Source organism: Cryptomeria japonica, chromosome 1, assembly GCF_030272615.1.
Source record: "Cryptomeria japonica chromosome 1, Sugi_1.0, whole genome shotgun sequence".
NCBI lineage: Eukaryota > Viridiplantae > Streptophyta > Pinopsida > Cupressales > Cupressaceae > Cryptomeria > Cryptomeria japonica.
Genome location: NC_081405.1, coordinates 143234901 through 143306989, shown reverse-complemented (window position 1 = coordinate 143306989; position 72089 = coordinate 143234901). Strand labels below are relative to the sequence as shown.

Genomic DNA, 72089 nt, shown 5'->3' with positions numbered 1-72089 from the left:
TGTTAATCCTCCTTGAATGGGATATAGCTAATGCTCTAGTTCTTGAAGCTGTGAGGAAGGAAACAAAGCCAATGGAAGGAGTGACCTTTAGCAAGGATAATGCTACTCTAGTCATGTGGTCACTGAAGAAGGATGAGAAAAAAAGGAGGAAAAGTGTATCAGATTCTAGTCTCTTAGGAGGCATGATTGTTAAGAGAGTCCAAGATACAGGGGTAGTGGAAGCTGTAAGCATAGTTTTGGAAACTGCAAAGTTCAGTGTGGAAGTCGTAGAGAAAGAGACAAAAGAAAGAGCTAATCTCCAATTGAAATTGGAGACCATCTTAAAGGCTTACAATGAGGCCAAAGATGGATTATCCAACAGGGACAACATTATTACTAGACTTCAGAGTCAGTTGGCAAGTCAGCACCATCCAGGTGATTCCTCTACACTCATGATAGCCTCCTCTCTAGCAAGACCCCCTCCTACTAGTCCCATTATAGAATATCCCCCTTCTCCTATGCCTTCTGGTTTCCAATCAATCGAAACTGTCCAACATGAGTTGGAAAAGTTGAAACAAGCTCAAGCCTTGTTTGCAAACAAGTATGAAGAAAAGGTGAAAGCAACAATCTTGAAGTTTGTTGATTCAGTCAAGGCCTCCATTGTATACATTAATATGAAGAGGATTTTGGATGTTTTGATCAAATTTAGAGAGGATGAAGCCACTTTGGAACCAATCCTTAATAAGTGGATGCCTAGAGGTAAAGAGTTAGAGCTCATGTGTTCATCCCATGTAGATGCAGAGGAGAATGATAATCTAAGGTCCACCAGTGAGTTCATAAAAGAGATGATTATACTCTCCGAGGAAAGGGTAGGTGTAAAAAGAAAAGCCCAATTATATAGAAAAGAATATTCAGATCACAAATTTGAATTGTTTCCAGAGGGATTTTTTGGTCCAATTCAATTGAAAGAGGAGAAGACCTGGCTAGAAGAGCTGGACCAAAAATTGTCCTTAAGGGTTAATGAAATTATTAAACCGATGACACATCCCTAATTGTCCAAATAGTTGAAGAAATTAAAAAAGTGAAATCACATTATGGTTTCATAGAAATGGAAATTGGGAAGTTAAGGGTCACTTGGAAGAGCCTAGAAGGAATAAAACATAAGATAGTTAACTTTTCTTGGCCAAGTGATGACATGTTCCAGGAGTGGAAGGACAAATATGTCGAACAAAAGGAAGATGCTCTAGAACAAGTAGAAGAGGTTGCAACAGAACAACAAACAAAAGAGGCCATTGATATTGAGAAAGACTTGTAACTATTTCTTGGAGAGTATCACGATTTGTAACAAACATTTCTTAGGAATGTCTGAAGCTTGTAAGCATCCATAATATTATAAATGGATATCAGGACTAGTGTAAAAGAAATCGCAAGAATTTTGTAAAGAAACTCTGCAAAAATATATTTGGGTTTTTCTAGTTATTACAGAGAATACTTTGAGTTATGTAAGATTTTTTCAAAATGAATATCAATATATAGATCAAAAACTTTCGAGCCTAAACCTGTGTTGTCTTCTAGTGTGCTTTTAGTAATTTACTGGTTTCATTTGAGTAATTTAGGGTTATTCAACTGAAAATGGATTGTAATGCAATCTTTATGGATATGTTTCCTAGCTTTTATCTTCAAGAGAGGAATTAAATACACATGAAATATCTCTATCAGTAGGTTACTTTGTTTGAAGCTTTGAATTTGATAAACACTATTTAGTTTAACAAGAAAGAACTCTTATATATGTCAGGCATGTATGGGTTTAATAGAGGCCAAAGTGATGAGATGTTTGGGGATGTTTAATTGTGAAATCCTTGCTTAATTTAGGTGACTTTATAGCCTGGATAAGGCACTCGTATCAGTTGTAGTTTTATTTCTACATCTCTTGAGGATCAATACTGAAAATGAGCATAAGTTTTCCTTTATTAATTTAGTTTATGTTGAGGCGATAAAATCCACTGGGTTTTGGACACTAGTTTACTATGGATCTCATTTAAAAGTGTGAAATTATTCACAAAAGGTATACCCGCCTAAACTTTGGATAAGTTCAAAGTGTAGAAGGTTCTTGAAACCTTGTCATATATTACTCTAAGATTCCTTTTTCCCTGATCTCTTCATTCCCAGATAGAGTTATTCATTTTCTTACAACGGATAAGAGGGAATTAGAATTTGAGACTAAGAAAAGTGGTGGCTCTGCTGGGAAGAGTCATAGTGTGTATCCATGTTGCAGATTGACATTTGAATTGGTTCAGAATGTTGTTCGGATATCTGTGTTGAAATTTTTTTGCATGATCTTTGATTTGTGCTCTCTCTCTCTCTCTCTAAAAATCTTCATGATTTTTTTTTTTTAAAATAGGCAAGTATCCTGTGTAAAGCTTGTTTTCTTATTTCCCACAGTCTTTGTGGGTGGCGACTCTGACAATTATAACCAGTCCTTTGAAATAAGTGAATTTTTTAAAGAAAACAAGCATAATGCAGAGAGGAAGGAACACCAGGACTTTCATGAAGAAGCATCCTCATGAGACATTGCAAGAGGGACTACCTGAATAGTCACAAAAAGGTCAGAAAAGATCAGTTGTACATGAGCCATCTAATGTTGCTTGGGTACAAAAAAGCATCAATATGGGTAAGTCATCTGAGACACCATTTTATGCAAATTCTAATTCTTCTTCCCGCGAATCTGAACAAGATATTTTAGGTTTCCATTCTAGTTTGTTTGGGAACATAGAAGATGTCCAGGTTTCAAATCAGGGGGTATCCCATGCTAGTTTTTCTGGCAAGGACATAAGTAGTTCAAACATTAAGAGAGACTTTGTACCTAGGACAATTGATGGAAACATTAGTTTAATTGATATTGACCAAGTCAATATATTAGACTCTGAAGAAATCTTCCCTGATGAAGATAAGGTATCCCAAGAAATAGAGGACTTGAATAGAAGAGTCCATCATTTAATTTCTTTAAGAACACAAAAGGAAGCAGATAAAGAGAGAGAAGTAAAGGCAAAATTGATAGAGAGAGATAGGCTTCTAAGACAAATTCCTGACCTTGAGTTACTCACCCAAGAAAAGGCCAAGAGTGAGGATGAAGGTCTAGTGATTAGGGAAATTTTAGTTCCCAAGACCAAATCTGCATACAAGTCAATAGTGCAACCAAGTAGGGAAGTTCTTAGTGACCCACAACATGTTAGAAGTGATGTTGACAAAGGAAAGAAAAAATGCATGGAAGGTGGGTCTGGATCTAAGTCTACAGCTGAGATCTCTCACATGTTATCTACACATGAAAGAGAGATGGAAAGGATGAGGAAAGAGAAATAAGATTTGCAAATGGAATTAGAGAAAGCTGAATTAGAAAAAGCTAATAAAGAAGTTAAGAGAAAGATTAGTTATCTGAAGGCTCCTCCTATCATGTTTCCTTCAGTAGATCTAAATAAACCTCCTCCTCAGCAAGCTTCACTCCCTCCTGTTAAAATCCAGCCAACTCTGCCTATTAGCACTACCATAGCCAATCAAGCCCCTGTTACTAACCAAAGTAATAAGATCTCTATGAATCAAAGCCCCAATGTAAGAATGAACATGGGAAATAACCATGCTGCCAACCAATTCCAAAGAAGACCTATTAACCTAGAACTTTATAGGCAACTCTTTTTTAATGGAATCCCAGGATACCCCAACCATGTTCCTATTTAATTGAGAGATAGACTTCACAAATTTGCTGGGAATAATGCAATCAGTGCAGAAGAGAACTTAAAATCTTTTGGTGACTTGATAAATGATTATGAAATTGTGGATGAAGATGTCATCATGAAATTATTTGTATAGTCTTTGGTAGATGATGCAAGAGATTGGTATAGGGGTCTTCTTGTGAATAGCATTGGGTCTTGGGAAGATTTTAAAAATTGTTTTCAAGAACAGTATGGTAACAAGACAAATGTGAGCTTCATGCTCAATGAGTTCAACAACATCAAAAAGTCTGACAATGAAATTATCACAGATTTTAATGTTAGATTTCAGAAAGGAATGCATAGACTATATCAAGTAATGAGGTTAGATGACAATATGTGCCTGAATAATTATTAAAAAGCCTTTGATTCTAAAATGGCCTATATTCTGAGGGATAAAAATCTGCATAGTCTGAGAGATGCATTTAGAATTTCCATTAATGTGGAGAGTAATAGGAAAGCATCTGGGAAAATAGGGAGAAGAACTGATGGTAGGCTGTGGCAAGAATCAAAACAATAACCTAAGAAAGTTGCTAAAGAAGAAGACAAAATAGAAAAAATAGTGACTGCTATGAAGGATCTTACTGCCAAGGTAAGTAAAAATGATAAGACTCATTATAATTGGCAAGATAGACCTCCTAGGTTGCATGACATGCCCTATAATACTACTTGGAAGGATGGCAAGCCTCAAGATGAGAACCGAAAGAATACTCAGAACCAGGATGCCCCAGATCCTTTAAAAGGAGGAAATGTTTATAACATGGAGAATACTCCTTGGTGCATGGCTTGTGATGGACCACATTCTCCTCATCAGTGTGTTGTAGCTCAAGCCCTTGAAGAATCCATGAGACAAGAGGCTGAGCCTGACATAAATATGTTTGAAACTATTATAGAAAGTGATGATGAGTCATTACAAACTGAACTTAGTGAATGCGATGTGCTGAATAGTAAAAGGTCTTACCAAGGATAGTTGTCACTTGATTGGCATCCCACTTTGAATTTGGTAACAATTGAAGATGAAGAAGTTCATCTCAGAAGACCCAGTGATGAAGAAGTAAGAAATCTCACTAAGGCTTCCATAGCCAAAGCCAAGCACAACTACAATTTGAGAAGTACTAAGAAGGATGGGGACCAAGGTGAACCTGGTTCAATGTTTATAAAAGAGATATCTCAGAAAAAAGTAGCAAGTAAAGATACCTTGTCCCAAGACAGTCAAAAGGGGAATGACAAATTAAAGGATACAACTAGAACTATGGATGATAAGGTTGCTGGTGATATATAAGGAACTGCCACAATGAAAAAGGTAAGTCAGCCTAAAACAGAGAAAGTTAAAGCTACTACTGAGTTGATTAATAATTCCACATTTGATATGACTCAGGCTCTCACCTAGATGAAGGCTACTGTCCCATTGAGAATTATTGAAAATAAAGGAACATAGAGAAGCTTCTCTATCTTTGTTTTCTAAGATACCTGACAGTAACACACCTTTACCTTTCGGTTCAACTAAGGATGAAAAGGATCAGGAGCTGCAAACCCTAGAGGTATATGTTGGAACAAATATTACACAAGAACCCTCATAGGTTGATCCTTTCTATGTTACTTTATTAGTAAATAATCGGTTAATTAAAAATTGTATGATACTCTGGTGCAGCTGCAAATGTAATGCCTTATGGTGTCATGAAAGAAATAGGATTGTCAGTGAGTACAATATATGGGAAATGTTATTGTATGGATAATAGAGAGGTGCCAGTGATAGGTACAATGAAAGATGTTGAAGTAAAAATAGCAGCCTTCTCTGAAGCAACATACAAGATGGATGTCATTGTAACTGACACCAAACCTCACTATGGCATGTTGTTGTCTAGACAGTGGGCTGCAGTAGTGGGTGGAAATGTTTAGTTGGATCTGTCATATGCTACTATCCCTATTAATGGAAGCCATGTTAAATTGTATAGAGAACCACATGCCCCTAGGGTGATTGAGAAAGTAGACCCTAGTATGCTGAATTGTATGATTGAAGTGGATCTAAACAATTTTAGAATACAATCAATCTTGCCTCAATTGAAGAATACTGATTCTATTGTGACAGAATTGGAATCCCAATAGCATGATTTGTGGCACATGTATTTTGATGGTGCTTGTTCAAAAGAAGGATCTAGAGCAGGAGTTCTCTTCGTATCCCCATCAAGTATAACTTTCAAGTATTCCTTCTTGTTAGCCTTTCAATGTACAAATAATACTGCTGAATATGAAGCCTTGCTATTGGGGCTTTGAAGTTGCAAAAAGGCATGGGATTCAATTGTTAAAAGTGTTAGGAGACTCAGAATTGGTTGTTTCTCAAGTTAGAGCTAAGTATGCATCTAAGAATGATAGATTGAAAAGATACAAGCATGCAGTATGGGATGTCATTGAGCATTTTAGTGCATTCTCTATAAATTGGATAGAAAGATCTAAAAATATCATGGCAGATTTCTTAGCAAATGTTGCATTAAAGAATGATAGTGCAACACTAACCGGTATATCCACAGTTGAGGTAAAAGCTAGGCCTTCCATTCTTGACAATGTATATAATTGGCAAGTGTTTGCTGATGATGAAGATATTCTCAAGTTTATACAATGCATTTATGACTATGATGGACAAAAAATTGATTGCAATGCCTTGGTGGAAGTGGTTGAAAATAGAGAAACTGTGTTTGGAAACAACTTAGTTCAGTTAGAAACTAATGAAATACCTAAAGGGTTGGTAGAACTAGAAGGTATGTTTAGTTACAGTGACAGTCATCTACACCAACAATCAACCACTAAGTTAGAGGAACTAGAGGAAGTAAACTTGGGGACATAATCATCCCCTAAGTTGGTATATATTAGAAAAAATTTTCCTCCTCATGTCAGAATAAATCTTATTTATTTATTAAAGAAATATAAGCATGTCTTTGCTTGGTCTTATGAAGATCTAAAGGCATATAGACATGATCTTTTTCAGCATGAAGTCCCTCTGTTTCTAGATGCTAAGCCTTTCAGACAAAAACAAAGACCTATCAACCCCCTGTTAGAATCTAAAATGCAGCAAGAACTCACCAAGTTAAGGGAAGGGAGAATTATTAAGCCTATAAGACATTCATCATGGGTCTCAAATTTGGTCCCGTCCAGAAAGAAAAATGGGGATATTAGACTCTGTGTGGACTTTAGGAACCTAAATGTTGCCTCCATGAAAGATAATTACTCTTCTCCTAATATGGAGGAGATGTTGCAAAGAGTAACTGGTTGTGACCTATTGTCTATGATGGATGGGTTCTCAAGATATAACCAGGTGTTAGTAAAGGAATCTAAACAATTCAAAACTGCTTTCACCACCCCTTGGGGAACATACATGTATGTCAGAATGCCTTTTGGTTTGAAGAATGTTGGAGCTACATTTCAGAGGGAAATGGATGTAGCTTTCAAGGAATTCATCAATATTATCATGGTAGTATATCAAGATGATTTGACATGCTTCTCCAAAAGGGAGGATGACCACTATGGACACTTAGAATAGGTTTTCAATAAAGCTCTAGAATTTGGAGTATCCTTAAATCCTAAAAAGTGCCATTTTGTTGTTACTGAAGGGAAGCTGCTAGGGCATATTGTCTCCAAAGAAGGGGTAAGAATAGACCCTAAAAGAATTGAGGCTATAAACAATGTGCCTGAACCAAAGAATGTTAAAGGTATCCAATCTTTCTTGGGCAAAGTAAATTTTGTTAGAAGATTTATTGCAAATTTTGTAGAGATAGTGAAGCCCATTGTTAAACTACTTAAAAAGGATACAAAGTTCTACTGGGATCAAGAAGCTTCAAAGGCTTTTGATGAAATCAAAAGAGCTATTCAGGAGGCACCAGTGTTGAAGTCCCTTGACTATATTAAGCCTTTCTCTTTGTTTTCTTTTGCTTCATATCACACAGTGGCTACAGTTCTTTTACAAAAGGATAATGAAGGATATGAACATCCTATAGATTTTTATAGAAAATCTTTATAGGCTGTAGAGTTGAAGTATGAAATTATGGAAAAGAAAGCAATGCTTTGGTCAAGGCCGTTAAAGATTTTAGGCTATATCTTGTAAATGCACGAGTAATTGCTTATGTCCCACATGCGGTTGTCAAAGATATTCTATCCCAGTCTGAGGTCACAGGTAAAAGATGTAGATGGATAACCAGAATCCAAGAGTTTGATTTAGAAATTAAGATCACTAAATTGGTGAGAGGTTTAGGCCTTGCAAAGCTTATGTCTAAATAAAACCTTCTTAATGTTGAAGTGAATAATGTTGAAGTTGAGAACATCCTAGTCACCAGTATTGAGACACAGCCTTGGTACTCAGAAGTAGTACATTTTTTAAGAGATGTAACATTTTCAGAAGGAATGACCCCTAACCAGAGAAGAACTCTGAAGTTGAAGTCACAGAAATATGTCCTCATTCAGGCTGAGCTATTTTGGCAAAATAGAGATGGGGCATTGCTAATGTGCTTGGATAAATCCTAGGCTAAGAGAGTGTTAACTAAAATGCATGATGGAGTGTGTGGAGGTCATTACTCTACCAAGACAACTGCTGGTAAGATAGTTTGGGCTGGGTATTATTGGCCTACTCTGTTTAAAGATGCTCATGAGCATGTCTGGAGATGTGACCCATGCTAGAAGTTTTCATCAAAATTGAAGTATGAGGAAGCTTTACCCCTCAACCTAGTCACAGTGGAAGCACCTTTTGTCCAATGGGGCATTGATTTTATTGGAGAAATTGTTGAGAAATTAGGAAGAGGCCATAATTGGATTATAGTAGCTACTGATTATTTTACCAAATGGATTGAAGCTATACCCACTAGGAGAGCCACAAGTAAGGTTGTTATTGACTTCCTAATGGATAATGTCATAACCAGATTTAGAGTCCCTGTCAAACTAGTGATGGATAATGCCATGAGCTTCAGTTTAGAAGAGTTTGTTGAATTTTGCACAAGTCATGGAATAATTATGTCCTACTCTTCACCTTACCATCCTTAGGGTAATGGGCAAGTTGAATCAAGTAATAAAAGCCTCTTGAACATTATTAAGAAAATCTTGGAGGAAAATAAAAGGTCTTGGGACCAGAAGTTGAAATTAGCCCTTTGGGCAGACAAGGTTACTGTTAAGAGAGCAATTGGTGTCTCACCTTTTGAGTTGGTCTATGGTATGCAATCTAGGGTGCCAGTCAATAATCTTCTTCCAGTGTATAAGTTCTTGCAAGCTGAAGACATGGAGTTATCTGAACCTATGGAAGACCGGATGATTCAGATGGTGGAGATAGAAGAAATTAGAACTTTGGCTCACAAGAGGAATTTGAAGATCCAATTGTAGTCAAAATATCTATTTGACAAAAGGACCTCATTGAGAAAATTTCAAATTAGTGATATGGTTCTTCAGTGGAATGCGAAAGGACAAGATAAGGGAAAACACAAAAAGTTTGAGTCACTATGGATAGGCCCCTCTGTGGTTTGTGATCTTAATGGAAAGGATTCATATTTTTTGCAGAATATGAATGATGAAGTACATGAATTTCCAGTGCATGGACAATTCCTGAAACATTACTTCTCTTAATGTCCATGCACAGTAGGTCTTAGTCTATACATATTTAGGTTTGCTTTTGTTGTTGTTTTTGGGCTTGTTTTGGTCTATTCTCCAGAGAGTTTTTGAATTCTTGTGTTGATCTTGCAATCAACCATCCCTAGTTAGAGCCGCCGTTATCACTGTTTTAAAAATGGATATTCTTGTTCCATAATTGGCTAAAAGTCTGCAAAAAATTGAGTCTGGTATGGCCTTGTTGCCTCTGATTGTCTTAGGTCAGAAGAGGGTTTAAGGTTTGATTTCTAACCCTTCCAGTTTTTGAGAAAAACCCTTATGATTCTATTCATGCATTACTTTTGTCACTTAAAGAAGGGTTGGTCTATCATGAGAAGTGTCCCCTCATTAGTTATTTCCCTAGGCAGTCCGTTAAATTTTTTAAATTTATGCGCCTTTACTTTACCTTGTTCTAATGTTTGCCGGGCCCCGTAAGTATTGTGCAACTCTTTGTTAATCTAGTGATTGTCGTTGTTTTGTTAAGAAAAGTTGCTAGCAGGTTAACGTTCGCGAAGTAGCGAAAAGCCTAAGCGGGCCCGACCAGATGGATTGATCGTCAAATAAAAGAACCGCATCTTGTTGTTAATCTAATGGCTCACGTTGATTTGCTAGCCTAAGATGCATGTGAAATAAGTTCTGCGAAACAACAAAAACACGTGGCGGGTCCCAGAGATGAGCAACTTTCCTTGGTTAAAGGGTGATCAGGTTGGAAAAGGATCAATGACTCGCGTTGATTCACAGCCAGAAGATGCACATGTTCTACCTATCATGAAGTAGCGAAAAAGTGGTGGGCCTGAGCGAGGTGGTCATAGAAAGGATAAACAACAGGCAAGTTCCTAAGATCTGACAGCCCGCATGGATTAGCAAAGACAAGATGATCGTAAGTTAGTCATCGTGAAATGGTGAAAGACAGGTGGAAATCACACAAGGCATGACGTGGCAGGATAGATGGTGTGTTTCATAGAGTGTAATAGTCACATGTCTAGTACACGTGGCTCTAAAAGGTAGTTGAGGGCCTACCTTGGTTCAAATGACAGTTATGTGGAGAATAGTGAAGCAAAGCATGTGGCAGATTTAGAATGGAACCCGATGGAACTTCCTGAGAAAATGGCCGATTTTCACATGGCGTTTGTTAACTGGTGACGAGGTAGAGCAAGTAATCCTTGAGTTAAAGGGCCCACTTGAAAGGTTTAAAGCTTGTTAAAAGATATTCATCTCATGGTCAATCCAATGGTCACTGTTAGCCGTTAAGGTGAGGCGCGGTTAGTTAGTGAGACCGACGCTCATTGTTGGAGTTAAAGACTGGGTAGTTAGAGATTGAGCTAATGGCTGGCGTGGCTTCGTGAAGGAAAAGTGCACAAGTGTTAAAGCCCGCGAAATAGCGAAAAGAAGGTAGGGCCTGACACTAACAAAGAGAGATCAGATGGAGATAAAGGCAGTGTAAGTTCTCATAATCCAACAGCCAGCATTGCTTCGCGAAAGAAAAGTGCAAAGGTTTTATGTTTTGCGAAATAGTGAAAGAGGGAAACAGAGAAAAATACTCAAAGAAGTTATGACCTGTTGGAGCCTGTTTTTGAATTCGGTTTGTGAATTCAATTTTGAGGTGATGGCCGAAGCATGCGGGCTTAATTCCTGAAATTCAATGCCAACTTGCCATATTAGAAGTCCACATCAACTTGAATGTTAATATCAGTTCATCAAAGTCTGTTGTAGAGCAATTGGTGTGGAGCGATTTTCTTCAGGCGAATAGCAGGTTTTTGTGTCGTTTCTTGATAATTCTGGTCTGGTTTCAGTCCTTACCATGTGAATTGTTTCATTAGATATCTGTGCAAGTTTCAATTGGTATAGTTGCATGTTCAAGATGGCACCAAGAAGGGAGTTGACAGGAAAAGTGAATTACCAAGATAGGAACATTTGTGATGATTTTTTAGAATAGTTAACCATGTCTACCAATGTCGGGGCTAAGGCCAAAGAATTAGTACCAAAGAACCCTTGTCTAAGAATTGGGGATGGCCTGTATGATAAAGGCAATTGGTTAAGGGACCCAGAAATAGGGATGTCAGGTCTAGGACTGTTCAAAGTAGGTTTTGGTCAAAGACATTCCCTTGCCCATTTGAATAGCATATGGGAACTGGATGTAGGGAAGCTTGTGGTCCCTAGTGTATTCATGGATGTAAATTTGTTTACCTTGATTGCACAGAATTATGACCCTATAGCAAGACATATCAGGAGTGTGAAGGGATCAGCCCTGATTGAAATAAAAGATGATGAATTCATAAACGTGTTTAAACTCAGCGAGGCTTCCAATTTGTTAGAACCTATTGACTTTGAGTCATTAGCCCATATTTACAATGCACAAAGGGATCATCTTAGGACTGGCCCATTGAAAGAGTTTTTTGTTAAGATAGGGGGGTTAACATTTGTAGGCCCCAACACAATGGAACCATTCTCCCTCAATTTGTTTACTCTGAGATCTAAGGGTGTGTATTGGGCACTATGTCAGATCTTTGGAGAAGATGCTGAGAGAAACATGCCAACCCATTACATGCTAATGATTGCACAAATTCTAAACCCCTCTCTAGCAATAACATTTGATTATGCACCATACCTTACTAATGCAATTCATGCAAGGCTAGCAGGGATAAAAAATGTTAAGGTGGATAGGCTGTTTGGATGGTACTCCCTATTAATGCACATGTTTTTATTCAAAGGTGCTGACTATTTTGCAAAGGAAATGGACTTGGTCAAGGTAAAGGATAAGGAAGAGATGCTTGTCCAACTTTGGATCACTGTTTTATCCTGGGATAGAGAAGATGCTAGTTTTATGAAGTTTGATAGATGCTTTGCATCTAAGATTAGAATTATTCTATGCACAAAAGACCCTAGGATTCCTAAGGCTCTTTTCAAATTCCTCGGGCCTAAAGAGTTTGCAGAGGGTATTAAGATTGTTCACAATTGCGGAGATATGTATTTGTACCTTGTTTCTACCATTTTTAGAGTGAATAGTTTAAGAGGTACTCCCTATTTACTGCCCTATCAGGTCCCATTGAAGATAGGAATTGCAGAAGTATTGAGACAAATTGGAGGAGTACAAGAGGGAAAGCTGACCAATAGGGGTAAAGGGACCATTTTCCCAACTATCACCATGGCCCACCATTTTGTAATCACTAAAGGTGGCTGGAAATATTTTGAAGAATTCTTTAAGCCATATAGGCTGTCAACTGCAATTTCAATATGTGCAGACCCTAAGTACTTTTTCAATGGCATGTTCAGAAAGAGGGCAGTGTGTAAAGGTAGGCCTCACCAATTTCAATTCCCTGAAGATTTAATTAGGAATGAATTTAGCTTAGATGAGAAGGAACTAAAGAAGGAGAAGCGGGTTGCATATAAAAGGGCACTTTATTTTATTCATGAATTTGATAGTAGCTATGACCCTCTTTCTAGCTTCAACCCCTTTGAGGAGAAAGTAAAATTCTTGATTCTCTATTTTGAAGACCTCATGCAGACCTTAAAAGAAAAAAGAGAGGTTATAATGCAAAATGATTCTGATAGGGTTAAATTGGTCCTAGCTAAGGCCATCCCACCTGGTGACTATGTGTTGCATAAAAGATCAAAGTACAGTGTGATGATGCCAGTTATAGGTGAGCCTTCAACTTCAAGAGGGAAAAGAGCAATTGAAGATGTCATTGACATCCAAGATTCCCCTAAAAGGCAAGGAGTGGGGAAGGAAGTTGAAACTGATGAACCTCAGTATTCTCCATCTTAGTCCCCTATCCACATAGGAGATGAGCAAGTTGTAGCTAAACAGTTGCTACAGTTAGGGAGGCTCAGTGAGATTGCATACACCTATGATGAGACCCAAGAGGGGATGCTAGAAGAGCCACCTAGCGCTGAAATGAATTTGACTGATGGTGAGCTAAAGGGCCAAGAATTGGACCTTACTGTTAAACAAGCCAGTGAAGAATTCCTGGCTGACAGTGATTTTGTTACAACAGGGGCTTTCATGCAGTTTGTGTGGAAGCAAAACATGGAACAATTCAAAGTCAGATGTGAGCAGAGGAAGAGTGAACAACCTCTCAGAGATGCAACTCAAGTGGAAGAAGAAATAAAGCAAGAGATGATGGAAGAGTTTAAGACTATCACCCATGAGAAAGGAAGAGAGATGGTGTCTAAAGCTGGTGTGTTAGTCCTCCCTGAATGGGATATAGTTGATGCTCTAGTTCTTGAAGTAGTGAGGAAGGACACAAAGCCAATGGAAGGAGTAATCTTCAGCAAGGATAATGCTGCTCTAGTCATGTGGTCACTAAAGAAGGATGAGAACAAAAGGAGGAAAAGTGCATCAGATTCTAGTCTCTTAGGAGGCATGATTGTTAAGAGAGTCCAAGATAAAGGGGTAGTGGAAGCTACAAGCATAGTTTTGGAAAATGCAAAGTTCAATGTGGCAGTAGCAGAGAAAGAGGTGAAGGAAAGAGATAATCTCCAATTGAAATTGTATACCATCTTAAAGGCTTACAATGAGGCCAAAGAAGGAATAGCCAATAGAGACAACATTATTACTAGACTTCAGAGTTAGTTGGCAGGTTAGCACCATCCAGGTGAATCCTCTACACTCATGGTAGCCTCCTCTCCAATAAGACCCCCTCCTACTAGTCCCATTATAGAATATCCCCTTCTCCTATGCCTTCTGGTTTCCAGTCAGCTGAAACTGTCCAACATGAGTTGGAAAAGTTGAAACAAGCTCAAGCCTTGTTTGCAAACAAGTATGAAGAAAAGGTGAAAGCCACAATCTTGAAGTTTGCTGATTCAGTCAAGGCTTCCATTGTATACATTAATATGAAGAGGATTCTAGATGTTTTGATCAAATTCAGAGAGGATGAAGCCACTTTGGAACCAATCCTTAATAAGTGGATGCCTAGAGGTAAAGAGTTAGAGCTCATGTGTTCATCCCATGCAGATGTAGAGGAGAATGACAATCTAAGGTCCACCAGTGAATTCATAAAAGAGATGAATATACTCTCAGAGGAAAGGGTAGGTGTAAAAAGAAAAGCCCAATTGTATAGAAAAGAATATTCAGATCACAAATTTGAATTGTTTCCAGGGGGATTTGTTGGTCCAATTTAGTTGAAAAAGGAGAAGACCTGGCTAGAAGAGCTAGACCACAAATTTTCCTTAAGGGTTAATGAAATTATTAACACCGATGACACATCCCTATTTGTCCAAATAGTTGAAGAAATTGAAAAAGTGAAATCACATTATGGTTTCATAGAAACAGAAATTGGGTAGTTAAGGGTCACTTGGAAGAGGCTAGAAGGAATAAAACAAAAGATAGTTAACTTTTCTTGGCCAAGTGATGACGTGTTCCAGGATTGGAAGGCCAAATATTTCAGACAAAAGGAAGATGCTCCAAAACTGGTAGAAGAGGTTGCAACAGAACAACAAACAGAAGAGGCTGTTGATATTGAGAAGGACTTGTAACTGTTTCTTGGAGAGTATCACGATTTGTAACAAAATTTTCTTAGGAATGTCTGAAGCTTGTAAGCATCCATAATATTATAAATGGATATCAGGACTAGTGTAAAAGAGATCACAAGAATTTTGTAAAGAAACTCTGCAGAAATATATCTCGATTTTTCTAGTTATTATAGAGAATACTTTGAGTTATGTAAGATATTTTTAAAATGAATATCAATATACAGATCAAAAACTTTTGAGCCTAAAACTATGTTGTCTTCTGGTGTGCTTGCAGTAATTTACTGGTTTCATTTGAGTAATCTAGGGTTATTCAACTGAAAATGGATTGTAATGCAATCTTTATGGATATGTTTCCTAGCTTTTCTCTTCAGGAGAGGAATTAAATACGCATGAAATATCTCTATTAGTAGGTTACTTTGTTTGAAGCTTTGAATTTGATAAGTACTATTTAGTTTAACAAGAAAGAACTCTTATATATGTCAAGCATGTATGGGGTTAATAGAGGCCGAAGTGATGAGATGTATGGGGATGTTTAATTATGAAATCCTTGCTTAATTTAGATGACTCTGTAGCCTGGATAAGGCACTGGTATCAGTTGTAGTTTTCTTTCTACAAGTCTTGAGGATCAATACTGAAAATGAGCATAAGTTTTCCTTTATTATTTTAGTTTATGTTGAGGCGATAAAATCCACTAGTTTTTGGATATTGGTTTACTGTGGATCTCGTTTAAAAGTGTGAAATTATTCACAAGAGGTATACCCACCTGAACTTTGGATAAGTTCAAAGTGTAGAAGGTTCTCAAAACCTTGTCATATGTTACTCTAAGATTCCTTTTTCCTTGATCTCTTCATTCGCAGATAGAGTTATTCATTTTCTTATAGGGGATAAGAGGGAATCAGAATTTGAGACTAACACTTCCCTTCCCTAGTGATGATAGTTTCCAGAATCTGGATTCTGTGGCTGAGCTTCTTGTTGTCATCCACAACTTTCTTGTAACTGGTGATTAACCATTCCATGGTTTCCATAAAACCTTTCATACCCTCAGGAGGTGGGTTCAAGGGGAGATCAATCTTGCTGAAGTTGTCTTGTTTCTAATTTGGGGTGTCACCAATAGTAACTTTGTCATTAGCTCTGTGAACTTCTCCGGTGGTCACCTCCTCCAAGTTATGGTCAGCTTCTGGAATCTTTTTCTTCTTATGATCCTCCAGCTCCTCCACATTCTCATCCTTTCTCTTTTGTTTGTTTCTGGTCTGTGTATGGACTTTAATTTTCTTATTCAGAGAACCCCGAGGTTTCACCTTCTCTGCATCTTCAGAGACCTCTGAGGAGGAGGAGGAGCTAATCTGGATAATTTTGCCTTTGGATTTTTTTCCCTTTGAGGAGGAAGGCCTAGTTTTCAAATATTTCCTCTTCTTACCAATTTCAACTTCTGAATCATCCATACTCTCCTCAGACTTGCTTGTTGGATCACTATCAGAACCCTCATCCAAAGAAAAGATAGAGTCCGACCCATCCTCCTCAGACTCTGAAATAGAGGGCTACTAGTGGGCAATTTGGTTAGCCTTGAGATGGTCATAAATAAGAACCATTAAACCCTTATGCATGGAAGTATCCCCCGTAGGGTTTTCTTTGTAGGCTTTAATGGTGGCATTCATAGAACATAACAAAAAATAAGGAATGTTAACCTTCTTGTCATGCCTAAAATAATTCAGCAAAACAAAATGGTAGTCATAAACTTTAGTGAATCTACCATCCAAAGTAATATAGTGCATTATAACAAAAAGGACCTCCCTCCATGGTTTAACAAAAGACCTAGGGGGATAGTAAGTTTTACTTAGCTTCACTAGGCATTTTTTCTCCTTATCAGTTTCAAGATATCTTTCAATGGCCTCCTTGCTCACTTTTTTAATCTATGTAGTAGTTGCTACCTTCCCTTCAGAGACTCATGGCCTGGGCAATAAGGTCTTCATCTATGACAACAGAATGGTCTCCCATCTGTAACCTGGTTGTTATCGATTGGTTGTAATTAGTTTTCATGATATAATTTGATATGTTCTGCATTGGCTCCATCATGTCCTTGTGTTTCCGTTGTGTTTACTCATGTTGACCGGTCTAGATTGATCTCTTTAAGGTCCCTCCTACCCAGTGACTGCTTCAATTTGGGACACATCCTTTGGAACTATCCATATTCATGGAAAATTCGATATCTAAATGGAAATGTTTCGTAATCAAGCTATATTGGATTCAAGAGTTTGGACCTAGCTAAATTTCCATGGAATCAAGTAAATGATTGCTCAAATCAATTTCTACACAAACTTAGGCGTAAGTGATTATCTTTTTCTCCATAGTTTGTCATGAAGGACCCATTGACTTACCAAGTTGTGCTGCAACTAAATTGAAGATATCATTTCTCCAAAATTTCAAAGGGAACCATGAAAGCCTCACCCATATTGGGACCCTTGATGGAAGCTCTTCGACAGAATTAAATCTAATGTGCCAAGGCTTGATGAATAGGCCAACCTGATTGTAGAAATAGGCCCCCCTAAAACACCCTATTTCTATCTGAAATGCATGAAAATACCACCAAAAAATAGCCATTGGCAACCAACATCACCTCTATTTCCCCTTCAGGATTCCATGTATGACAAACCCATTACTCCAAAAAAAAAAAAAAAAATGAAAAAAAAGAAAAGAAAAAGAAAGAGGGTAATGACACTTGTATTCCCATAAAATTGCAAATAAAATTATGATTTGAAAGATAATCTATATCTTCCTCAACAGAATTAGGCTTAATCACTAGAATAGGCCTGTCATCTCTCTTTGAAAGGCAACCACTCACCTTTGAAGCCCTAAAACCCCCGATTTGGGAAATATTTTCTTCCATACCTGAACCACTAACACCAAAGAACATATTCTCATGCATAATCGATGAGCAACCACTACTAGACACAACACCCTTGTTTTGTAAACTCATCCTTTCAGAATCACCTCCTCGTATAGCCATGCAAAGCCAAAGCAAGGACGACAAAAGAGAAGAAAAAAGACTAATCCAAACCCCAACCAAAGACACCAATCTGATCAAAACAGCCAATCCAAGCCCCCAAAGCCCCCAAATCCACCAAAGCTCCACACAAAAACTCTGTTCAAGAAACAGTTGACACACCTCCCAACAAACTAACCACCACAAAACAAAAATTGCAAAAGAGAGATCCCCACATAGAGAAACAAAGGAATCATAGGCCAAAGGCTACTGTGTAGCCACTGCACACACCTAACAACTGCCCCAAATAGAACCCCCACACATTAAGTAAAAGAAATAAAAAATAGATAGCTAGGGCAAGGGTGCCCTAGCCTAGACCACCACTATAGAGCGTCACGGTCTCCCCTCGTGTGTAATATTTAAATATAAAATTTAAAATATATACATTCTTTGAAATATTTTTATCATTTTTATCATTTAATTTTTCACCTTATTCTATTGAATATGAACACATAGCCTTGTTTTTCCTTGTTCTTTTATTTGTCATATTTTGCTTCAAAAAATATATGCCTAAAATTACTTTAATAAATATTTTTCCTTGCAAAATATCTCAAAATATTCCACCCTATAAAGAAAAAAAAAACCTCTTAAAAAATATTTCAAAATAATCTACCCTATAAAAAATTCAAAAATACAAACAATTTTTTATTTTTTTTAGTATTTTAAAATTCAATATGTTTTATTAATATTGGTTTCATATATTTTTTTTAAAAACATTTAAGGCCTTTTAATAAATGTATTTAGATACAAAATATTCTAATACATTTTGTTTAAATTGGTTAATGACCTTCAAATGAAGCTACCTTTATTCAAAAGTACATAAATACCTTGATTATGTTTAATTCATCTAGGTTTCATATATTTTTTTTAAGGTAACCTTTAAATGAAGGCCCTTGTATGGGCCTTCTTGCTCTAGTTCTTATATTTTTTAGTTTTCAAATCTTGAGTTAGATCAACAAATGAAATTAATATGATAATAATTTGTAAAATCATGGCTCTCAAAATAAATTTTTCAAAAGGTATAATATTTTGTATATTTAATTTAATCATTATATTTATTTTCTATTTTCTATTAAACATAGATTTTTTAGTGAACATCAATGTCTTTAATCTACATATTTATAAAAGAAGTAAAATAGATTTAAAAAATATTACAAAATATTTGCACATTAAAAAATATTTGCACGTGTTAAGTATTAATTATTTTTAATAGTTTAATTTCTAAGCAATTTTTTTTTTTAAGATGTTGATGTCTTTATACTTTTCTTTTTTATAAAAATATGTTATTGTTTCTCTCATTGATGGGAATGAAGGTTTACCTTCCTCTTCCTCCTCATTACTAGCTAATTTCTAGATTGGTGTAGTTTACATTACTTTCCCTATCGATTAGACTAAACACACTTTAGATGGGAATCTTATTGGGATATCTTTGAAGAAGCTATTGAATTATAAAAGCAAGAGGTAGAAATGCAAGCACTTATTGTGGGATTACAAAATGACTAGATATTTTGGGTGGATCATATTGAAATAGAACGGGATTCTATGATTACTATCAATGTTGTTCAAATTAAAAAATCAGTAAATTGAAAGATCAAAAATATGTTATCATAAGTCTATTTGGATTACCTAGTTGGGTTTTCAATTCAATATGTCTATAGGAAAGACAATAACAAGGTAGAGTTTTTTTTTCAAATTATGTAATTGACATAGGAAAAAGAGAATATCATCAACAATGATAACAATAGTTAGGATGTATTTTAATCCTTAACCAAGCTATAATCTGTGATTAAAAGCTTTGATATGACCACTGAGATTAAGTTGCATTGAATATTGTTATGGCAACATTATAGAGGAGATGTTAGATTGTTCTGATTTCTTTTTGGTTTCCTTCAAATTCATTTTTCATTAGTCTCTCTACTTCTTGTGTCATAGATATGAATGTTCTTCTAGTGGGGAAGGTTTTATATATTGCTCTCCTAGGAATTATTTTAGAGGTTTGGTGATGTAGTCAAGATCGAGGGCTCTTATAAAACTACCCAATTTTGTAGTCCTTACTTATCATCCCGCCAACTATAACTCATATGAAATTTTTTTTGAAACATATATATTCATCACAAAATTCTTCAGGATCAATTACCTATATGGAGGATTTCAACAAAAAACATAATTCAACAATTTTACAAGAGTTCTAAGCACTTCATGCCTTCACATCTTCAAATCCTCTCGCCTTCAACTTTCTTGACTACACCGTTCTTTGAGAATATCATTTTTTCCTTCAACTTATATATCTCATGGCTTCCTTTAACACCTCCAACACACCTAAAACTTATTCATTCTGTTCTTTTACCTTTCTCCTCTTAGCGAGTTAATTGCCTACTGCTCTAGAGCAACCTACAAGTTCTTTCTCCAACATTGTTGATATTGATTGATTCTCTTAACATCGTTAAAGTATGCATTTTATAGAGGCTAAAACATTTATAAGACACACAAAAAAAATCACCCAAATCTTCTCTTTCATTTCCCTCAACTTGACCTCTTAAATTCATTCAAAAACATGAAATAAAATATATTTTCTTTCAAATTGTTGTTGCATATGGATATACAACATCATTATGATGTTTTTTTTTTTATAAAATGAATAAAACACTCAACTAGTTTTTCTTCCTTTGGTAATTGAAGAGAAATAAATTGTTTTTCCAGAAGTCACTAGTTTTCCCCTCCATATTGGTACCCAAATTGAAAGAATAAGACAATAACGAAATTCCAAAGGTTAATTTGTTTTTGAAAATTTGTAACACTATGCAAGATTTTCTTGAATCCCAACCTAAACCAAGAATGAATATTTTAAATAATAAAAATAAAATATTTTTCGATGATGTAGGATTGCTTATGAGCTCGAATGCTCCTGCATTAGACACACTAGGTAATAAGTTTCTAAGCATAACTCATAAATGGAGTTGATAAGTAGGACTACCCTTTCAAGTAACAAATTACTTTCATAATATGAGCCTATGTTGGAAATAGGTACCATGATTTTCTCTTTATTTCTTTCACTTCTTCTAACATCTTTTTAGTACACTATATGTCCTCCTCAACCAAATGTGTGCATTCTTATTGTAGATGGAGGAAATGGGAAACTAAATCATGGATTTAGCCTCTTCCAACATCCAACAATGAAGTACTTGCAAAACACACACATGCATGCAACAAAATTCACTCCATTGCACTCCTATTCCTCAAGATTTCACATTTGATATATTTGCTCTCAGAAGAACCTATGCAAAAAGCTATGAGGAAATGGAGATTTGAGAATGCAAAGATAATGGATAAGATGATAATGGATTGCAAACTGGCATAAGTTTGACGCATAAAGATGAGATGATCAAATAAGAGAGGGGGCTTTGTTTAAATAGATTTTCTCCGGACGAGTTCATGTTGTGGGATGAATATGGGATAATGCAAAATGAGTGGTATAGGGAAGATGAGTGGTAAATGGGAAATGGTAAGTGGGAAATGGTAAGTGGTAGGAGGGGATATTTAAGGGTTTTATTAAATAAATAGATAAATGTATATAAGGTGAATGCATGAAGGCGTATGCATGATATAATGTTTTATTGAATAAATTTAATGGATAAATGGTAATATATTAATAACAATATAATAAAATATGGAAATTATGAATAATGAATTATTGAGAAATAATAGTGTGATAATAAGGACTCACCCGATGTTCGAAGAAATTTGAAATTAAATGAGGACAAATTAATGGAAATTTTTATGTGTCTACATTTTGCCCCTCTGTGAGACAATGCAGCCTGTTGTGTTGTTTCAAAGAAAATGATCAACTGATTTATGTCCTAGAGATGTCTTGGTAAGGGTGATGATTGATTGGTTATGCCCCCTCGAGAGATTGATCGAATAGATTGATGGAGATTGGTCTCCCGATAGATCGTGGGAGAGAAAGATTGGATGATTGATATTGCGCAAGTAATTAGATTGAGATGTACATTTGATGGAAATGCACAGTTGATGAGGCATAACTGAACATTTGATGGAAATGAATAGTATAGCCGGGTTGATAAGCTGATTGAGCTAATTAAGTTGATAGAGATTGATGCTAGCGCAAGATAAGGTGATCCAATGATTGATTGATTGATTGACTCCAGGGGCATTGAGATTGCACGAAGCAAGTTGGTTGAAAAAGAGATTAAAGATTCAAAGACATGCATTGTTTGGATAAAGTGTTTGATTGATCTCACTGCAATAAGAAGAATGAAGAAGATGATGAAAGAAATGATGAAAAAGATAGATGAAAAGGAGGATGAGAAGAGAAAAGTGATGATTATGAAGAATGATAAGAAACAGGATATGAAAGGTGATGAGAATTCTTGTGCTTTTTAAGTGCTTGTATCATCATCGAGCTTATTATAGCAAAAGGCAAAAATATTTGGATATCAATTAGATCCAAATGAATCAGTCACACCAATTGCATGAAAAAAAACATATCAGATAGTAAAGGAATGCCTTAGTGTGTATCAGACCAATATGTCCTCAATGATCTTAAGTGATCATGTCCTAAGACATGTCATCATATTCCTAAGGAACATCCCACAAGTAGCAAACAAGTGAACATGCCCCATCCTCACCTTTCTAGTCAAAGACATCCTGGAAAAGCTAAAAGACATGTCACCAAAAAGGAAAATTAGAAACAACCAAGAGAAAATAAGCAAACAATATGTTTCATGTCGAATGATGATTTTATTTTATTTTTTGTTCACAGTTGATGGGTTCAGGTGTATAAGTTGATCAAATGTTATTCTGTTTGCTCAATTTAAGTCTCATCCTGACATGAGTCTGTTGAAGTTCCAAAGTTGCATGCTTATCTGAAGTGTTTGTGTCATCGCAATGTTTGTTGCATGTTTTTGGAGTTTTATGATTTTTAGGGTTTTATGAATGTTTTAATTTTTAGGGTTTTATGAATGTTTTAATTTTTAGGGTTTTATGAATGTTTTAATTTTTTAGGGTTTTATGAATGTTTTAATTTTTTAGGTTTTTATGAATGTTTTAATTTTTAAGATTTTTTCAGGACATTTAATGATTTTTAAGATTTTTTTAGGATATTTTATGATTTTTAAAAAAAATTTCAGGACATTTTAGAAGATAGTTCCTCCGACCGTGAGACATCGACTATCCCAACCCATTCCTAAGTTTAAGAATATGCCCCAATGAGGGATAAGACTAGCGTAGTATGCACGAGAAGTATTGCACAGTGTATGCAAACAATCCACAAGCTATGGTGGGAGGGGAAGACTACCATGGAATGGGAGAGCAGATATGCATAAGGCATTGATCAAGTAGAGTACTGAAGGAAAGAGGAGCCAAATATTTACACATGGCACTAGTTGCCCGGTTTTCACCATGGTACTTGCCCAAGGTGCCTATTTGCCAAGTTTTCACCAATGGATGAACTTTTTTTTTTTTTTTTCCAGGATCCATTTCTCATTTTTTTTTGGTAATTTTTTAGGATCTTTTAAAGAAAATTTTTCTGAAATACTCAAGTATAGAATCTACGAAGGTGAATGCTATTGATTGGATCTTCAAGTGGTTCACCCTCGGGAGTTGCTAGTTGATATGCTCCTGATCCATACACAGCAGTGATAATATATGGACCAAGCCAATTAGGTTCAAACTTGCCTCTTTTCTCTCTATCTTGTTGGTTCTTTGGACTTTCTTTAAGGACAATATCACCAACCTCAAATGTGCGAGATCTGACTCTATGGTTGTAACTTCTACACATGCGTTGTTGATATGCTCTGAGGTGATCAAAAGTAGTTTGTCTTCTTTCATCCAACAATTCTAAGTCATGCAAGTGGGAGACTCTGTAGTCTTCATCATTGATCAAGTTACGCAAAGAGACCCATAGGGAAGGTATCTCGACCTCAATGGGCAATATAGCTTCAGAACCGTAAACAAGGGAGTATGGAGTGGCACCTGTGGGAGTGTGGACACTCATGCGATAGGCCCACAAGGCAGGGTTTAATTGGATATGCCAATCATGACCAGCTTCATTGACCATCTTTTTGAGGATTCTAAGGATGTTTTTGTTAGAGGCCTCAGCCCGGCCATTACCTTGAGGATAATATGCTATGGAGAAACGATGTTGGATATGAAATTTCTCACAAATCTCACGGACATCTTGGTTCTTGAAGGGATGATCATTATTAGTAATGATGGAAAGGGGGACACCATATCGACATATGATGTAATTCAAAATAAAGGTGGCAATTTTGATGAATTTGTGCCCATTGGATGAGGGTGGATTGATTTTGCCCACGAGGTTGAGTCCCCACTGACAAAAAGGCCAAGATGTAATAAGCGGTTGCAATTCCTGTGCTGGTGCATGTATCAAGTCTCCATGTATTTGGCATTGCTTGCACTTTTTAACAAACTGATAAGCATCCTTCTCCATAGTAGGCCAGTAATAACCAGTACATAAGAGTTTCTTAGCTAGGGTAGGACCGCTCAAATGTGCCACACATATACCTTCGTGCACCTCTCGCAAGGCAGTGTTGGCTTCATCACGCTCAAGACATCTAAGTAAGGTACCATCAAGACCCCGACAATCTAGGGTGTCAGCTAAAATGGCATAACAGGTGGCTCGACGAATTAAAGTTTTTCGGGCTTTGTTGGATAGATCAGGAGGTAAGGTATTATCATGTAAGTAGGCATAAATATCTCCATACCACTGGGAATTAGGACCAACGGTGAGACATATCATTTCAGATTGTGGTACATTGTAGGCAGGCTCTAAGAGCGGTTCAACCAAGAACTCACAGTATTCGACATTACTTGGCATTATTACAAGGGAGGCGATTGTAGCCATTGCATCAGCTGCTCTGTTGTTGTCCCAAGGAATTTTCTCAAATGTGATTGTGGTAAAGTAAGCCTTGAAATCATCCACCATTCTCTTGTATGGCATAAGATTTTCATCCTTTATCTTATAATCATCATTAACCTGTCTGATCACTTACTGGGAATCACCAAGAACATTCAAATCTAAGATTTTCCATTGTATAGCCATACGGAGCCCAGAAAGTAATGCTTCATATTCTACAATATTGTTGGTACAAGGAAATTGTATTTTGTAAGCCTTTGGTATGCAATCCCCTTGTGGTGTGACAAAGAGAATTCCAGCACCAGAGCCACCATGTGTGAAGGAACCATCAAAATATAAAGTCCAAAGGTTTGAAGATTCCATGTTAAAGATTGATTCATCAGGTAACTGTGTAACAAGTGGATGATCATTTGTGACAAGAGCATCAACGAGTTGATCAGCTATAGCTTGTCCTTTGATTGATTTTCTTTCTACATACTCAATGTCAAACTCGCTAAGAATCATGACCCATTTAGCCAGTCGTCCTGTAAGAGCTGCTTTACTCAGAAGATATTTAAGTGGATCAATTTTTGCAATGAGCTTTGTTTGGTGTGTAAGCATGTAATGTCACAGTTTCTGTGAGGCAAAAACTATAGCAAGACACGCTCTCTCAATAGTACTGTACTTAAGCTCATATCCCACTAGGGTACAACTGATGTAATATATTGCACGTTCTTTTCCTTCAGAGTCATGTTGAGCCAACAGTGCCCCCAGTGCTATAGCATTTGTAGATATATATAGTAATAGAGGCTTGTCATCTGTAGGAGGTACTAACACTGGTGGTGACATTAGGTATTCTTTGATCTGTTGAAAAGCTTGTTCACATTTGTCATCCCAGTTGAATGAAACATTTTTATGTAGCAAGTGCTGAAATGGTTGACACTTATCTGTCAATTGTGCTATAAAGCGATGGATAGATTGGAGTTTCCCTTGCAAAGATCTCAATTGATGAATATTCCTCGGTGGTGGCATCTCAAGTATGGCTTTTACCTTTTCAGGATCAACTTCAATTCCCTTAGATGATACAATGTATCCAAGGAGTTTCCCGGAGGTTACCCCAAAGACACATTTCTTTGGATTCAATCGAACTTTATATTTTTCCAACCTTGTAAAGATTTTATCCATGATTTCTAAATGTCCCTCTCCAGTGTAAGATTTTCCAAGAAAGTCATCTACATAATCTTCTAGATATATATGCATCATGTCATGAAAGATAGTGGTCATTGCACGTTGATAAGTAGCTCCAGCATTCTTCAATCCAAAGGGCATGACATTCCAACAAAAAGTTCCCCAAGGACAAGTGAATGTTGTTTTGATCTAGTCTTCAGGAGCAATTTTGATCTTATTATAGCCTGAGAACCCATCCATGAGGGATAGCATCTTGTGTCCAGTTGTGGAATCCACTATCATGTCAATATTTGGAAGTGGGAAGTCATCTTTAGGACAAGCTTTATTTAAATCCCAGAAATCTGTGCAAACACGGACACTTTCATCAGGTTTTGAAACTGGTACCAAGTTTGAAATCCATTTAGCATAGTCAATAGGTCTTATAAAGCGAAATCTAGCAGCTTTTGTAATTCTGCTTTTACCAATAGTGCCACATGAGGATGCATTTTTCTCAATTTTTGTTTGACAGGTTTTGCCCCCTGTGGTAAAGACAACTGATGCATAATTAAATCAGGGTCAAGTCCGGGCATGTCTACATAGGACCATGCAAAATTAACCTGTCTTTCCTTGTAAAATTGGATATGCTCTACTCTCTCTTCAGGGGTCAATGATTCTGCTAGATGTATAATCTTTAGTTGCTCTTTTGTGCCCAAGTTTGCCAGTACTGTCTTTTCCACTAACATAGATGAATTTTCATGGTATAATACTAGGGGAAGCATGTCAAGCCTTCCATCCTCAGGTGCCTCAGAGAGGTTTTCACCTTTGGATACATCCTTTATTTTTACTTTTTTGGGGTCTAATAGTGCCACAAAGCAGTTTTCACTAGAAGACCTATTGATATTTTCCATAATTTTTCAACTGAAAGGCTTGGCACCTTCTCCAAAGTAAGCCACACTGTTGAGCTCTATGGTGAATACAGCCCTATGATCTCCAAGGGGTAAACCACTTTGTGCTCCAAGAAAGTTGTGAGTGAACAAGAGGTAAAAGATCATGATTAGGTTCAAGGTTATGAACAGGCTCAAGGGTACAAATATAATCATATTCATATATATCAATGAAATCATTAGAGTCATTGATGGTGCCTTCCTCATCAATCTGTGTTGCATTAGAAGACTCCCCTACCTCACTCAAGTTACCCTTAGTACTCAAGGTCTTATCGTTCTGCGTATCATACCCTAGACCAAGAACCTTACGTCCACCATCAGGTTTAATTGGTTCAAGTATACCTTGTTTGTGTAAACCAAGAGGACTGTGACCATCATAGCCATATCTTTTCATTATGTTCAATCCCTTTCCATATTGCTCAGCTGGTATTTTGACTTCAGGTTCTACAATTTGTGATTTCTCTATATCTTCATCTTTGTATAGCCATCTCAAGAGGTCCTCTTCTTCCATTTCATCATATAAAGCTCCCCATTTTCTGAAAATAGTAGGTTTATAGACTATAATAGTGGTGTCTAATGTGGTCTCAGTCATTTGTGGTTTTCCATAAGGGTGAGGGGACAAAGGTAGCTTTCCAATGCAGAGAGCATGACTCATAGAATACTCCCCTATTCCATGGTCTTTTACTTTTATTCTAATCTCAGCTTCATTGGATTTGGAAGTGGATGCTTATAAGGATTCAGGATCAATGTATGCTTGGGAAGGAGGTGCTTCACGGTTACTGGGAGTGATGGATTCAGTCTTAGAACTCAAATTGTTGCAATACATAAAAGGGTTTGGATCTCCTGGTATAGTTACTTCAACACCATTATGGGGAAATTTGATACATTGATGGTAGGTGGAAGGTATAGCTTGCATTGCATGGATCCAAGGCCTTCCAAGGAGAATGTTGTAGGGCAATGGGAGATCAAGGACTTGAAAAACCACATCTTTCACCACTAGTCCCACTTTGATAGGCAATGTAACTGATCCCATAGATGAGCATTCCTCTTCATCATATGCCTTTATTGTAATCTTTTTCTTTGGATCAACTACATTTTCATCAGATCCAAGCTCTCTAATCAATTTCAAAGTACAAATATTTAGACCTGCTCCTCCGTCTATCAGAACTCGCTTGATCTTAACTCTATGGACAAGGACTTCAATATGTAAAGGTGCATTATGAGGTTGTTACATGGACAAGTCATCATTCTCGGTAAAAGTGAGGGTATGAGGGGAGGCAATATGTCCCACCATAGCTTGAAATTGATCTACATGTAGGTTTGTAGGCACAGTAGTGGTAGCGAGTGCTTTATCAAGGATGGATTTATGCTTAGGGGATAAGCGTAGCGACTCAAGTATAGAAATTTGTGCAGGCGTCTTCCCTAAATGCTCTATAAGGTTGTATTGTGAAGATGGTGTAGCAAGTTTAGAATTAGATCCCTTAAGAATAAATGTGCCTTTGCGGGTGGTAACATTGCAATCAGTTTCTTTCCCCTTTATGATAAAAGTGTTCACATGATTATCGACCTCTCTGATGTTGTTTATGGTATAGTCATATTTAGCATTGGTATAATTCACACTATCACCAGATTTTGGGGTCTTCCCTTTATCTTGGTCATGCTTAGGGAAAGTATTTTTGAATATCTCACGATCGGAGTTACTAGAAGGAGTATGTCCATCAACTAAAAATTTTCCCTCATCAAGAAGGTCTTGTATGACATGTTGGAGTTTATTACAACTATTAGTCTTATGACCCTTGTGTCTATGGTAGTCGCAAAAGTAATCATCATTCCACCATGGGGGTTTAACTTGAGGGTTGTATTCTCGTATCTCTGGCAATGTGATAAGATTATTTTCAAGGAGTTCTTTCAATGCTGATTCAAGTGGTTGTCCCAATGGTGTAAAATTTTGTTTAGGGAAGCTTCTTTGTTTTTCTTTTCCTTTGTCTAAGGATGAACCCTTAAGGTTGTAAACAGGTGATGATGTTTTAGTATTCTTCGCATCAACAACTCCGTCATTAACCACATTCTTGTTCTTGGCCCAAAATGGTGTTTTATGATTTGAACTTGATCCTTTGTAATCTTTATCATCGTTTATCTTTATAGTACCATCGTCAATAAGTGTTTGTTTGATGCGGAATCCCATGTCTATGACCTCATCAAAGGTGTCCAAACACTTGAGGTGAAGTTCTCTTCCAATTTCCTTATTTAAATTGCGACAAAAGAGGTCAACGAATTGCTTATCGGGAATGTCATAAGGTGCCCTTTTGGTCAAATGTCTCCATCTTTATAAAAATGATATGAAGGATTCTCCTTGTCTTTGTTTTCTGTTGAAGAGGTCCATCATGGTCACCTCATGTTCACAGTTGTAAGCATAATGTGAGACAAACTTATCAGCCAATTCTTGAAAAGCTTTGATAGTCAGAGGTAATCGCGAGAACCATTCCATGGCACATCCTCCAAGACTACGAGAAAAGAGTCTCATGAGGTACATTTCATCTACTGCAAATTCTAAGGTAGCGGTGCAAAATTCTCTCAAGTGATCTCTAGGGTCTCCATTTCCTCTATACTTATCTAATTTTGGTATTTCCCAATGACTAGGAAAAGGTGGCATCGAAATACTCAGATCAAAAGGATAGGGACATATGTCCTCAATAGAAAACTTGTGTGATGATGCCTTCTTATTCTTGAGAGTGTCTATTTCTTGTCTCAATGCTCTCAATTCACTCAAAATGGGATCATTGGTATGCATAGGTCTCGATGTTTTCGTAGATCTCTTGTATCCTGGTTGCAAGTAGAAAGGTCTATGATCTTTTATCTTCTCCTCATTGTTTGTCCTTGCAGGTCTAGACTCACTAACTCTCAGTTTGTCCTTAATTGTGAGCAATGATACGTCAAAATCAGGTGGCAATTTAATTCCCTCGTCAGCAAGGGCTTTGAAGTATGCTTGTGGATCATGTTTAACCACCTCTTTAAGGAGTTTAGTAAATCTATGGCTGTGAAACGCTTCGTCAATAGTGGATTGATTTATTTCTTCATCGCTTGTTTCACTAGTTTCACTGGTCACAACACTAATGCGGTCTTCTTCATAAAAATTAATAAGGTCATCTCCATCTTGAAATATATTATTTTGAAACATTTTGATTCTCGAGTTAGGAGACATAAATGATTGTTCTGATCTTTGACCTAGGACAATGTATGAGACTCTAGATGGAATGAAAACCCTAAAATGCAAAGGGGGAACTATATGATATGAGTGAAATTGGGATGTAACTAAGGATCAATGTAAAGATGCAATCTATGTGATATGACTACTAAAGGATTGATGCAAAAGTGCAATTTATATGATATGAAAGTGATGTGCAGCTACACCTTAAATGAGAATGAATGATGCTTGATGCAAGGCCTAAGGATACTCTAGGTCTGAAAATATTTCCAATGTGAGATTTGACTTGTGCTATGATGGATAGACACAAGGATAAGTTATCAAAGAGAGGGCATGCTATGATAGGAGATGATGAACTCCAAGCGGAATACCAACTCAAAGACACTGACGGATTCCCTAACTCAGGGAAGATGCACCTCAAGTGATAAGGGGGTTTGATGAACAAAAGTTGATGTCAGACCTAAGATGAGAAATCCTAAGTGCAAGCAATGTTTTTGGTTTTTTTGGATTTTTGCTTTCTTTTTTTTTGATTTTGGTATGCAAATAATAATGAAATGCTAGGACCAATGATGAAATGACCTAAGGAACTTGTGCAGGATTCAAGGTTATGTCCTAAAGGAATGATGGAAGGCTATGCAAAGATTATGGGTATGATCTAAGGGGATTATGCATGAGTTTGATCTAGGGGGGATATGCAAAGACTAGGTATGATTAAATAGGATATGCAAGGATGAAAGGTGCAACTAGGTGAAGATTATGCAAGGACCTAAATGGTATGGGAAACTAGAATGATGTGACTATGTGAGGACCTAAAAGATCAGAACTTCAAAAGTGATGTCTCAAGAGATTTGAAATGATTGTTTTGAGAACACAAGTTCAACGTTTCAAGGACAATGTTGTTTTACAATGTGGATGGATACTTCAAATCTTAGACCAAGGTTTTTGCAAAGCGTTTCAATGTCAAGTGTGGTGTTGATTATGAAATGTTCTTGTTTGTTTGTGCACACATTTAGAAAACATGGCAGACAGAATGTTTGTTTGATTTTGCAATAAAAACACATTCAAGCACAATCCTAAGGCTGGCCAAGACAATAGTTGTTGAATCTCACTTGGGGGGTTACCCCGAGCTATGCAATTTAGAGCGGATACTTAGATGCTTGACCCCACTGGCTCCACCCTCAGCACTCACTTCTTCGGGGCAGCCAAGCATTAGTCCCTATGAAAACTCCCCGTGGTGAACTTTGTATCTCTACTAAGAACTGTACGAATGTGAGCCGCTTTAGAGGTCCGACCTCTTGCGCCAACAACTAGAAGGTTTTTGGCTTCTAACACAAATGGTGTCTAGTAAGGGCATCCGTTCGAGTGGCCATACATGCGGCAGTGTACGCTCCGTTAAGGAAGGCTCCTAGCCTATAGAGGTTGCGCTCTATAGGGTTTATGGGGAGACATGTCATCGATATGAACTAATCAACACTCGTTGCTTGCAACTTTTGTCACAAACACATTTATTTATAGTGGTTCGGAAGAGCTTGGCTTTATCCCATTACCACTTGGGTCGTTCCCTCTCACTGAGCCTTAAGGGCTTCTCGGGAGGCAGGCCCTCTAAAAAGGTAAACACGAAAGAGCCTAATGCTCAAAACACGAAAGACACTGGTTAATTTTAAAAGCACCAATTCGAAATGTGATCTAATCTAAAAAAAATCAGATAATTTGTTTCCAATCACCATTTCTTCGACATGCATCCTGCATCAAATGACATTAGTAGTTTCAAGATGTGATCTTTGACAAGCCAAAATATCCTGCATGAGAAGGAAAGCCCAAAATTAGTTTCCAAAATCAAACCCAACACAACCAACAATCCCACCACATGACTAACACATTAATGCAAGTAAAAAACAAAAAACAAACTAGTCTAACTTAAAAACAAACTTTATATTCTAGAAACAAATTTTAATCTAAATAAAAAAAACAAATTATCTAGATTAAAAAACAACTTAATCCAAATAAATAGCTAAAAAAAACAAAAAAACTATCTAATAATAAATCAAATAAAATAAAAAGATAAAAGAAATCTAAATTTAAAACTAAAAACTAATTAAAACTAACTAGATTAACAAAATCTAATCTAAATTAACAAAATCAAAGTCTAATTTAAAAAACTAAACAAACTAATCTAAATAACAATTAACAAATCTAATCTAATAACAAACTAATCTAATTAAAATGAAACTAACTAATTAAATCTACATTAACAAAAAAATTATTTAAAATAGACTAAAAACCAATGAAATTAAAACTAAATCTAAAAATAAATAAAACAAAATTAAAATCTGAAAACTAAAACTGAAAAATCTAGACTCCAAAATTAAAACTAACTTCTAAGCTAAGCTCACAAGCTACGTGAGGTAAAAAAGAGGGCAGGTGAATAATGGGCTGTTTTAAAAATTAAATGCTCTCCAGACATGCATAGAAACTGAAAATTAAATGCTCTCCAGACATGGATAGAAACTGTGGCACAAAAAAGTCACATGGGAATCCAAAGCCATAACGTGAGCTGCAAACATGATAACATTGGAACAAATGACAATTATTACCAGACGTGGGGCCTACTATTCTTTTTTATTATTATTTATTTATTTTTGGCAAACTTTGTAACAGTAGAAAAATGTGGAAGCCTGGACAAGGCACGTTGCAGAGAATGCACAAACAAACTTTCTTTCCAGCATTTTATGAAGTTTTAAATGCAAAAGCTCTGTAAATAGCGCATTGTTTAACCATATTTAGATGCAAGGTATGCATGTATTGACAGGATAGTGAGCTGTTTGTTAACACAATGGCAGGCATGCATGCACAGTGAATAGAATGACTGTAAACAGTTTTTGTTTTCTTTAGAAATTTTTAAGCAAATACAAAAAATGCAGCAACATGGGCAGGGAAATGTGAGCAATAAACAAGTCAAAGTGTGCAAAATGTGGGAGATAGAAATGTCAAACACATTCAAAACTTGCAATGTATATTTGTTAATGAGCCTTCAATGTGTTTTAATAGAAAGACGTATCATATCAGACCTGCCACCAAATGTATTAATCTGCTAAAAAAAATGCATCGTATAATACGTAGATACCAACATATCAATCTGCTGAAAATATGTTTGTCTGCTGATAAATGTGTTTATCTACTAAAAACGTGGGGGCATAGACAGGAAATCCTTAACGATTTAATGAACTGTAACCAAAAGCCTGAAAGAACCAGTACCCCAAATGCCATGATGGCAACCTGCAAATGAAAACAGAAATCTGATCAACAAAAGGACAAAGGAGAGTCCTACTGGGCGTGCCAATTGTAGATGGGGGAAATGGGAAACTAAATCATGGATTTAGCTTCTTCCAACATCCAACAATGAAGTACCTGCAAAACACACACATGCAAATTGAAATATAAACTAGAAACACACATGCATGCAACAAAATTCACTCCATTGCACTCCTATTCCTCAAGATTTCACATTTGATATATTTGCTCTCAGAAGCACTTATGCAAAAAGCTATGAGGAAACGGAGATTTGAGAATGCAAAGATAATGGATAAGATGATAATGGATTGCAAACTGGCATAAGTTTGACGCATAAAGATGAGATGATCAAATAAGAGAGGGGGCTTTGTTTAAATAGATTTTCTCCGGACGAGTTCATGTTGTGGGATGAATATGGGATGAATATGGGATAATGCAAAATGAGTGGTATAGGGAAGATGAGTGGTAAATGGGAAATGGTAAATGGGAAATGGTAAGTGGTAGGAGGGGATATTTATGGATTTTATTAAATAAATAGATAAATGTATATAAGGTGAATGCATGAAGGCGTATGCATGATATAATGTTTTATTTAATAAATTTAATGGATAAATGGTAATATATTAATAATAATATAATAAAATATGGAAATTATGAATAATGAATTATTGAGAAATAATAGTGTGATAATAAGGACTCGCCCGATGTTCGAAGAAATTTGAAATTAAATGAGGACAAATTAATGGAAATTTTTATGTGTCTACACTTATTGTTTCCTTTCATGGACTTGCATTCACCATGAACCATCCTCCTCCTCCAAAGACTTTCTCCACTACTACCCTCCTTCATGGGGTACATATCATGATTATTTAGTCCCCTCCACCAAAATATCGCATCATCCATATTGCAATTTGCAACATTAAATCATAAAAAACTGTACCTACAACCCCATGGAAATTAAAAATCTCCATCTTCTCTTCTTCTCACCTTTCAACCTTCAATATTGAAAATGAAGAGAAATGAATTTCATCACAAAATATAATAAACCTTACCTCTTCTTTCATTGTTGAAATTTTTTTCTTATCACCATCAAATGGAATATTCGCTCCTTGTCCTTTGTTGTGATGCTTGTCTTCTCATCTCCATTCGTAATATTTTCAAGTCATTCTTCTTATATTGAAAATAAACCCTCTTCATCTTCTTTATTTTTTGCAACCTCCTTAATATCTATTTCTACAACAACAACTTCATCTACAACAATTGGCACACTTTGTTCTACTACAAATAATTCCTATATCTTTTTTTTCTCCTCTCTCAATAGGAGATCTTCTCCATCTTCACCAATCACCTCATCATTCTTAGGAAACTCAAGGTTTTTCATATATACTTCTTCTATAACCTCTTTTCTGCTCACTTCTTACAATCCTCCATCTTAAAACAATGCTACATCCATTTCCTCTTCTTATCTCTTTTCCTTCATGCCTTTCAATAGAAATGTAGCTTTTGCAAACTAATTATTTTATACTTCTTTTTCATTTACTACAATCAAAATATCATTAGAAGAAGAATACTTCTCTAAGGCATCCACTTTAGACTCTACATTTTTAACTTCTCCAATAAGAGATTTTGAAAACCCCTTTTGCTTGTCATTCTTCCCTATAATTCTTCCAAAATAAAATTCTTATGGGTCTTCTAGTGACCCATTTTCCCCTCTTCTTTGAAGACATTTTCTACCACTTCAATAATTCTTATAGAGACTTCTTTGTCCTTCTTTAGCTATAGGTCCTCCTTGTAACAAAAACTATCAAATCACACTAACATCTACTCAACAAAGATTCTAGATGTACCTCACAAAACCCATTCTATCCACTCTCTCTTAGTGGAAGGATTTGTACACCTTCGACCCAACTTTATCTCTAGTTGAGGATAGAAGTTGCAAACTCTCTCTCGTGCCTACAACAACAAATGTCTTCATGTATATGACAAGAATTCTCTTTCACAACTCTCTTTTTTTTTTTCTGTCATAATTTAGTTTTCAAGCATACATTTCAAATTATGTTAGTGATCTTATGGCTCTAACCTACCAAATGATGCAAAAGAGATCATGGTCTCTTTTCAGAGGACCTAATCTTGCATCCACAAACATCACTATAGACCAATCCAACAAATATAGCATAATTGTATTTGATTGAATATTAGTTATAAATTATAATGAATTCCACTAACACGAGTGACATTGATTACTTACACTCTCCTGGAGATTCTATCCCTATTAAACTTCTCATTTTATATTGGTCTTTGTATTCCTTGGTTCTCACAAACTGTTCTTTAAGATTTTCACATTCTTCTTTTTCACATATAGCTCCTCCATACACTCCTCTTCTTGTTGCCTAATATTTTCTCTTTTCATATTTGTGACTCTCTCTCTAGTTTTCTACTCTAATCTTTCACATCTCTTCTCTTTCTTCCATGAGCCCTTCCATCTTCTCTCGCCCCTCATCTCCTCCTCTTCCTTCACACACTTCTCTATCCCCGACTTCTCAATGTGGAACTTCCTTTACTTATTCATACATTGTCTCTTCAATCATCTTCATATGACTCTCTTCTAGTCCTGCATAGACTTCCTTTCCTTCTATATGTGGGTCTCTATCATCATATATGCAATCACTCTCTCTTTTTTCTATTCTCACTCTAAAATTCCCCTATATAATATTTACATAGCTCTCCCTTTATCTAAAAATGACATCTTTTCTTTTTAATTTTCCATGTATTCACTCTATTCTCTCCATCCAACTTAGTACATTGTCTTATAGTTCTTTCCTCTCTATTTTCTCTTTTATTAACTCTTGTCCTCTCAACAACTTGCAAAATAACTTCTTCATTACATAATTTAGAAAAATCAAAATTTACCTTTGCAACCTCTGCCTCATCATCAATGACTATAATTTCCTTCACCATATCCATTGTTGCACTTTCTATCTCTTTGAAGTTCTCACTCATTATGAATATCTTCTCTATCTCTGCAATATCTTCCACAAGCATTGAATCTTCCTTGTCAGTCCCTCTTTCAAATATAGGACCTCCACTAATTTTTATATTCTCATTCTTCTCATCATCTTCACTTGGTTTCTCTTTCACATCTTCCAAAAGATGTGATTCTATTGTAACTTTTTTCTCTCCTTGTTATTAACAACCTTTCCATGTTGCAAGGCTTCCAACCTGTCTAATCTTACATTTTTATTAACCAACACATCAACATCTCGAAAATATTCCTTTTTCCATACTACTTCCAAACCTCCCAAATTATGGGCTTCCAGACATATATTCATCTCATCCACTACATATCATTTGATCTTGATCCAGTCATGATCCAGGGGTCTTATCAAACTACCCAATCTTGCAGCCTTTACATATCATCTCATCAACAACAACACATATGAAACGGATTTTGAAATATATGTTCATTACAAAATTCTTCAAGAACAATTATATTTATGGGTGATTTCAATAAAAAACATAATTCAAAAATTTTACAATAGTTTTAGGTACTTTATGTCATCATCTCATCAAACTCTCTAGCCTTCAATTTTCTTCTTTGCACTTATGTTTGAAAATTTCATTTTTCCCTTAATCTTACAACTCATGACTACCTTGAAAACCTCCAACACACTTGCAAATTCTTTTCTCTCTTCATTTATCTCTATCTTGCCGGCAAGCTAATTGACTACACTCTTCCTTATGCAATTCTCTAAGCAACTTGCAAGTTCTTTCTCCAACATTGTTGTTGCTAATTGATGCTCTTAACACCATTAAAAGCTGCATTTTATAGATGTTAAAACATTCATGAGACATCAAAAATTTGCACCCAAACCCAAATCTACTCTTTCATTTCCCTCAACTTGACATCTCAAATTCCTTCAAAAACATGAAATAAATTATAAATTGCTTTCAAAATGTTACTACACCATTACAACAACTTTCATGCTCATTTGGTAATTGAAGAGTAACCAAGTCGTGCTCATTTGGTAATTGAAGAGTCATTAATTATTTTTCCAAAAGTCACTTATTTTTCCAAAAGTCACTAGTTTTTCCCTCTGTGCCAAAGGTTAATTTCTTTATGAAAACTTGTAACATTTCACAAGATTCTCTTGAATCCCAACCAATACTAAGAATGCAAAATTTAAACAATAAATATAACGAGTGAGATCCCAAGATCATAGTCTACTAACCAACACATACAAATACATAATAATGTCACTATTACCATTCTAAAAAGGTATTATTTTGAATAATAATTATCTATAAAATACTATATGTTTAATAAATACAACATTGTTTTTATAAATCTATCTATAATATTACTATAAAACAATGTATGTTTTTTATTAATTATGAAGCAAGAGGGTCCTAATCTCAAATGCAAAGAAGTAGTTCAAAGCATCAACCAACAAAAACAACAAACAACCCATAAACAGCCAAAAGTTGCATAACTACCAATAAACACAAACAAAACCCTCTTAATCAACCAAAAATATCTAGCATAGTCTAACTTATTCAACCAATAATTACCTAATTACCTATAAAGTCAAAAACTATACTAACAGTATACTATCTAGCCATAATAAAAAATCAGCACTTAGACTGAAAATCTTAGGACTAAGAAATAAAGTCTTAGAGACTAAAGAAATCATAAACAAACTACTAGGGGAGAGGACCCAGTAGTTGTGCACCCTAGCTTCGGGCTTCTCAAAATCTTACGTGGAAATTTTAAATCACTCTGAAATTTTTACAACTACTTACTTGGCAAGTCCCCTCCTTAAAACTAAGGTTTCAGGGCCACATCATCAAATATGATGCCACACCAACATGCTTTTTGCCAAGGTGTCCACAACAGCCCCCCAAAAAAGTGAGACCAATAGATGTACATAAGGACCCCAATTCTTGTGCAATTGATGTGGCATCACACGATTGGTTACTTTTCACAACAAATGGTATATTTTACTTATCATTAAATCAACAACTTCTATCACACCACCATTCGATTATTAAAAAAAAAATCATAAATACTTAATTTTTGGGGCTAGAAATGAAACCCTAATGCCTCGTCAACTTTATGCCCATCACAACCTTTCTTAAATTTGAAATTTGGACACTCTGAACTCCTCAACCCTAGTTTCCATATTCTTCAGTCTCACCTGCAGGTTCGCCACCTAGACTTTCAGACTAACAACCAGTTACCATTCCTATTTCCCTCATTTTCATATCATTTAAAATGGTGTATGTTTAACAAATACAACATCTTTTTTATAAATCTATCGCATTTGCTGTTATAATATAATTCTTTAGGATCTGTTTGTTTATGCAGTAGAATAATGCTTTTCTTTACCTGTATGTTCTTTATCAGTTGATCTAAAGTAAAATTCTGCATTGCATTATAACTATTGAATGCGTTTATTTAAGCTTGTGTATCAATTCTGTACTCAATCCCTGACAAGACTACTAATGGGGGTGTGGAATCAAAGAAAATTTGAACACCCACTTTTGTTACAGTGATCTGGGAAAAGCTCTACTGAATATATTCTACTCAGCAAGCAAATATAATTGCATTTTGGCCAACATAACTAATATATTCTACTCAGCATATAGTGCCGTAATTTGGATGTTGAGATAATGGCCTCCACAATCATTCACAGGCATAATTTGGTATTTGAACATGCTTGATTGTACGTTTCAGTTGTGTGGTATAAATTTATATCTTTAGACTAAATATCTAAGAAGAGACGTTAATCTTACTGTTATTTTCATTTAGGGTTTTTCCTGAATTTAATGGAAGATTTGTAAATAACATTTTTATTATTTTTACTTTTATGTTAAGAGAATTAATTATAATGGTAGATAGTAGTATGATTAGGTTGATGAAATTTTGTAATTTAACAATCATTCATACATTAAATTATTAGAAATAAAGATAATATTTATAAGGAGGTTATATTAAGTAGTAAAAAATTTAAAAAGTTAAAATATAATTAATAAGTAAAATAAAATAAAATATTTTGAAATTACTTTTAATTTAATTAGTAAATGTAATATTATGAAGATCTTATTTAGTACTAGAAAATATTTAAGAAATGACGAAATAATAGACAAGTAAAATAAAATATATATTAAAATTAATGTGTTTAAAATGTATCTATAATTTTGATGTTTTTTAAATTAATTATTTTGGAATTTTACGTGTGTGTATATGTAATTTTTGACATAGAAGTTAGAAGACTGTATTTATAATACTAAGAAAGCTATTTTTGAAGTTGTGTGTGCTTATACATCTAAATATAAATAGATCAAATCATGTTTTACATCATGGGATGATAGTATGCTAAGTCAATCGCAGCTGTTTATTGCAAAATCTACCGTGTAAAAGCACGACTATGACTTTGGGAAATTGAATTTTGGGATTTCCGAGATTGGTTGGTTGGTTGTTGAGAGATCATAGAGGTGAAGTTTTGTATGCAGGGCTACCAGATTACTCGATAGTACCAATAATGTGGCAGAACCAAATTCTTTAGTGATAGGGTTCGTTCAGTTATTAGTTTGGGGTTTAAGAATTTGGTGATAGAAGGAGGTTCTCTCAACATCAAGTATCAAGCCTAAATAGGTTGGATGGTTCAAACTGGAAAATAGCATACATCCTTTAGGAAGTGAGCTCACTGCTTTCTTATTTACAAAATTTCAAAGTTAAACATTGTTATAGGGAAGCAAATACAGTGGCAGACACGTTGGCAAATAGATGTTGTTGATTAGACTTTGGTGAAGTTGTTTTTAAGACAAGATTTTTTTGACAGATGTTGAACTGGCATAGGCCTTTTGATTGATCTTCCCTAACAATATTTACATCTGCATTGGGTTATGGCTCGAGTGTATATTTATTGCTAAAGGTGAGGATATTGTATTACATGTGCCACTTTCAGGTTGGTTTTTCAGATGCCGAGATCTTCTGCAAGATATTTATTATGCAGGTCTTTTTATTGCCATGTGGCTTTTTCTATTCTCGGCTGTCAACTCCCACACTTTTCTAAGGATGAGGGTTATCATGATTTTTCATGTTTGCATGGTAGTGGATTTCCATATTTACTCTCCTCGTTTAAAAGTCATTTCCTTCTTTGTCAACATGTGTGGCCTTCTTTATAAATCCATATTTTATATCCCTCTCAGGTGCTCTCTGTTTTTCTTTGAAATTGCTTTGATATGATTCAGAATTATGGTTTATTGCTCCAGATAACTCTAAATTTTGTTGAGGATATTATTTCTAATGGGGATTTGGAGAAAGCTGTGAAGAAATATGATTTTTTCGGGGGGGGCAAGGGTGATTGGTGGAATTTTTCCTAGAAAATTTCTAAAGAAAAGACCTAAATATGTTAAGATTTTTGAAGCTATGAAGCTAAGGCTAGAATCTAACAATTGCAAAGTATTTGAGAGGGAATTGGATATTTTCGTGGAAATAGTCTCTCCAGTAGATGTTGGGTGTTTTTCAAGCTTATTTCATGCTCTTCTTTGTTGACTTCTTACAAGGCGCATGTTCACAAATTTGGTTGCCATATTGAAAGGGGTGATAAATGGGTTAGTTTGAAGAGAAGAAAGGTTGATGTTCCTCTTCACGTCTCCAGGGGGCAGAATGGAAACTTCTAGAAGTTGGTTTGGAAACACGGCATAAGCAATTAAAAAAGAGTGAAGTCCCTTTCCAAGTTTCCAGAGAGGCAGATTGGCGGCTTCAATATGCTAGTTGGGGTACCGAGCAACAACAGTCGAAGGCTCTTTTGTTAGCTGAGCAGAACTTCTTTTTTGTGGGTTTCCAGCTTTGGAGAAGGAATCTAAAAATCAAGCAAATGATAAGGAGGAGGTGGCTGAAAATTCTCCAAAGCATCATTTTGTTTAATGTCATGCCTCTATTTTCGATTGGCTTTGCTCTCTGCATAGGTTTTGGTTGTACTTGTGAAGCATACTTGAAGAATATGTTGCTTGGATTATTGTTTTTAAGCTGTTCATTTGAGTAGTTAGGGTTGTTGGTTAGTCTTGTTTTAAATTTTTACTTTTCTAGGTCTTTTTGAATTATGTTATTTTGGTATGTGCAGGATCATGAGGAGTTCTTAAAATTTTAGTACTACTGCATTGAAATTTCAAATTTTGCATTGAAATTTCAAATTTTCATCAAATAGATTTTTTTTGTTGGTAATTTTTACGTCAAATTGTTCAGACCCACACGATCCTCCAATACCCACTTATATAATTACTCTTATTTATTAATATATATTCAGGCTTCTCCCTTTTAACAGAAAAGAAAAAAATCTCTTCATTTGATGTCTAATTTATTTTTTTTAAATATATGACAAAAAAATTAAATAGTTCTTGACATAAAAGTTAAAGTAAACAATTTGTTTTCATTTTAAGTTTTTGAAAACTATTGAAAACAAGTATTGCAATTTGATTATTAAATAGTTTTTACCATAATTATAGCTAATCCCATCTATAACCTCAATCTAATTATTATTTATTAATTATAATAATTAATAATAGTTTAGATTACAATTGCAATTCAATTGTTATACAAAATTATATTGCAATTGTTATACAAAATTAAGGTTATAATTAATTACTTTCATTATAATAACATTATTGAATAATTATTTCGTCAAATACTAAAATAATTAGAAATTAGAATTTTTTTTTAATTATAATCTAATTGATTATAATATCTATAATTATATTATTGTTATTTATATATACTAACCAAAAATTAAATAATTAAACGTTTAATCATAATTAAAATAATTATTTACTTAAAAATTAAAATAATTATAAATTAAAACAAAAACATTAATTAAGACAAGTGTTTTAATGTAATTGATTAGCCCTAACGTTAGCTTTCACCTAGCATTAATTCTATCCCAAATACTTGTGGTTGTTTTATAATTATTTTAACTTTTAAATAATAATTAATAAATTACACTAAATTTTACATATATTGAAACCTAAAATTATGTAATTCTAAAATTAGCATAATCTATATAGTTCTAGTTCTAATTTTACCTTGCAATAATTTATATTCTAGCCTAATTTTAAATCTAAGTGTAAAAATATCTTACCTAAATGAATTAAATATATTTTAATTAAAATATTAAATATAAAATAATTAAAATTATTGATATTAAATATAATGATATAATTTGTAATAAAATATTTCAATACATTCTACTTATTAAAAAATAAAATTACAAGATCCTAAAAAATTCTCTAGACAATTGTTTTGTTGTGCCTTCACAACTCACACCCCACTTGTTCACCTAAAGAGGTGGGGAGTGTCATTTTTATTACATTCTCTTTTGTTTTGCCTTTGTCTTCTATCTTGTTTTGTTTTTTCCTCTTCCTTTTCTTTTGTCCTTGTTGTCTTTTCCCTACCATTTTGGACTTTCAACGTTTAGGGAAAGGAGTGTCCTAAGCCTATTTAGTATCTTCTCAACCCCATCCCTGATCCCCACCTTTTCCTATTTTCCTTGCCTTTTATTTGGCGAGCTTTGGGGATGTCCCATCCCTAACACCCGACCTCTGGTACCACCCTTTTGGGGATTGGGCATTGGTGTTTAGGGGATCACAACAATATGGGATCCCTAAAAATTTGATCTCTAATCCCAAAACAAGATTTATTTTCCCTACTTACTACATTTTTGCATTAAATGTACCTGACACGTAGTGACATCACCCTTTCACAACTGCATATAAAAGAAAGTTTGAGCCTTTCAAATGCACAATGCATCCATAACTTTTGAGCTCCTCTAGGTTTGGAATCATTCCTTGGCAATTATAATTTGTGAACCTATTTGTGATGTACTAAGATGGTGAGTGTTGCACCATGTGTTTGGAAGTTAGGTTTGTGCAATCAAGGTTTGAGGTAAGGTTTTACCTTGTTTCTTATGTATTGTTTCTTTCCTTTTGCATTTTATTTTTGTTTTTTTAGTGTGTCTCTATGCTAGAAAGACCCACAAGCCTCTACACCTCCCCCCTCATTGTCCTCTTTCATTCCCCAATGTAGCCTTGCAGGTTTCTTTCTCATCATTTTAACATACAAAATTGGTGTTGTTAGGGCTCACCTTCTTTGTCACAACACCCTTATTGCATCAATGCATTCTTAGGTTTGTAGAAAATTTGGTGATTAATGTAACCCTTAAAACCCCAAGAGATTTAATGAGTTGGGGTCTTCCAAATATTTATTTCTAGTCCTATGATTAATGTATCCCTTCAAAGCCTTGGAGATCTAACGAGCCAGGGTTTGTAGAAATCCCATTTACAATAGAGGATGAAAGAAACATAGAGTGAAGTAAAATGAAGTCATAGTCCCAAACCCCAGCATCCAAAACCCTAAGACCCAAAATGCACTCTAAAATGATCCAAGTGAAAGAATTATTGTCAAGTCAAGTTTTGTATCTGAACATTTTAAAAGGAATAACTCATTGATATAGTCCATAAGTCATCATTCGATTGAAACAAACAATGAAAGGTATTGATAATTTTGAGCATTCAGGAAAGTCAAGAATTTTGTAGAGAATGACCAATCTAGGGATCCCCGACCCTGATAAGCTTTGACCTATTGGGCATCAGAGCATTGGGGTTATAGGAAGCATGTTTGGGTTAGGGTTGTTACATCGTTGATCCCCAATTCTCTGGGCTCCCATACCCTATATTAGGTGTCGAGTGTATCTTGACCTCATTATCAAAGTATATGTTGGGGATGCTACATCCCCTACACTTGAAGTTGAACCCTTAGTACCTATCTCCGATGTGAGATTCAAGGAAGTTTGATTCTTGTCCCCTGAATGATCTATAGTTAGGGTATAGTTGTTCCTTAAGGTTTTTAATAATTCATAGTGTTAAAGTTAAATTTAGTTTTGAATTTGGTTTCAATGAAACTGGAATTGGTGATTAGTGAATATGATGTTATTTAATAGATGAATGTACAAAATTAACTTGATTTATTTTCATGCAAAAATTGTAATGTCTCAAGAAAGGGTCTCACCAATGAAGTGCATGTTCCTCAGCTATCTTCTCCCTACCAAGTTGGTGTCAATGAACAAGAATTTCAAAGACACGGACCTAGGACATGTGTACTTGGATGAAATTTTCAAGGAATGTAAAACCCAACTAGAAAGACCTACTTGGCTACATATTTGGTTCGGTATGGGTTGGTGTAGGATGCAAGTTTTCCTATCTCATTGCATCACTAGATTTGGTGGTAGATTGTGCGAAGAACGACAAACTAGAAGAAAAGGGTGTATGGTCCACTAAGAGAAGCAATACTAGATATCTCACTAGACTCAATTGAGAAAGTATTTTCTATTCCTCTGCATGATCAATATGCCAAAGTTACAATAGCCCAAGGAGAGCAATTCTATGCAAATGAAAAGGACCCCGTGACACATATTAATGAACAATTGCTAGATAAACCAATGAAAGTTCAATAGTTAGAAAAGTTGAAGATCATTCATAGATCTTTCCTACATACTAATGCTAAAGTATATGTTACTCTCCTGAGTAAGGTAGTTGGTCTACCAAATGCCAAAAATTTCTAACCTTGGATGCTTTCATTTGTCAAAACTATTGTGGCAAGAAGAGAATACATTTTCTAGGGTAAGATGATTAGTGATAACTTGAGGTTCTATATGACATCTTATTTGGTTTATCTATTAGTTGCCTAAGCTACTTACATTGGGCTAAGGAAGAGAAGGTTAGTCACTGAGCCAAATGTCAGATTTTATAACCATTATCCTCAGTTGAGTCTATAAAGAGAAGAAAAGACTCACACTTGCAAACTTAGTTTGTAGTGGTGAAGTTGACCTCTAATAATCCTTGAATTTCTACTCTTTCTGTAACCTAAAAAGGTAAATTATTTGACCTCTCATAGTAAAAAGGGATTACTGAATTTGACTTGAGGGAATCTCATTATTTCTTGATGTGTCAAACTATGTAAGGGAAATAAATCAACAACTTTAGCTAAATGATCAAAGACAAGAAAAAAATGTTTAGAAATTAGATTGATTACTTCTTTTTTGCACCAAATTGAAATGCATCATTATTGACTCCCTCTTCTAAATGCTCTATTTAGAATTTATGACAAATCTACAATGAATGAGATCTCTTGATTTCATGATGATAAAAAGATTGCAAATGAATGTCTTCTTCTACAAGTACACAATAATAGATCACACAAATTTGTACATAATCAACTTTAGGCAAGAAAGACAAGGGGTCTAGTTGACCAAATTTTGAATTTAGGAGGGTTTAGTTCACATTGTAGAGATGACCTCATGTCTGCATATTTGACGTGGGTCAAAAAATTATAATAAACTGTGAAAAATATAATCAATTTGAAAATCAATATATAGACCAACATGATCAATAGACACATAAATCAAATGTATAAAAAAGACTTCTCATTGAAACAAAAATATGACAATCAGCATAAGTTTAATAGACACATAAATCAAATGTATAGAAAAGAATTGACATTGAAATAAAGATATGCCAATCAGCATAAGATTTGTCTTAATAAACATAAGAAAAGCTATGTAAATGGACCCAACTTTGTACAAAACTATTTAAAAAAAACATCAAAATAATTTTTGCCATTATAATATTTAAAGTAAAGATTAAAAAATATTTTGTTCAGTCAAAAGATTACGGTTCTTATAAAAGGTAGAAATGAAAGGTCATCGATTAAGTTGATGGATGGCAAGGGCTGCCATGTACGGTGATATGTTTGGAGATACTCTCTTTAAAAAAATTCAAGAGAATTCCCAGTTTTAATTATTACACATCAATTCTTAATATTAAATATAACAATTCAGTTCCTCAAACTGAACATCATGATCCGTTTTTAATTATTGCACATCAAGAAATGTTGTTACTATTTGACAGTTTTATGTCAATTGTTTGTATCAGTTTTCTACAGTTCATTAAATGTTGACATAATCTTTTGGATAAAACTGTGCTAATATATCTATTCAACATTTAGAATCAATTTCATCATCAGAAACAAGATTATGTCAATTTCTTTGTCGTAGACTTTGTTTTTTAAACCTTTTGATATTTTGATATACATCAGAACCAATATGTTTCTTGTAACAACAATGAAACTTTAACAGACCAAATAATATTAAAAATATAATAGCAATGTATAGCAAGTATAAGCATTTGATAACAATTGCCATTGATGATTTCTTTGATATCCACACTTCATTTCTTAACTGCATGAGAGTCTCTAATAACAATTTTTCACATATGTATGTATAAAAACTAAACTTTTAAAAGGATTATAATCGCATCACAGATGATACCAAATAATCTGGGCATTGTTTAAAAGATAATATATAGATATATTTAGTTCTGAAAAAAATGCGTTTTCTGAAATTAGCATTCAAAATAATATTCTTAAGTTTTATTTCATTTTCTAAAGATAGAGAATTTGTATTCTTGAAAGAGGGATCACAAATTCAAATCCAGGTTATATATGCTACATATTTGAAGCATAGTTATATGTCTCCTAAATGAAAATATGGAATAGTCTTATATACTATAAACCATTTGTAGATGAAAAAAAAAATCACGCAATATAAAAGAATAATGAGATCACACAGGTCCATTCCCATCAATCACATAAGATATACTTTGTCAGAGTGATTATTCACTGGCAGAGAGATAATTATAGTTATTCAAGTGACAACCTATTTTCTGATAAGGGAGGCAACAGTGCAGGTGACAAATCTTGAAGGAGGAGAAGAATAGAGAAGGGCTGCAGCTCTCTGCTCAAACCTCTGGAAAAGCATCTCTGAACTCTCAATACCAATGTGGGCCTCAACTAAACTGCCCACAAAACTCTTAACCAGATTTGCCTTCATCTTTGAAAAAATATTTGGCTCCTTCACCCACTGCTCAAATGTGTCCTCAGACATGCTTGGCACCCCTTGACATACTTCAACTGTCTCTATCTCAAAAGCACCACTCTCTTCAACTGCCTTTCTCAACTCAATTGAATTTGGGAAATACCATGGAAGATTAAATGAGTCTCTTAAGTCCAAGCTGACAATTCCCTGCAATCAGTAAAATTATATCAATCACCATTGGAATACAACATTACAGCAATATGACAAATTTCCAAGAAAGAGGTGGTGAAGTAGAATTTGTGCCTGTGTGACAAGATCATCCCATGCATCTTCAAAGTCCTGACCACAGAACTCCCCTTCCACTGAAACTTGTTGTGTTGGGGATGAATTATCTGGTCTCCCCATCAAACAAAGAAACAATATCCCTCCTGGTGCTATCTCCACTGCTCTGCACTTCATGAAAGTGGTGAGATCTTTCTGAGATTGCTTTGAGTATATATCTGCAATATCCTGCCTGCCTCTATTGACCCACAATTTTCCTCTGTTGTAGAAGGGTGAATCCTTATGCACAACAGCCTCAGGAACCTGCAATCGGAATCATACTATCAGGTAACCTCTAAAAGAAGCCACAACCTAAAAGAGAACCTACAATTCAATGAGAACATCATTTTTCCATATTGTAACATTATAATTTTGAAATGGCATGCACATGAAAGAAAACTTGGAAAAAGAGGGTAATTACCTCTGAAATCCAATGGAGGGCCATGATAGAGAAGCATACATGAATGCTTGAGTTGGGAAAGAGGACATTGTAGAAAGACCCAGGCACCCCAGCTACAAAATATGGACAATAAGTCCTGATCAACAGCCTGAACAACCCATTAAAGTCATTGGATGGCAAGTCAGAGTAAAAAGCTTGGAACTGTGGCACTGCTAATTCTGATCCAATGCACAGATTTGTCAATGTCCTTGTGACAAAATTTACATCTGATATGGTGTTGAGACCAGTAGCACACCCAAGATCTGCAATTCTGATAGGACCCTCCTTGGGAATTCTGAGCTTTTCAATGAGTGCCTTAAACAGAGGCTGCAGAACATGAAAAACATGCCTCTGCCTTGTAGAGTTCTCGGCATAGCTTGAATCCCCATTGCCTGAGTACATGTGGAGAACTCCATGCAACTGAGCATGGGATTTCATGTTCTTTGCTTCACTTGGCCTGCTTTGATTCTCCATGCCACCATTCTCCATTCTATGTTGCGAACAGAAGTTACAAACCAACTGGACAAATTTCAGAAAGAGTAGAGCTTTATAATCCTTTGTGTTTGTGTTTCTTCTGAAGTGATTGAAGTTTATATATAACAATCCCAGTGGTAGAAGGCAGACCAGAATATTGATCAGGATCAGAGGATTTGAAGCAATTTAAACGTTGTGTTGGTCTATCTCTAGATCAATGGGGACCATATTTTGACGTGTAACTGATTCAAATTTGGAAAAGCCTATGTCTACAATATATCATAGGCACTAACTTTATAATAGAATTCTGATTCTCATACTGTGAATATGATTCCAATCTTGCACTAAAAACATGTGTAAAAAGGATGCTACACATGGATAAATACCACAGCACAAGATATGTAGGTCAAATAACAAGATCCTGAAAGACCAATTACTGACACAAGGCTACACGTATAAATTAATGAAGAAAAATAAAGATCTCGCTGTTTTGTGAAGAAATGGAACTTCGGTGATAAGCACGAACCCACCAACTGCCTTAAAAGTTCTAAGTAAATCACTCTATATAAAGTTTTTGACTGAAGCTTTTGATTATGCTCAGAATTAAATAGGTTTGAAAGAGGCGTGCATCTATTCTAGGGCTTAATTTTTTATATTGATTCTCTATTTTTTTTAAGAATGAAAGATTATTGAAGTGGGTTATGTAATAGTAGATTTAAAAATGAATATTTTAATTATTTTTATTAGTGATGAAGTTGAATATGGATAAGTATGGATGAAGTCAAAGATACACTTCATTGTATTCAAATTTGTATGTTTATATTAATATTTATTTAGTTTTGTATTTATTTTTAAGAAATGTCTTAAAATATGTATATCATAAATGACACTATCTTGTGCAAAGTTTTATTTTCTATATTTATTTATTAGTATACATACAAATCTCTGTATTCTTTATTTATCATCATAACATAACGACACATACATCTACACAATGTTCTTATTCATCCATTTATCGAACATGTTAGTATACCTACTATCATTTATCCATTTATCCAATAGCCACTAACATTTGACAATATGCTCACAAGGGCAACCTCGTAATCATAGACTTGTTGCTTTCCTTCTTAAAATTCAAACTTTAAAATTAGTTGGCTAGCCTTGCTCACCCTCTTGCTTTAAGGTGACTAAACACATGTTTGGTGCAATTTGATCCTATGTGCTAATATTCCAACACATTTTTTTTAATTATCAAATACAACCAAACAAATCATTCATCCTAAAGCATTGGAAACAAATAATAGCAATATATTTGATTTAACTTGCACTAGAATGGAGGAGCAAATTTATATAATGTTATAACAAAAATTGAACTAGCAACTTATCTTACTATCTTTTGCACTCATTTTAAGTGTTCCCATTTATGTATGATTCAGCTTCATTTTATCACTGTCCATGCTTACTCTATACTTTTTTCATCCTTTTTCATACTTGCCTTATTGTTGCTGACAAGTATGTGTTACCTATATCTTTTGTATCTTTTTTATTCTTTCTATGTGATATTTATCCTACATACCTAAAATTTAACTTTTATGGCTTCACTTATGTACATAGTTATCCTCCCCTTACCTTCATTTCTATATATTTCACATTTCAAGGGTCATCCTTTTCGTCAAACCATATGAACCCTTTTGTATAATTTTTTAGTGCCTACTATTGAAAAATAGGAACACCTCCCATTCCTTGGAGTGGACTTCTTTTCTTTGCTAAAACATTCCCAAATGTTGGCTACTAATAATTTTTTTTTCATACTATGTTTATAACCCTCCTTTACCCTAAAATCTTATGAAAATATATAAATGGAGTTAGTGTTCTCTTGTTTCAACCATCCATAATCATCTTTTTTCTTGTTCTATTGTGATTAAGATTTTGGATCTTTTTTTACTAGATCTTGAAACTCAAAGTCTCTTGGAGGGCTTCTAGTGCTTTCAACATTTTTGTGAAACCATTTGTGAGTCATTGAATAGATTTTTGTGGCCTTGATTCTCTTTTTCCCTACTATTACTCTGTTAAATTATTCCTTTTCCTAGCCTTTCAACACTCATTTTCCCTTTCAATTCTAAAGATTCCCTTCCTCCCTTCTCTGGTTGTTCTTATTTTGTCCTCAATCTCTCTTATTCATCCCATTTTCCTTATTTTGTCTTTTTATTTTTTACGGTTTCTAATTACATGTGATTTTCATTAGTTCGTATTAATGGGTTTCTATTGGAAACCTCACAACGGAATTGATTAATATTACCCCTCCTTTTAATGCTCTCTTGTGTATATTCTATTTCTTTGCAAGTTCTTAATAAGTGATTAACTCTCTTCAGGCATCCCATTAACTAACCATTATCATCCCAATGGTTAATAAGTAAGAACTATTTTTTAGTGGAGGCTACAAACTAAGGAATTTGGTCTAATGTCATAAATTTTTGAGATATTATGATTATGTATAATAAATCTATTTTAAGAAATATGCTGGTAGAATGCATCTACATAGAATTAAAATACTTTTATTGCTTGTGCGAACCTTGATATCTATGTTTTTATACATACACCCCATATACATTACATGTTGGCTAGTTAAAAGAATCATCTAATTCTTATGATCACTTTAAAAGTTGTACTTATTTTCCTTGTAGAACTTGTGCTTTTCTATGGTGGTTGCCTCTTTATGTCTAGATATGTCATTTTATACCTCTAGTAACTCTTAACTCCTACAACTTTCATGTTGGCCTAAAATTAGACCTAAATTTTCTACAAACCTAATTTATATTCTCCTTCACACACAAATTCATATTTCAAAACCTCATGGAATTTGTAAATACAACATTGTATTTATAAATCTCTCTCATTTTCTGTTAAATATAATTATTTAGGATCGGAATAATACTTTTCTTTACCTGTGTGTTCTAGTTTATCAGTTGCTCTAAAGTAAAATTCTGCTTTGTATGCGTTTATTTAGCGTACTCAATTCCTGACAAGACTACTAATGAGTTGTGGAATCAAACGAAATTTGATTATCCACTTTTGTTATAGTGATCTGGGAAACGCTCTACTGAATATATTCTAGTTAGCAAACAAATATAATTGCATTTTGGCCAACATAACTAATATGTTCTAGTCAGCAAATGTAACTAATATATTCTACTCATTTCATAGTGCCTTAATTTGGATATTGAGATAATGGCCTTTCACAGGTATAATTAGGTATTTGAATCATATAATTAGGTATTTGAAATTTGAATTTGATTGATTCTACGTTTCAAAATATTATTGTAATCAGTTTTTCTTTTTTATTTGTGTAATTTTTAAGTTTACATATTATATAAAATTAAAGTACACAACCATTTGACATAGAATTAAACAACTACTGTCACAAACTCAAGGAATGTGCTTTTTAATGTTAATGTTTTTACAAACAACAGTACTATTAAATTTTTTTCCGATATGTGAAATGGGCAACAAACCTTGAAGGATTTTTAAACTTTTACGAGCAAATCCTAGCTTCCACCGCCAAAGGTTGTTTGTTGCTTAGGGCCATTTTTCTAAAAAATTAAACTTTCTTTATATAGAAGAAAATAAATATAGAATTTTATAATGTTATATTATTTTAATAATATATTATTTTAGCATAAATAGATCTATAATCAAATCAAATAATAGAAGTATCGAATTGTATAAAATTTTAAGGGATATATATTTATAATAATAATTACAAATTTTATTAAGATTTCTTTAATTTATATTATTTTTTTAGTAAAAGAAGTTGCAAAATAACTAATAAATAAAATAAAATATATTGAAATTACTTCTATTTTAATTAATAAATGTAATATTATGGAAACTTTATTCAGTACTGGAAAATATTAAAAAAATGACTAAACAATTGATAAATAAAACATAATACATATTAAAATTAATCTGTTTAAAACTTAGTTAGAGTACTCGTAGAGTCTGGCACAGTCCGAGGCAGGTCACCTCTGCTGAGGCGAGAGGACCCTAGACTTGGACTCGGTCAAGTCTGGTCGGGTCTGCGCGACAGATTCGCTGAGTCCCGAGCCCCAAACTCTACCACCCAACAAGTTAAAAAAAGGAAAAAAAACATTAAAAAGTCAGTGTAGTTTCCATTAGAGACAAATTTCAAGGACTTGAGGAGTGATCAAGACAACACAAACTTTGGACTTTGATGGATATTCAATAAATATTATTTTTTGAGCATTAGATATCAGTCAATAGAAAAATAACTCCTGACGCCTTTATAAAATAATAAAAGTCATTTGAGCTTTTGGGAGCACTGCCCCTCGATCCCGCCCTGTACTACGACAGGTTGTGCACCAGGTTCACTGCCCCTAGACCCCTCAAGGGGCCCTACCCCTTGACCTCATCGCCCCTTGACCTCGTCTTGGGGGCGACCCCCATTGAATAATTTGGGGGGAAATTGCACTGATAAAAGGGGACAAAATTTAACCTTCAAGTCTCATTAGGCTCCATATAACAACATTGGTCGATATTTATATCAAACTCAAGTTTATGAAATTCTCTATTAAAGTTGTTTTCATTTATTATGATGTAGTTTCTATTCAGTGTGCAAATATCTTTGTTTAGTTGAATAAGATTGAATGCAAATATGTTGGAAGACACATGTGATAAAGTGCACCATGTTGTAATACTCCGAGTTCTTATAAAATGTCAAGCTAGTTACAAACCAAGTTTGCTTGCAAATATTATTTTCTGAGCATTAGACATTTTGCAAATGTATTTTATAATTATAATTTAATTATTAAGTAGTTTTTACCATAATTATCACCTAATTTTGATTAAAACTTAAATCTAATTATAATATTTTTTAATTATAATAAATGATAATAGTTAGGATTACAATTATAATTCAATTATTATACAAAATTAGGGTTATAATTAATTATTTTGATTATATTAATGCAACTAAATAATTATTTATTTTCAATATTAAAATAATTATAATTAAAAAAATATATTAATTATAATCTAATTGATTAGAATATTTATAATTATACTATTACTATTTATATTTTAATATATTATTATTAGTAGTATAGATATCATAAATACATCTATTTAAAGAAATACCAAAAGATATCAATTAGAACTATTTTATTTACTTTAAACTTATTTAATTTTACATTCTATTGGATTTCATACATACACAAACATTTATATTTTACAGTATTACATTGTTTATATTTTTCTAACATATATTTTCTATTTTAAAAATATTGTGATTATAATTAATATTAATATTTTGACACGTAAATGGTGGTCAAATTTAAGGTGAGATTTTTGGTTAGCATTAATACACTCACCATTCTTTTGTGTCCATTATAGAACGTTCTTGCAATAACAAGTTAAATCTATATTTTATATATGTATTAACCAAAAAAGTTATAGAATTGAAACCTTAATCATAATTAAAATAATTTTAAAATTATAATATTTAATAATAATTAAAATTAGAAGTATACTTTACTTACTATATAAAATTAAGATTAAAAATGATTATTTTGATTATAATATCCTTACATAATAATTATTAACTTAAAATTTAAAATAATTATAAATTAGAAAAAATATTAAGTAAGACCAATGTTTTAATGTAAATGATTAACCTTAACATTAACTTTCACCTTACCCTAATTCTATCCCAAATACTTGTGATTGTTTTATAATTATTTTAGCTTATAAAATAATAATTAATAAGTTACAATAAATTTTTTGTATGTTGCAACCTAAAATTACATAATTATAGAATTAACATAAACTATATAATTCTAGTTCTAATTTTACCTTGGAATAATTTATATTCTAGCTTAATTTTAACTCTAAGTGTAACAATATCTTACATAAATGAATCAAACATATTTTAATTAAAATATAATTATTAATAGTATTGGTATTATTATATAATAATTAAATATAATGATATAATTTGTAATAAAATGTTACACTACATTCTAATAATTAAATTTTTTAAAAGATCCTAAAAAAATGCCTAAGTAATTGCTTTATTGTGCCTTCACAACTCACACCCACTTGTTCACCTAAACAAACAGAGAGTTCCCCCTTTTTCCTTTCTCTTTTGTTTTGCCTTTTCCTTTTGTCTCCTTTTATTTTTTCATCTTCCTTTTCTTTTGTCCTGGTTATCTTTTCCTTACCCTTTCAGGATTTTGAGGTTCGTGGAAAGGAGTGTCTTGAGCCTATTTAGGATCTTCTCAACCCCATCCCTAATCCCCACTTTTTCCCTTTTACCTTGCCTTTTCTTTGTCGAGCTTTGAGGTTGTCCCATCCTCAACACCTAACCTCTAGTTTCACCCTTTTGGGGTTTGGGCAAGGTGTTTAGGGGATCACAACAATATGTGATTCCCAAAACCCCGATCTCTAACCCCCAAATGAGATTTATTTTCCCTACCTATTGCCTTTTTCCATTAAATGCACTTGATGTATAGTGACATCACCCTTTCTCGATAGTATATAAAAGCATGTTTGAGCCTTTCAAATACACATTGCATCCATAACTTTGAGCTCCTCTAGGTTTGGAAGCATTCCTTGGAAAGTTCATTGTAATGTGCACACCTATTTGTGACCTACCAAGATGATGAGTGTTGTACCAAAGGTGTTTGGAAGTTAGGGTTTGAGGTAGAATTTTGCGTTGTTTCTTTTGTTTTGTTTCTCTCCAAGTTTGTATTTTCTTTTTGTTGTTTTTATGTGTATCTATGCTTATAAATACCCATGAGCCTCTATGCCTCCCCCATTGTTGTCCTATTTGATTCCCCAATGTAGCCCCATGGGTTTCTTTCTCATCATTCTAACATAAAAAATGTGGTTCGCCTTGTTTGTCACAACAACCCTATTGAATTGGTGCATGCCTAGGTTTGTATAATATTTGGTGATTAATGTGGCCCTTGAAACCCCAAGAGATTTAATGATTTGGGGTCTTCCAAATATTTAGTTATGGTCCTATTATTAATGAATCCCTTCAAAGCCTAGGAAATCCAATGAGCTAAGGTTTGTAGAAATGTTATTTTCAATAGAGGATGAAAGAAACATAGAGTGAATTAAAATGAAGTCACTACCCCCAAACCCTGACATCCATAACCCTAACACCTAAAATACCCTACAATATGGTCCAAGTAAAGAAATGATTATCAGCCTGAGTTTTGTATTGGAACATTATGAAAGGAATAACTCACCGATATACTCCATAAGTTATCTTTCAAATGCAACAGACAATGAAAGGTATTGATATATTTCATGAAAATAAAAAAATTCGTAGAGAATGGCTAATTTGGACATCCTCGGCCCTGATAAGCTTTGGTCTATTAGGCATCGGGGTTATGGGATGCATGTTTGGGTAAGGGATGTTACATCTCCAATCCTCTATTCTCTAGGCTCCCATACCCTATATCAGTTGTTGGGGGTATTTTGACTTCATTATCAAAATATAAGTCGGGGATGCTACATCCTTGACCCTCAAAATTGAATCCTTAGTGTCTATCTCCAATACGGACTTTGAGGATGTCTAATTCCTAACCCCTAAAAGATCTATAGTTAGGGTATGGTTGTACCTTAAGGTTTTGAATATTTTTTAGAATTAGTGTTAGATTTAGTTTTGAAATTTCTTTCAATAAAAGTGCAATTGGTGATTAGTGAATAAAGTGGTATTTAATAGATGAATGTACAATTAACTTGATTTGTTTTCATGTAGAAACTATAATGTCTCAAGAAAGTGTCGCACCGATGAAGTATATGTTGGAGTTTTGTCATTGGTGTCATTTTTTTGAAGGGGAATGTTGTATAGGTTGATGTCAACATACTTTTGCAAACTTATACTATTGTTACTCCAGTAATTCTGTGACTTTGTTCATCATTTTTTGCTTTGTATTGCTCTATAGTTACAGATATGGGTTTGCAATTTGGATAGTATACTTATGCATATCAGATGTACCTATATTCCAGTTTGTACATGTTATGGATCTTCATAAAGTGAGATACATGATTTAGCAGTTTGATCTATTAGTTGTTTGTTTCTCTGGAACAAAACAGTTTGTCTGGGCATCCACATTTCATCAGTTGAGATAGAAAGGATTGAACAATATTGAATTGGAAAAGAATGATGGTTATTCTTTTTGTTTTGGATTACTAATTGTATGTTTGGTATTTTACTTTTTAAATTCATTACCAATGAAGGAGAATTTTGATTAGGATGAAAACTTACATGTAGGAAAGCAAATCAAGAGATATTTGGATAATTTGAATGACAAAGACGGGTCATGCAAAGAATATTTCTATGAACTCCAGAAGAAATTGATTTCAAAATTTAGGGAAGGATGTGTTGAGATGTACAAGGATAGAATTAATTTCTTGGTTGATGCAGATCATTGTTTCATGGAAGCTGTGTTGCCCCGAAAGTTCAGGTTAACGAAATTTGGTTATGAAATTAACACTAAAGAGTGTGTGATGTATGTAGATGGGGTTCTTAAACTTCAGGTAGATCTTAGTGAAGATAATTTTGGCACTTATGAATAACTCATTGGATCAGAATCTAATGGATAGATGGTTCCAGAAGGATCCTCCAATAAGAAGAAAACCAAAAACTCTATTGAGATCCCTTATCTGGTTTCAAAGAAGAAGAATAATTCAGTTAGAAAAGAAAAGATTAAAATCATTAGCATTGATGATGTTGAGAACTTTGAAGCCAATGTGAATTAGAAAGAGATAGTTGTTGTAGAAGAAGAAGTGGAAAAGGAACCCTTTGGTTCTTCTAATGAAGATCACTTTGAAGTTGTTAAAGTGCTGAAAATACTTTAGGATCCTGATGACATAAAGAAAATAGGAGATGTATGGTTATCACAACCATCTTATGACAAAGAAAATATTATAGAAGCTTTGATTACTTACTTGCTCCAAAACAATATTATTCTTAGTTGTATTGAAAATTTTCTCCCGGATGTAATGTTTGAACAATTAAGTGAGCAATTAGCCCTAAAAGCCACTAAAAAAGGACAACCAGAACTTGAAGATGAGATGGAGAGAGATATGGGCATAAAATGTATTGTTGCACAAAAAAAATTGATTGAATTTATAGAAGACATGAGAAAATGTGTGGGTGTTGTTTCCAGTGTTTACAAACATTGTGTCAGGTGGCCTACTACCACAACTAATCACAAAGAAAAGTTTGACTCCTTGGAATCTGAGCTAAATAGATTTGTAGAGTATTTTAATATTTTAAAGTATAAAGATGGTTTCGTAAGGAGTAAGATTAAGTCATTGCAATTGGAATTGTCTATGATACAAAAATAGAGAGATGATTTTGTAAGGAAGTTTTGGATTGTTAAAGAAATTGTTGAAACTAGAATGGATCACGTCACTCATCTACAAGAAGATGCAAAAAAAGTTGACTTGAATTTGATTGTGCTAGATGATTTGATTGGTTCTATTGACTTTCTTGTGTAGTGCAATTGTCAGTGCACAATGTTGACATCTTCTATCAGTTCCTAGAATTCATTTCTCCCAGAACTCAAAGAAAAGTATAAGGATATTTTTCCACAAAAAGGTAATTGAGACCCTTTCTTTTGTATGCCTATTGTTAAGAGGAATATGTGTGAAGGTGTTTTTTTTCTTTTGATATCCTTTGTCCTTGATGGAAAAGAGGGAGAGAATGAGATGTTGGGAGAGAGTGGCAAGTTTGGACAATATTGGAGGGTAAGAAGAAAGGGGGAGAGATGGTGACAAAAGGGATCTAGTATATAATGGCAAAGGATTGTATGACATAAGGCTAGATTAGTCGAAAATAATTTTGAAGAGAAATTTTTTGAAGTGAGTAACTCTCTTTTTGCATGTTTGCATCAATGACAAAGGGAGATATTGTTGGAGTTTTGTCATTCATGTCCTTTTGGTGAAAGAGAATATTGTATAAGCTATATTGATTATCATTAATATCAACATACTTCTTTTGACTTATACTATTGTTGCTCCGATAATTCTGTGACTCTGTTAATCATTTTTTTCTCTACATGGGTAAACGTATAGAGCTGGGTCCCAATCCTGCAAAAGTTTGCGGGTTGGGAAATGAGCCCGCTAGAAACGAGTGCCCAATTTTTACAAATTGGGCACCCGTTTAGCTTCAGGTGCCCAAGCCAACAAAAAATGGGTGTCCATTTAGCAATGGGTGCCCGAAGCTAAACGGATGCCCGTTTATTTCAAATCGGGCACCCGATTTGAAAAAAATGGGTGTCCATTTTGAAATGTATTTATTTATTTTTTTAACCATTTTCCCATCATTTTTACTGTTTGAAAAATGGGTAGGCGTTTCTGAGGAGCACGGGTACCCATTTTTTCACCTCAGTTGACCCCCTAGACCATTTTTACCTCCTCCTAGGTATTTAGCTTTATTTTTTATATTCTATTTTATTTATTTTTATTGTTTTTCATAAAAAAATGTTAATGTATTGTTATTTTTTAATTTTTATGTTTTAAAGTGTGAAAATCATCTTTTATTTCATGTTTAAAATAGTTTTCAGTTTTTAAATATTGCAAAAAACATGAATAGGAAAAACCATAGGAAAAAACAAAAAACATGAATAGTATTTAAACCATAGGAAAAAAACAAAAAACGAAAAACAAAAATGTAAACGAATAGTAAACATTAGACGCAAAAAACAGACAATAAACCCTGAACAAAAAAACGAATAAACATTAGACGCAAAAAACAGACAATAAACCCTGAACAGAAAAACGAACAATAAATATTAGACGCAAAAAATAGACAATAAACCCTGAATAGAAAAACAAACACTAAACCCTAAATAGAAAAAAATGAACAAGTCCCAGGAGAAATTTGACTATCTTGGTTGATTAACCCTAAACCCTAAATTAACACTAAACCCTAAACCCTAAACCCTAAATTAAATGGTGCTTAGTGATTAATGTTTTTCCTAGCAGTGTTGTATCAAATGGAACATATATTTAGTTTTTGATTGGAGCTTTTAGAGTTAAATTTAGTTTTTTTTGGTTTTTAGTCTATCATAATCAGCAAAGGTATAATAGATCATCATTCATCTCAATGTAACTACAAAATTACAAGTCACCATAAGGCGATCCAACACATCATGGGTCCAAAGCAATCACAAAACATATATCAAACTAAGAAAATAATAAACACTCAGGGGCATACAATGCAACAAATGAAGCATCTAGAATAAGATCAAAGTAAAACTAAAATATTTACATTCAAAATGTAAATGGCACAATCATACGCACATGGCCAAATCCACATCAAGAATGAAGAATGCAAATGAGTAAAAGGGATTGGCATTAGAGGGGCATAGAATATAGTGAGGGAAATGTTGAGGAGCCCTTGAATTTTATCCATGTCATTGTGTTTAGGTGACCTCTCAAGATTATGCACCATCATTGTGTCATAATGTGTCAAAATATATTGGTTAGAGTATTGAACTAAGGCCTATACAAGTATGGTGGAAGATCGTTGAGGGTAGTGTTAGTGTTGGTCTTAATGATAACAACTAATAATTAAGACCTCATGTATAGGGCATGGTGGCCCATTTTTTTGCATGATCAAGAGGATTGGCTATGATTAGAAATGGGTCATTGTAGATAGTGTAGGAATTGTCTAGGCTACAAGTGGATATCAACTAATACAATCACTACATCATTATGTTTTCATACATGTCAATATAAGGGTAGGCCATGAAAGTGTATGTTATAATTATTTGGTTTATCTTATACCAATTTGTAATAAAATGTAATTTGTTATACCAATATCTATCACTAGGCAATAATCACCTTGTAATTCTTTAGTGCATAGTTTGCACAATGGTGGGAATATGTAATTATTTTAGATGAAATAGAATTATTATCAATTGCGAAGTATCATGTTTATAATCCATCACATGTTACTAAGAATTATGAATAAGCTCCCAACTACCTATGATGCTTGAGACAAGTATGGAGGCAAATTTTTTTATCTAAGAGGGGTTTTTCTTCAACCTAATTATGTTCATTATTAATGTAGGCTAATGAAAATGGATCTTAAGACTCCTTTTAATTATGGACATGAAAATTGTTAAGGGAGAATCAAGGTAGGGTTGTCTAAGAAATGTTTGTTGATTTCTCGAAAGGATTGGACTTAGTGACCTACTTGCCTCAAATGGAAAGCAAGAAAGTATAAATAGAAGGTGTACATCAAGAGTTTGAGGTATTGCAATCTTATTGTAGCAATATTAGTAGAGTGTGTGTTGGAAGTGAATGTATTATAGTAGAGTGTGTGTTGGAAGTGAATGTATTATATTATGTGAAAGCACATGAAAATGGTAGAGTGTGTGTTGGAAGTGAATGTACTATATTATGTGAAAGCATTAATTGAAATAGTAAAATAAGAACCAACAAGAAGGGAGAGTTGAGGGTGGTGTCTATATAGGGTAGATGAGTTATGTATTCTAATATATGACAAATTTTCTTGGATAGGTTTCATTATAAACCGCACTAAATTACTTAAAAATTTACATGTCTATATAAATTTATTTTTCCAAGTATATATTAAATTAAAAAACTGATTATATATTTATATGTGTATGTATCATTTTACATTTAGAATGAATTGATTCTAAACTTTTTATGATAATTGCTTGTATTTCATTACCAAATGTTTATTCTAATTGATATAATTGATGTACATAATTAAAATATATTTTGAAAATTATTTAATATGTAAATAAAAGTTGATCTTAAGTAAATAAATTATTTAATATGATATAATGAATTTCCTCTTAAGTATCACCATCGAAGGGTATGTGATCTTCATCTACAAAGGGAATGAAACAATCTACAATAGGATCCTCTAGCAATGGAGAGATATGAGGGTCTCCATGGATCTCCTAAAGTCTATTCCAAAGTGTGTGGGGGAAATCAATATCCAATGCAATACACATAGAATCATGATCTTGATACTAGATCAAATCACTCCTACATGGTCAATGATGTTACACCAAGATTATATATTTTCTAGTGTTTCTAGTTTAGGTATGACTCCATACATAAAAGGAAAATGATTAAACCACCTAAAACTTATGAAGATATCATTTTACAAAAGAATCATAGTTATCCCTTTCTAATTTTACCACAAAAGGATGAATAGAGAAACCTATGATGCCTCCTCATGTTTGTAATTGTCATTGTAAATTTTCAAGTTTGTAATTTAAAATTAGAAAGGGAACACTCACATCGACAAACAAAAGAGACTAGTTTAATTATAATAGTAAAGAGATTGGATATTATTTTTATATTTCCCAAATTGATTGAGCATAATGATTTTATAAAATTTAAAATAATTATATGCTTGGTTTTAGATCACCTCCGTTGACTTTACAAGTCATGGAAGATCTTCTAAAGCCCAAATGCACCTTCAACTTTAAAAAACTATGTAGTTTTATGATCAACCCTTCATATATCTTGTCGAACATTGATGAAGTGAGCTTCTAAAAATAAGAATAACCAATACATATGCTCTACTAAAAAGATCATAATCCTAATAATTCTTCCCTTAAATGTCTTTTATAAATTTTTGATTAATCTCTGTTTGTAACAATCTATATAAAATCCTATAAAAGTAATCAAAAATTTAATGTTTGTAATTGTAATTGAAAATTTTAAGTTTGTAATTGTAAATTTTCATGTTTGTAATTGTAATTCTTAATTTTCAAGTTTGTAAATTTTCATGTTTGTAATTGTAATTGTAAATTTTCATGTTTGTAATTGTAATTGAAAATTTTAAGTTTGTAATTGTAAATTTTCATGTTTGTAATTGTAATTGTAAATTTTCATGTTTATATATATATGCAGATTATTTTCACATGATGGATGAGTTTGAGATAGATGAGCTATTAGGTATAGTACCACCTCCACCTCCACCTCCACCTCCACCAAAGCAGTTGCGACAGATAATTAGGACAAATATTGATGCTCTGATTAGAGATATTCACACTATTAGGCGTGAGCCTCATCCACCCCCTTAGTTGTTATGCCTTGCAAATAGTATGCAAGACATTGTACAGTCTGTGCAGGCATTAGATAGTGAGTTAGATAGCTATCATAGCTGGTGTGAGGGATTGCATGCATTTTACGCAGATGGCCTCAATACAAACAAGTTAATGATTTAAAAATAACAAAAATAGATTTGAAAAAATATTTTGTGAACCCTAAGACGGGTGAAGAGATAGATCCGAAGAATCCATAGATCTCTATTCAATGGTGTAGGCACCCAGGCATTGCTAGCCACTTTTGGGAGAGATGGTGGATGGTCTTTGACCACCCACCACACTCCAATCATGAGGTCCCAATGTATTTTTTGAAGAAATTATGGGTGGAATTTGAATTGGACAAAAAGCCCAATTACTTTGATATTAGATCTTTTCAGGGGGTTGGGAAAGGTATGCCCCAGGATAGGCCAGGAGCAAAATTGAGCAACAGGGTTAGAAACCGTGTGCGCGATGATCCATTGGTTCCTCTTCCATCACCAGTTGTTCCAGTACCTTCCCATCATCAAGTAGTGGATTCTGCTCTAGGTTCATTGAGTGTCCTGTCGGGCAATTTGGTACAACAGTTGTGGGAGGTGAGGGTTGCCCCCTGCTCAGCACATGTTTGCATGAGTTGTGGGGATGTATGTAGGGGTCCACAGAGTGAGGCTGCCCTGGAGGAGATGATGATTTTGATGATGCTGATGCCACCCATGGTGGTTACGATGATGCCAAGGAGGCTGCACATGCTGATGTTGTCTCTTCATATGTTGATCTCCTGTGGGCAGACGATGATCGGCCTAGAGAGGTACAAATTTATTTGTATAATTTACAGTGCAATATTAAATTCCTTATATATACACATATGAACCATAACATGAGTCATTTTTTTCTTAACAGAGGATGGATCACACCACATCATTGAGGAACAAACAGCATGTTACCTCAATACCTAGAGATGTTGGTGCCCCATTTACGGTATGCACTTTCATCTAGATAGATTGTATTGATATGTACATTTAAAATAAACAATAAATTTTTTAATGTAATGATTTACATATGATATGTTTTTTCAATTTTGTAGGGTGCTTCATGTAGCACTGAGGTGGATACTTCTTCAGGTGACCCATGGACCAATGAGGCTCGGCCTCATATACCACTAGTATGTTTTTCATCCATTAATTTGAAGTGTTTACATGCTTACCAATTTAAGTACAACTTTGATTCATGTTCATTATTTTTTGCAATTGTAGGCTTCTGGATCGTTTGATGGCGCATCACATGTACGCCTTTGACCATCAGTTACTTTCCCTGCATCACATGTATGCTTTTCTGTGATAATCTTGTAGTCTATATATATATATATATATATATATATATATATATATATATATATATATATATATATATATATATATATATATATATATATATATATATATATATATATATATATATATACAAGTTTGATTCATGCTTTATATATGTTGTTCAGGTCCACACCACTGCCAATATTGGTATGGCTATGGGGTTGAGCTAGATGCAACCATCGACATTATCATTTGAGGCATGATGATTACAAAAATAATTTCTAATTTGTTTATATTGTGTACCTAGCTTTTATATGGATTATCAAAAATGATATACAATGTTTTTTTTTGCAGGACTTGGCTACGACCACTTTTCTTGTTCATGATAGTGGACCTCCACGTATCAGTGAGGGCATTGTTGAGCACAGTCGTGTGGTAATTTATTTAAAAATTTTTAGTATTTAATTACTTTATAAATGAATTATGAAAGTAACTTCTTCTCATGTAAAATCTTTTAATAATGCACAAGAGGGTGCAAACACTGATATTGCACAGACATAGGATGGTGCATCTCAGGGCCACATGCAGCAGGATGATTCATCTCAGCCACCTTCACATGGAGTGAAGAGCATTGCAGATGAGATGCACGCGAGTTCTTAGATTGTATATTTTAGATCATGTCATGTTATTGTATTGTGGACTTTTTATGATGACACTTGTTATGTTATCCCGGGACTTTTTATTATGTGATTATATATAGGACTTGTTGTTATGTGTTATGTGTTATGTGATTATATATAGGACTTTTTATTATGTCATTTCCTTGCTATTATGGTATCAGGTCGTGTTATGTGATTTGGCGCACTCTAGTGATTATATATGTGATACATTGTTTTTTTATTATGTTATTTGGACTTGTTTTAATGTCATTTCCTTATTAAATTATTATTTCAAGACTTGTTATTATAGTGCAACAATTTATAATTCAATGTGCACAAAATAACGTTAAGAATAAGATAACTAATATGATATTGTTTATGAAACCAAAATTGTATCAAATGTAGACAAATACAATGTTAAAGGGACAAAGAAAAACAATTATCATGATTAAATATTTTAAAGAGTTCACACAAGTATCGACTTATTAATTATAAATGAATCTCATAGATGAATCATGATTTTCCTGATTATATAAAAGGATTATTAATTATAAATGAATCTCATAGAGGAATCCAATTGATTGATGGAATTAAGGCTAACCAAATTATTAGGAAGCTACAAACATAGTATCGACTTTCCTCTTAAGTTGACCACACTACTTTACTAGTGTATTGATGGCTTATTAGTGTGGATAGTAGTGGTATGAAAAGCATGGACTTCATGGTACTAAAATAAAAAAGTACACTATAAATATAGATTTGTCATACAATCATAAATATAGAGTCAGGTCATATTTAAGACATAATTCTATCTTACATGCATATAAATTTGATTCAACCCAATGTACCATCTGCATCCTCTCTCTTCTGCAATGCGTCTATGATTGCCTCATGCTCTTCTACTGAAAGTGTCCACAATACCTTATTAGCAGGTCTACCTTTGTATCTTTCTAATTTGATGTTTGTTGCCACCACCAAATGAGAATAGTGTATAATTTTCTTTTCTGGTTGGTAGTCTTCATAAGCTGGTAAGCCATTCCTTCTTGTTAAGTATTTGCGTAGCCATGTACCAACCACCACAACAGACCCAACTGGATACTAGAAACCATCATCATCTACTTGATCACATATCAACTTTTTCTTAGGTTCTACACATCTAGCTAGCCAATACTAAACCTGCTCATCATTATCCTCAGGTGCAACAACAGCATACACATGTCCTATAAAGCAAATTTAAGTACAATGGGTAGAAATAAAACTTGTTAGAATTTATAATTCAAATATGTAATCATAAATTATATGACAATACATAAAAATATATAATTTAAAGTTATAAACAATAAATTGAATTAAATTACCACGTTGTATGAGGTCCAAAACACGATCATAATCTTCTAATGCAAATGCATGATCGAGGTCTTCATTTCTTCTAACATCTTCATATTGTGTCTCAGTAGGTGTTAAGGATTTGTGTTGCCATTCTTCGACCCATTCCGCATTCTCGCATTCTTCCCATTCACCTGCAACACAAAATTGACAAAACATGCAAGCTCTCTAGTCCATATAGTCCAAGTGTTAGAATTAGAACTCGTAAATGAATGCCATCTAGCTGACCCATTTATTGTATCACAATCATATCTTGGAAGGATATTCTCCTCTTTAACTAGCTAGAAGAAACGTCTAATTGTGGAGTTCTGACTTGATCCTATGGATAAATTTGCACTACACCAATCCACAATTGCACTTGCATTTTTAAATTTAGCCTTTTCCTCGAATTTGAGTTGCTCTCTACAAAGGGCTCTCTTAACACATGCACCAGCACCGTCATGTTCTCCTTTCCCGTGTCCAGCCTCAAAAAAACTCCAAATGTGTTCGATATTAGTTTTTTTATGAATCCTACTCAACCAATAAAACATTCTAGCATTATTGAATTTCCCTGTGCAATTATCAGACCATATTAGATGTTGTGTCATCTGAATTTCTCTCTCCCTCAAATTCTGAAAAAAGGTCTTGAAGCAAAACTGGACAAAATCAGATGAGTGTAATTTATTATCACTCATATAGAAATGGTACTCTCTCAAAATTTTGTGATCCTCTTGTGTACTATTTGGTGCATGCCTATAGACAATATGGACAAAAATTGATACCTGCACTGAATTGTAGTATTGTGATTGTACCTCATCTTGTGGTGCAAGCGTGTATTTCTCTACAAAGTCAACAACCGAAAGTATAATACCAACAAGAAATGTATCCTTACATATTTGAAACTGACCATAGAGCCATCTAGCATTTTGAGTGTGTTTAACATATTTAGGTATGATGTTACTCTTGAATTCATTCATAAATGCATGAACACTAAATTTTTCAGTGATTAGATTGCATCATTTTCCAACCTTTCCATCCTTCAGTGGATACTCAATAGTTTTAATTCTTTTAACATCAATTAATTGTTGTCCAAAATCATTTGAAAGATTTTCATGCAAACATTCATCCAACAATGCAAGATTGCCACATATATCACATACACCAGAAACACATGCATTGAAAAGGAATTTTTTTTCATTTAGTGGGTTGCAAAAAAAACTTGAAATAAACTCCTTTATAGTTTCAGGTGGTATATTTATACCACATTCTTGGAACATTCCATTACTATGCATGGTAACACGTATATATCGAAATACATCATAATGGTAGCGAAATTGAACATGAGTTTTGCAACAAAATGTGACTCTTTCCTTGTTAATTAGAACATACCAAGGTTTACACTTTTCAAAAGACCTTTGACAAATGCTAATAGTCAACACTTTATCATCCAAATTTTTTTTATACAATTCAGTTTGAGTCATGTCCAATAGGTGTTTTGGATGTGGATCACGAATTTTTGACCCAAATCTTAATTTAAGAACATCTCTAACATTAGGTGATACTCTCGTATTATCGTGCCAGAATTTTTCGATCAAATTTTTGACTTCACCAGTAAGTTTCATATTAGACCTTGGTAGTCTACCACTAAAAGTCCACAATTTGTTTGTCAAATCACTTTCAAAATTAACTCTTCTTTTTACAGCTCTTGACAAAGTTTTGCGATGAATATTAAGATATCCACTTATGTTACTCATCATTCTTTTATTAGAAGTTGTTTGGCTTACTAAAGTTGTTGTTATTGCCCGTCATGCCACATTATTATCTTTAGAACGACTTTTCTTTCCAATTGTATCAAAGGCGCTAGCAATAGTCGATACAACTTGTTTTAAAGACTCCTCCTTCTTCTTGGGTTTGACATAAAAGCCTAACTTCTTCATCACTTTTCGCATTTTAGTCATTTTAATTAGTTGTACCATTAATTGACATTGAAACCCAAATTTCTTATTATAAAAAAAATGTCTAAACAATCTGTTTGCATGTGTCCTAATCTATCTCCATGAAACCAAGCCAGGAAGGTTGTCTAGTACATCACTTTCAATTTCAAAATTTTCATTCATTTGATTATCATTCAAACATGTTTCATTTTCAATTGGTGTTTCCATGTCTACATACACATTATTGGTTTTAGTTGCAGGTGGATTTTCAATTTCATTTGGAGTTTCAAATTTGGTTTCAATTTCAGTTTCAAGTTGAGATCTAGTTTCAGTTGGGGTTTCAATTTGGATTTCAATTTCACTTTTAACTTGACTTCTAATTTCATTTGGGGTTTGATTTTCAATTAGAATTTCATTTAATAAGTAACCTACTTCTACTAAATCACCAATTTCTTCATGAGAAAAAACATGGGGTTGTGGAGACATACCTGTATCCAATAATGGATTAGAAGATGCACCTGAATTAAATGGTTCTATTGTGTTTCCTTCGTCAACATTTATGGTCTCATTGATGTTCTCCTCTTCTAAAATGATTGTGGAACTTGAAGCTCCTTATCTCATTCTTGATCTTCTCTCTCATTGACACATTGTCTCCTTCTCCCTATTTGTTGCAATCTCCTCAGTTGTCAGAACCTTCCTTTGCCTTTTCCTGCATTGATTTGATCCCATGGCTACACCAAAATTTGAATTCGAATCAATCTCCTTACCAAATCGACAATAAGACAAACAAAGAGAATGATTAATCAAAACATTCTCTTTGCAAATCGTACCTATTAGCCAATGATTGAAAAATCATTCAATCATTGGGATTTGTGCTTGTGGGCCAGATTCTGGCCCAACAGATCTTTTCAGAAACGGGCACCCATTTTTGAAAATGGGTGCCCGTTTCTCTTTCAATGGTACAGAGCGAAACGGGCACCCGTTTTTTGAATTTAAAAAACGGGCACCCGTTTTTAAAAATTAGGGGCAGGAAAAATTCCTTAGATTTGTTTTTTGCTTCGGGATAGGCTTGGTCTCACCAAGCCTATGCTTGGACCTCCAAAAAAATGACCAAGGTAAATCAACATCAGATTTCTACCTTGGCCTAATTTTTTGAGGGCCTTTCTGATTGAATTTTTTGATGAAACAAAAACCCATTAGAGTTTTCAGCGTCCTGAATTCAGAAATGTAAATTTTAAAGTGATAAGATTACTTTTACTATTTTTGTATTATTTATTAATCAAAAGTGGAACTTAAACCTAAAATACCAAGGTTCACTAAAACTTTAATAACTTTTTGGTTTCTAGGATTTTAGAAAAATAAATTATATGGCATCAATCTACATACAATTCTTTTGAATATTAAAAAAAGTAAAAATGGAAAAATATGAAATTTTCATCAAATTATGGTGGTCATACACCTGATGTTTTGAAAATATACTTTATTATCAGTTAAAAATTAATTAAAAAAATATATTTAATAAAAAAATAAGCAAAAATATTCTCATCAATATCTGGTGTCTTAGGTATCATTTCCCAGAAGGATTTGCAAAAATTCATTTATTTGCATCAAAAAAGGGTGGTCGTAAACATGCGTGGTATGGTCCTGAAATAGGCATTTTGAAAAAATGGTTTTTAAACATGCCTACTAAAAAGGGATTTCTACCATGTGGGTATTAAAATAAATTACATATTTGAAAAGTAGACTCTGAGCACTACATTTTCTATTATTGAATTTTTCTGAGATTCAATCTCTAAGTGCATCAAATTTTGACATCAATCGACATAAAATTTGAAAAACAAAGAAAACACTTCCACTTTTTTCCCAAAAGTGGGACTCAACTTCTTGCGGCTACCGACATTGCTCGACATTTACAAATATGGGTTTGCGATTTGGGTAGTATACTTATGAATATCATATGTACCTATATTCTAGTTTGTACGTGTTATGGATCTTTGGAAAGTGAGATACATGGTTCAACAATTCAGTCTATTAGTTTCTCTGTTTCTTTCAAACAAAATAATTTGTCTGGACATCTACATTTGATCAGTTGATTGGTTTTGGTCTTGTGGTTTTGGTACATGACTAAGCATTATGGATAACATGTGTACTCCATTTGGCATTAACCTTTGTTATACTTTGGTCAACCTATGTGAGTGAAACATATGAAGTATATTGTGGTAGCGTGTAAATTATTTTCTTTGTAAGGCATGTGTGGCCAACTTAAAATGTGGATTGGTATATATAATATACTCTTTTATTTTAATAATGATACAAACATAGATAGAGAAATACAAATATAGAAGTGTGACATAGTGATCAGATGTGATGTGTGATTGAATTAGATGTGAATGACTGAAGAGTTAATGAAGTATGCAAAGTCTATCTGCTAATCCTAATCAGAAGTGTATTCCATGCATATGCAAGATGCAACTATAGCAATTCATTTTTGTCTATTTGTTCTCTCTTGGGTATTTTGCCCTTTCACAGTGAGCCTTCATCTTTTGGTAGTGCGCATTTTTTTATATCCTATAACCAATTATATTATATATTGATTTAATTCTCTTTGTGTTTTTTCCCTAATTGGTTTCCATGCAAAAATTTGATGTTCTCTTGTGTATGTTGTTGTGGATGGTATCTCTACTTTTGATGTTCATTTAATCACTTGTTTCTTTTGGTTGCATGCAAATTATTGTGAATCTACAAAAGGGATAATAAGGTTGTTTCTAAAGTTTAATAAAAAGGGAAATATTGATTCACCCCCTTCCCCCATTAGTATTCCAGTTGTTCAATAGTACATGTTCATTCTCTAACTTCCCCCTACCAAATTGGTGTCAGTGGACAAGAATGTCAGACCCATCTAGAAGGAGGCATTGGGTTACACCTTTGGTTCGGTCTAGGTTGGTGCAAGTTGTAGGTTGTCCTATCTCATTGCATCACTAGATTTGGTGGTAGCTTGTACGAGGAAATACAAACCAGAAGAAAGAAGGGTGCATGGTCCACTAAGAGATTAAATTCTCAATATCTCATCAGACTCAATTGAGAAAGTATTTTCTATTCCTCTGCATGATCAATATGCCAAGGTTATAGTAGCCCGAGCAGAGAAATTCTATGCAAATGGAAAGGATCATATGACTTATATCAATAAACAATTGCTACATAAACCAATTAAATGTCAACAGTTAGAATAGTTAAAGATAATTCACAAATCTTTCCTACATACCGATGCTAAAGACTAAGTTACTCTTCTGAGTAGGGTAGCAGGTCTACCAGATGCAAAAGAGTTCAAGCTTTGGATGCTTCTATTTGTCAAAACTATCATGGCAAGAAGAGAATACATTGACAGGGGTAAGATGATTGGTGATAACTTGGATGAGAAACTAATTTGAGTAAAGAATGACCCGAGGTTCTATATGACATCTTATTTGGTTTATCTATTAGTTGCCCAAACTACTTACCTTGGGAAAAGGAAGAAAAGGTCACTCATTGAGCCAAATGACAAAGTATATAACCATTATCCTCAATTGAGGCTAAAAAAGAATAGAAAAAACTCACACTTGCAAACTTGGTTTTTTAGTTGTGAAGTTAACCTCTAATGATCCTTGAATTTATACTCTTTGTGTAACCTAAAAAAGTAAATTATTTGACCTCTCATAGTAAATAGGGGTTATTGAATTTAACTTGAGGGAATCTCATTATTTCTTGATGTGTCAAACTATGTAAGGGAAATAAATCAACAATTTTGGATAAATGATCAAAGACAAGAAAAAAATGCTTGGAAATTAGATTCATTACTTCTTTTTTGTACCAAATTGAAATAGAACATTATTGACTCGCTCTTAAATAAATGCACTATTTAGAATTTACGACAAATCTACAATGAATGAGATCTCTTGAGTCATGATGATAAAAAGATTGCAAATGAATGTTAGATCACACAAATTTGTACATAATCAACTTTAGGCAAGAAAGACAAGGGATCTAGTTGACCAAATTTTGAATTTAAGAAATGATCTCATGTCTGCATATTTGATGTGGGTCAAACAATCATAATGGATCGTGAAAAATCTAATCAATTTGAAAATCAAATATAAACCAACATGATTAATAGGCCAATAAATTAAATATATAAAGACTTCACATTGAAATAAAGT

The 72089-nt window shown here is 34.0% G+C and overlaps 1 protein-coding gene across 1 annotated transcript; it reads right to left on the bottom strand.

The window, feature by feature from the left end:
• Window positions 1–47013: 47013 nt before the first annotated feature.
• LOC131027765 (gibberellic acid methyltransferase 2-like) lies at window positions 47014–48745 on the bottom strand. The gene is made up of 3 exons (XM_057957851.2): window positions 48026–48745; window positions 47587–47868; window positions 47014–47490 (listed from the first exon to the last, which is right to left on the bottom strand). The coding sequence occupies exons 1-3, from the start codon at window positions 48530–48532 to the stop codon at window positions 47125–47127; spliced, it is 1155 nt and encodes a 384-aa protein (XP_057813834.1). The 5' UTR covers window positions 48533–48745; the 3' UTR covers window positions 47014–47124.
• Window positions 48746–72089: the final 23344 nt, after the last annotated feature.

Coding starts and splice junctions, on each gene's coding strand:
- LOC131027765 (XM_057957851.2), bottom strand. CDS start 48,532: ATGGAGAATGGTGGCATGGAGAATCAAAGCAGGCCAAGTGAAGCAAAG. Junction 47,869..48,025: donor CCCTCCATTGGATTTCAGAG/GTAATTACCCTC, acceptor TTCCGATTGCAG/GTTCCTGAGGCTGTTGTGCA. Junction 47,491..47,586: donor GGGATGATCTTGTCACACAG/GCACAAATTCTA, acceptor TACTGATTGCAG/GGAATTGTCAGCTTGGACTT.